The sequence below is a fragment of the Podarcis vaucheri genome (assembly GCF_965113315.1).
Source record: "Podarcis vaucheri genome assembly, chromosome: 5".
NCBI classification, from domain to species: domain Eukaryota; kingdom Metazoa; phylum Chordata; class Lepidosauria; order Squamata; family Lacertidae; genus Podarcis; species Podarcis vaucheri.
Window position 1 is genome coordinate 50520865 of NC_138763.1, and position 72089 is coordinate 50592953.

At 41.5% G+C, this 72089-nt stretch overlaps 1 protein-coding gene across 1 annotated transcript; it reads left to right on the plus strand.

Moving 5' to 3' along the window:
* Positions 1 to 536: 536 nt before the first annotated feature.
* LOC309532943 (uncharacterized protein) lies at positions 537 to 55400 on the plus strand (the record flags this gene model as incomplete). Its single annotated transcript, XM_082223731.1, has 5 exons — positions 537 to 634; positions 3159 to 3207; positions 26677 to 26702; positions 54401 to 54568; positions 55334 to 55400. Exons 1-5 carry the CDS (start codon positions 585 to 587, stop codon positions 55398 to 55400), a joined length of 360 nt encoding a protein of 119 aa, XP_082079857.1. The 5' UTR covers positions 537 to 584.
* Positions 55401 to 72089: the final 16689 nt, after the last annotated feature.

Sequence of the window (72089 nt, forward strand, 5' to 3'; positions counted from 1 at the left end):
GATAAGAATTAACTTGTCTTAGTGCATTTCTGTCTAAATGTTATTTTCAATGTCTTTGTTGAATCATCTCTCTTTCTAATATTAGTTCCTGGAAGAAGTTTCTCTGTACCTGAAATTTATGCAACACCCCTATACAAATGGATGGAGCTGTTGAATCCCTTTTATTTTTCCTCCTTAGTAATATCCAGGCTATCATGGATGGTTGTTGTTAGACATAACAATTAGAAAGCCTACCTTGGTAATAGATTACATGGAAGTCTAGAGTAGAACATTTTGAAAGACATGCAAGCTAACTAAAATGAAGAAGACTGAAATTGCAGACACACTGAGTCACACTGATATATATTGATACTGGCAAAGTAAAAAAAAAACCCAGACTGATTTCTAGAGGTGTGATTGTGTTAGTCTCTTGCACCAAAATCAGTGAAGTCTCATGTGAAACCTTGAAAACTGAGTCACCAGTTATGACTATGAATCTATGATTCTATGACACAACAATATGGGTAGTAGTAATACTAGCACTAACAGCTGGAACACCTGGGAGGCTGGGAGAACAGATGTACCATTATGTATAATGACATGTCATGGGGATGCTCAAATGGACTCCCTTGTCCAGCACCCATTCACAGAACAGGTGAGGCAGGTTATATGGACACTCCTCATGACATGGGACAAGTGAGGCTACAACTTAGTGGTGAAGAAGTTGACACAGTGCTTCCATTAGGGTGGGTCCCAGGTATGGTCAGAAAGCAGCAGATACCACCACCTTGGTGAAGCTAAGTAGGTTTGGAACTGGTTAATACCTGCATGGGATACTTTGTGGGAACCAGATGATGTCACCTTGAGTTCCATGCTAGAAGAAAAGTGGTACATCATTATAGGAAAATAATAAGTTATAAATAATAATACATTTTTGGTGAGAACTCTGTGTTTCCCATAACATCTAACACCAACCAAATTTGTTTAAAGATAAATATCTTTTGTTTAAAGATGGAAGCTCTGGGCTTGTGTGCAAAGTCCTAGCTATGCTATCATTTTAAACACTGCAGCTCTTTCTTTCGCTGCTTTAAACATAATTAAATGTTCTTAGGACCATAGCCACATTTGGAGACATCATTGAAAACAAGATGCTGCATCTCAGGAGCTTATCTCAGCACCCACATCCTAGCGAATTAATCTTTTCAATTGCTTTTTCTCGCCTGTCAACTTTTTATGCCGGTGTTCTCTCTAAATGAGGTGTTTATATGCATCACCCTTCAGTTAGCTTTAAGCAGATGTAAAAGCTGTGTGACATTCTTTCTTCTTTTTTAAGAGACTTTGCCGGTTTGGCATCTCCATAGGAGGAGAAAGGTTTAAAATAGTGTTCCCGACAGGAGAAATGATTAATGGCAGGATCTGGAAATTGTGTTGATGTGGTTCACATCAACTGTACCATTGTGTTTACAGTGGCTATGTTAATGAGGCATCAGAAAGGTGCAGCTTGTAAAAATGTTCTACACAGTTAAAAAACTTAAGAAAGGAGGAGGGGGCTTTTCAAACTTCTAGACTCTGGAAGCTACAAGTTTAAATGCAAATGAGATAGCAAAATCCCATGTTTCATTTTCTTTCTATCAGTCCTGTAGCAAACCATTATGCAATGTGGCTCATCACCATCCAGCTCTATTAGTACACTGTGGGCATTCCAGGGGCAGGAGCCAACTAAAGAGGCCTTGCACAGATTTTCCCTGAAATTGACTCTGGGGAGGGGGGTTGTGAGAACCTCCAGAGCAGCACGAGGGGGGAGAAGACAGGGAATTGTTCCACCTGGGAAGCTTAAAAGCTTGTACTGAACGAATCATCAAGATGGTGCAACACTGAATTTCACCCCTTATGTTTACAATGATTCCTGAAGATTTTTTTTGAAGAGTCTATCCAAAGCAACGGTGGGATCAAAGAAGCTCATTAAGTTGTAAAATGGATATGAATAAGTTTAAGATGGTCACTGTTGACATTTGCACCTGAAGGACCATCTTCCCTTATATAGGCCCCACTATGCCCTTCTGTCCTATTATCTGTGATTTCGTTTATCTGTTTTAAATGGATTTATTTTTGTAAACTGCTTTAAAAGTGGTACAGAAATATTATTAACACGACCATTAAAAAGGTAAAGGTACCCCTGCCCATCAGGGCCAGTCGTGACCAACTCTAGGGTTGCGCGCTCATCTCGCTCAAGAGGCCGGGAGCCGGCGCTGTCTGAAGACACTTCCGGGTCACGTGACCAGCATGACGAAGCTGCATCTGGCGAGCCAGCACCAGCGCCGCACACGGAAACGCCGTTTACCTTCCCGCTAGAAAGCGATCCCTATTTATCTACTTGCACTTTGACGTGCTTTCGAACTGCTAGGTGGGCAGGAGCTGGGACCGAACGACGAGAGCTCACCCCACCACGGGGATTCGAACCACCAATCTTTCGATCAGCAAGTCCTAGGCTCTGTGGTTTAACCCACAGCGCCACCTGCGTCCCTAACACCACCATTATTATATGCTGTATTTGGGTTCTGGGCATAATTTTCCCTCTGGTGAGACCGTGTGGGAAATCAGTATTTTTTGAATTTATTTTATTATAGGGCTGCCATATTTCAAGAAAATTGAAATATGGCAACCCTATTGGCATCAAAGTTCTTGAGATTTTTGAGGGAAATAAACCTTTTCAGAATTCACCAAAAAAAGGCAAAGAGTGATACTCAAACACATACTTCTTGGTTCTGTTGGCAAAAACACAGACATTTTGCCAATTTTTCAAAATTCCTCCCAGACACCAATTTAGCCATTGGGATCCCGGACATGGATACCCTATTTTATCAAATCTCAGCTATTTGCTTGTGGAGGATTATGTGCATTAGGTTGTAAAGTTGGGTAGGAGTAGGTGAGCAAAATAAATCAGGGATTTTTAGTGGTTTCAACCATTTGTTAGACTTAATAGAACATTATTATGAAATTACAACATTATGGCATTTGAAACCCAAATTGCACAATCTAACAATCCTAGATGTCGTCAGGCAGGTGGATGTTGGTAGGGTCTTAAGTTACTAAGCCTGTTGCATTTGACCTCACACCTTTCTTGTTGGGGAGGAAACAGACTTTTAAATAATCTTATAAATGACACTGTGTTGTTTCAGATATGATGTTGGCAAAAGTCTGGGGGACAAAACTCCAATAGCTGTGAAGGTCAGTGTCGCTTGTAATTACATAGCTTCTTACCTATTTCAGGTCAACCTGACCTTATTGTTTATGCCACTATCTGAAAGGCTTGGTGAAGCTGCCAGACAGCTGTTTGGGAAGTGAAACTAACATGCAGGTATGTTCCAAAGTGCCACTAGAAAAGAATTTAAGCTTCTACTCTAAATATATGTGCAGATGGCATGGAAACTGCCAGTTAGAAGGGACTTTATGATTTTTGAAGGTAGAGGGTGAGTACCTGCACATTCAACATAGTCTTTACACTGGTTTACACACACACAATCACACATGAAACAATCACACATTATTTTTCCTATTTATCCCTGCCTTCCCTTCCTATGCTTTCCATGTCAAATTTTAGTCTGCAGCCTTCTTGCAGCAGGGATGTGTTCTCTTACACTCTGTAATGTCATACATCCTGATGGTGATATAGCAGTTCCAGTCATAGTAAGAGAGGATATTTGTCACATGAAAGTCAATATATCAATGGTCCCCCTCAACAGAGGTGATAAATAGCCCACCATTGCTGACAGTCATGTAGATAAAATCTGGACCACTTTAGGATTAAATTGGTTCCCAGTTTGACTTGGCACGTTGTTTCCATTCTGTCCATAACTGTGTGTTTTATCTTTGCTGCATAAATACTGTAACTCAAACCAGCAATTTGTTCCAACGCCAGTTTGCTTTGTATTGGTTATTTTATGTACCTCAGATTTCCTCAGCAATTAGTTGAGGCCGGGAAAAATTTCCGTAACCTCTCATTAAAAGAGTGCAAACAAGTTAAATATTTAATTATGATGAGCACTGCTCCAAATGGCTGTGCAGTTCTTCAAATGGTTGAGTGGACACATTTTGGGATGCTGCCTAGTTGGCAAATAGTTTCTGCCTCCATGAACAAAGGGGACAGGATGCAATGAACATCTGATGTGTTAAAATTGATTTACAGGAAAGTGTCCTATCTGAGACTGTAGGTAAGCTTTGATTTGGCAATATGCAACTCATTAAGCTACATGCTCCAGGTTTCATTACTGAGTATGTGTGAATCTAGCACAATGAATGATGCGATATCACCATTAAAATAAATCACCTCATTCAAATACTTTTTGATATACTCATTTGACTTCCTCTCTGCTGGTCTTCTCCATCTCCTGCCTCCTCCAGATTTACCAAAAAATGTGCCAATTTCCCCTGAATATTATCTTCGTAGTCACTATGTCTATTTGTGTAATGAACCACACATCTGAGTTTTCTGAACTCTAGCGTTTTGTCTCATAATCCCGTCTACTGAAAATATAGTTTCCGCCATGGTACACCATGACTCTAGGGTAGAGGCTAAAGATTCCAACATTCAGGTGTATTACTATAAATATGTGCACAAGCACATGTGATGCTAACAAAAGGCATTGAAATGGGTCCCCACTCTAGTTCAGACTTCCAAATGCATGGGCCTTCTTTCTCCACAGAGAACCAATCCGTTATTGATATCCATTGTTTCTGAAGGTTGTATGCATTGTTTCTGAAGGTTGTATGGTTGAGAAGTAATAATACTAATGATAATAAACCATTAATAGAATCCAGCTGAACCCTAATAAATTCAAAGAGGAAGAGACCAGTGATATTGAAATGGCAGAAGGCCAGTTTCGCTTCACGCTGTTATATTGAGCAAACAGAAGACTATGTATGCTAAGCTATAAACCTCTAGTACATGGGCATCTTTCTAATACGTAATTTATATTGTAGGGCAAAAGAAAGTCTTGTGCCTTTTAACAAGCTATGTAACATCAAGCACAGCTAGTAAGTAGTTTGACATCTGCCATAACATTTTGTCCTATGAACTGCCCAAGGTTGTTTGCTCCATGCTTTATCAAGGCAACACGTTTGGGGATTTCTGTGCTGACTTTTAATGTTAAGTGCCTGAAGGAGTTATCCATACAAAGATTTTTAAATCACGTAAGTTGAAGAGATCCAATCTGGCAAACTTTTAAGAAGGCCCTGACACAATAGAATTATGATTTTTCTACCTTGTGGTATGACCTTTATTTGAGTTTTTTCTGGAAAATGGGAGACCATGAACTTGAAACTCATAAGAATATTGACAAGACTGGTCATCATTCAGAAGTCCTCTAAAAAAAGAGTGTCTTGTGATTTTCCAGTCTTTAAGGACTTTGCCCAGTCTCTAAAGATTGTTCAGTCTGCTTCCCCTGCAAAGCTGTTTAGCACTGCTTACAAAAGGTTGTTGTTGCTGTTGATTAAATTTGTATTTTGCCCTTCATACGAAGATGAAGGTTCTCAATATAAAAATACAAAATGAGAACATGTTGTAGTGCAACATTACTTTAAAAACAGCCTGAGGGCGGAAGTGTGGACTATGAGGCTGGAGAGGCAGCTGGGCAATAGAAATGGAGAAATCCTCTTTTTACTTTTTGGCATTACTTTCTAAGTAACTGCCCACTTCTCATGACACACACACACACACACACACACACACACACACACACACAATTTTCTGCAGGAGAAAGTCATGTTAAGATCTTAAAAGGACATTTGGGCTACACAGTTAAGGAGAAAGGATATCTGAAATGCAAATTACACCCAGAAGGCTATGGAGTTTGCAAGATGCCAACAAGTTACTATGTGGTTAAGTGTAATCTGCTGCTTCCTCCTGTTTCTGGACCTGGTCCTTTCACCTGTACCTTGGAGCTTGAATTGCAGCCTAGGTATGATCTTGCCAAGGCTTATCTTCTAGTACTGATCTTGTAAAAGTTTCAAACACCCTGACAACCTCTCAAAGATGCCCCTACCAAAATTCCCTTTAGCGAGACAAAAACAAAAGCCCTTCCTCCTTTCCACAGACTGTGGGCGTCCTCCCCCATTTGACATTCTACAAGACCATTCCTCCCAATTACATGACATTTTTTATGGCAACATCTCTAGTTATTGAGAAAGATTTCGTCTTATTTCTTTGCATGTGAAGGTTGGATTTTGATTGCCTGATTTATTCTTGCTTATGATTCCTAAATGGATTTTCAGAACACCATTTATGTTCATTTTTGAGCACATATATATAAAAAATATCTATGGTAAGAAACGTTAATGGGATGTTTATGTGGAATAGAGAAGAGAAATGGCTTTGTAATATAAGTCTGCTGTCAAAGTGCCACCTGATGACAAATAACTGGTCGATAGTGGGCTGTAACTTCTTTGATCTTGTCATAATTCTGGTGACATCCTGCCTATTCCATATCTTTGCTTTGAATTTTTAGATATTCGTAAGTCAGCTGTGTGTTGAAAATAGAAACTTCTGGTGGTGATAAAGAACACATATATTCAAAAGCACTTGCTGTACTTTTCCATTCTCTAGACCTAAAAAAACTTAAGAGGAAGCTCAGAGCAGTGCTGAAATTAATATTCAGAAATATTCAAAATATGGTAAAGTTTCCAGATTCACTCTACAAACTTTGTGCAGCACATTCTGAATTTGCATTTTTCAAAAGTTATTTCATTTTGTTACACATAGCAATACAGGTGTTTGAGAGTCACAGAAAGAAGGCTTGCATGTTTGACATCATATGGTCCACAAGTTAATAAAGAAAATGATACAGAGCAGAAAAATGGTTATTGCAGGAATCTAGAAATAATACTACAATGATTCAATGGAAGCACAATGGAGCGGTTAATAAAAAGTCATGGGATACAAACAAATCCAGATAAAAACATACTTTTCAGGAACTTGCCAAACCTAACCTGTGTATCTGAAGAAGTGTGCATGCACACGAAAGCTCATACCAAGAACTAACTTAGTTGGTCTTTAAGGTGCTACTGGAAGGAATTTTTTATTTTGCCAAACCTAAATTTGTCTTGTGACATAAATAATTAAAGACCACCATGTAGTTACATATTCTGTAGGTTTGTCTTTACCCCTGGGAACTCATAAAGAACGAATATGTTTTTCAGATATTTTGATAAATGGAGCCGCCTTAAACCAAGTAAAAAGGGAAAATGCCATGTTAGTCCTCCATCCCTGAACAATGGTTAGTCAAATGGTGACAAGCACTGCATTTTGCTTGACTTTATCCTCCCAAAAATTGAATAAGACTTACTTACTGCCATCCCTTGATCATTTTGATTTTGACCGGCTTGAAATACAGGGTCTCATAAGCTGTCAGTTCCTGAAATACTGTCAAAGACTCAATGGGTTGGATCAAACTACCCATGGGACTTTACTCATGGGATGCTCTGCTGGAGGAAGGGAGGAGCAACCATTTTTATTGACTCTCCACCCCCCTGAAATCCCCTGTCCCCACCAGAAAGGGATGTGTGGAAACATGTGGGGCAAACCCCGCCCTCTCAGCGATGCTGCATATGCAAGGCACAGTCTCTGACCAATACATGATTAGCCTTATTCTAAAAAAAAAGAGTCTGACTTGCTCATGTAAGGGCTTCAAAGAAAGGGGCAAGAACTCTGACCAGGCTTCCTTTCCCCATTTTGGAAATGCTGTGTGTGGGTAAGGCCTGTCATGTATGCCTTGTGTGCCTGGTTCATGTAGCATTATTGAAAGGTGGAGCTTATGCCACACATTCAAACTTGCCCTTTTGTGTGTTCAGACTGAAAACCAGAAGATGACTAGAGTTACAAACTTGCAATACTAAAGGAACACAACTCACATGTCACAGAAGTGGTTAACTGACTGTCAGCTCATACTCCTTCACACTGTTGTTATGAGGATAAAACAGGATAAAAATGTACTTTTACTTGCCCCAAGCCCTTGAAATAGAGTGAAAAGCTTTGAAAAGAAATGTGTGCATTCACTCCTTTAGTAGTTACGACTTATTAATATTTTGTGCAATCTACTGTAAATTCACTTAAATTAAAATTGAGCCAACTTGACCAATCCATTTCCAATTCAGGATTGCTCGCTACAATTGAATGTATATTTTAAGAGTACAGTGTTAAGGGAAATGCTACCAAACCATGGTACAAAATTGGTATCATTTGTAAGATTATCACAGCAAATTCAGGAGGGGGGAAATCAGCGAAGTACCTTGAAGACATGATATTGGCACAAAAGATGTAAGATCTGAGGGAGATGATTGGTAGCCTAATGTACAAGGGATTCGTTCTTCAAAAGAAACATTTGTAAGTGGTACTCCCTCTTGCCTGGATGGCCGATCAATGAACATTTGCATTCCAATAGTCAGCTCTTGTGAAAATAAATTGAATAGCATTTTAAGAGGCTGGAAAAATGTATTATGTAAAGGATCTTTTGTTCTCTAAGTTCAGCAAGATCAAATATTCGGTGATAATAAATCTTTTAAAAATGGAGGTGGAGGGAGAACAGGGAAACGTCAGTTTTGATTAACCACTATTTTATTCAAAGTGATTTTAAGTGAAGTCTCAAGTAGATGCATTTATTTTATTATGTACCCCAGAAAATCGGCATCTTGAGATAGGCATTTTATGGTTTGTAAAGACTTCTGCCCAAATGTACAGTGGTACCTTGCGTTACATACGCTTCAGGTTACACACTCCGCTAACCTAGAAATAGTGCTTCAGGTTAAGAACTTTGCTTCAGGATAAGAACAGAAATCAGGCCTCAGTGGTGCGGTGGTGACAGGAGGCCCCATTAGCTAAAGTGGTGCTTCAGGTTAAGAACAGTTTCAGGTTAAGTACGGACCTCTGGAACAAATTAAGTACTTAACCCGAGGTACCACTGTACAAGGATGCAATTCCTTGTAAGTCAGCTTCTAGAGGAGGTGTGGGGAAAACAAAGGCCACCCAGATGTTGCAGAGCTACAATACCCAGCATATCGGATCATTGGCCATGCGTGTTAAAGCTGAATAGAGTTGTACAGTAGTTCAGCACCATTTGGAGGGCCAAAGGTTCCCCACCCTTGTTCCCTAGGAAGGTGCCTCCTCCCTTCCTCCCCTCCCTTGCATCCCTATCTTTCTGGTAGAAGAAATCCTGGCATTCATCTCTTGATCACACTGCATTGCCAGTGTGGTATGCCTGCCTTTCTTTCCAATCATTTGCCCCTCTAGGTAACGGTCCATTCAATTTCCCCCACCCAGCTTTGGAGCACTCATTCTCCAAGGCTGCAGTAGGAAAGACTGTGAAGTTTGGGTCAAAATGCACCTGAGACGTTTGTGATCCCACTGTTTAAGGGTATGGGCATGATCTTGGCTTCCATCTAAACAAGCTTCTCATCTGAAGCTCTTTTATTTTCCCTTTTAGTTCTTGTAATAAACTTTACTGCATATAGCCAAAGAGCTTTGAAAACCTCTCATCCATTCACGGGACCGATGAATAGTTTGCAAAATGACATGTACATTGGCAAAGTTTACAAAAATGAAAACCTATGCACTGTATTTACTGCACATAAAACTCAGGTCAGTTAGTAAGTTAGAATCATTAGCAAAACTTAGCTGGTCATATAAAGCTGGTTATCTAATAATAACTGGCACATCATCTTGAGCTGTTTTATCCAAATACTATAAAAGAATGCTAGATAATGAATTTCCCTTGGGTCAGCATATAGTGGGCAGAATAATAAAAAAGTGAGTTATATCTTCAATATGATTTCATCCAAAAGCACATTTTCTGTCCTGCCATGGGATGCCTTTATACTTCTCTTCAAGATAAGCAGATGGCATTACTTGGCATCTGAATTTTATAAAGGCCCATGTAACTGGGAGAAAAGTCAATGTTTGAAATGAATGTGCCCCACTAAGATCTTTTTTGATCACAGCATTCCATTGGGAGAAGTGCAGATGATTAATGATAGCACAATCTTTCTGTGCATCATAACCAAAGAAACAATCCCTCAGGGCACAATGGCAGTCTAAGGCCAAGGAGCATTTTGGCAGCATTTAACTTGCCATTATTTTTTTTTAACACCCCTTTACCTCACCTCTGAGCCTTAATTATTCCATCCAGCACAGTTTAGTAGGACTAGTAACTTACATGCCATTTAATCTGAACCAGTATCTCAAATAAATCAGGTCAGCTCTAGCTATTATAGATGGTAACCTGAGTCTAGCTGTAAGAAGATCCATTGCTGTACCTGTGGGAAATTCTGGGATGATGCTTAGGTTTTTATTTCCTGAAGAATTTCCCCTATAGAAGTCAATGAAACCTGTTTACTAGAACAGGAGAAAGTAATTGCAGCTTGTACTACTAGCATAGGAAACATGGTAGAGTAGTATCAGTGGCAAGCTTTTCCTTTCAGTGATATGAAAAGAACAATGCTGGAATTAATGGAGTCAAAGCTCCCAGTGTTAAGAAAATAAACCGAGTAGTTCATTTTTCATAAAGTGAAGAAGAAATACTGCTAATAGAAATGGCAGTGCTGGTTGGGAAGCCCAATGCTGAGGATTAACATAAACACACATCACTTCTTGAGGGTCACCAAACCTCCCAGAAGGGCCTCAGAAACCTCTCTGTTCTCTTAGGAGTAAATAGGCTGGCATTCTCTTTCAAATCTTACCCGAAGTGGGAAATCAAGAGACTTTGACCAAATGTAGGGGAAACATTCTGAGAACAAGGAGAACTGGATATGTAGATTACATCTATTTCTGTTAGGCAAGAAACTAATATATTACTTATACTCAAAGTGAGCTCTGCAAAATGAGGACAGCCATGGCATTCTGTCGCTCTTTGGCCCTTCTACAGCACTACAAAACCTCTCTACATCACTTCCAAATTGCCCCTTTCTGTGTGTCTAGCAGAAAATAAATTGTGCCTTAGAGTTATCTTCAGTTGCCAAATGTCTCCTTGGTGCCAGAGGCACCTCTATCTAATTTGGAATGCTCAAATCAAGCTGCTCCATTTTTCTCCAAGGGGATGGTCATGCTCTGGGTTAACGTCACATGACACACTGTTTCAAAGGAGCAACTGTTTTATCATGCAGCTCTGGGCAAGCAAACTGCTTCAAGGGGGCAGAAGAAGGGGGCCAAACAGCATGCCTCAGCTATCTCTCAAGAAGTGCACATATATTAACTTCTAATTAGGCAGCTTACTGCAACTCAGCCGTCACATTGTTATTCCCAAGTATCTTAAGGATTTCAGAGGGGAAAATTGTGGCACTCAGTTGTATAGGATCGGGGGGGGGGAGATGGTTACAATACAATAAAACAGTAAACCAATAGTCCAATAAAACCAGTTTAGCACAACTTCCAAAGCAGATAAAAATACGACATATCCTTGAAACTCCAATAAAGCCACAACCTGGGCTTTCCACTTGCATCAGTGCAAGTCATACAAGCTGGAAACTTGTAGAATCTTTTGGCAGACAAACTTCCACAATCAGAGGAGCTTCGTAATGTGCACACTATAAGCAGTTTGTTGTTCATTATGTGCAATTTATTTTTCTGTATGTGTTTATTTTCTTTGTTATGGACTTGTGTTTGAAGTACTGAAAATGTCTACAGTTTTTTGTAGAGTATACCATTTTTGTGTGTATAATACAACACCCCCATGCCCCACACTGTACTATGAACCTTTCAGAACTGGATGGAAAGTGTTCATGTAATTTTGAAGAAAATATTTTCTAAATGCTTTAGATGAGATTGAAGTAAGTAAATACTCAGAGAAGATGCACTGAAATCAATGGAGCTACTCTGCGTAGACTCCACTTGGAGTAGTGTGTCCAGTTCTGAGCACCACAGTTTTAAAAGAATATTGACAAGTTCGAACATGTTCAGAAGAGGGTGACCGAGAAGATAAAAAGTCTGGAAACCAAGCCTTCTGATGTACATGTGAGGGAGTTGGGAATGTTTAGCCTGGAGAAGAGGTGATATGAAAGCATCCTTCAAGTATCTGAAGGGCTGTCACATGGAAGATGGAGCTACCTTGTTTTCTGCTGCTGCAGAGAGTAGGAGCTGAACCAATTGATTCAAATTGCAAGAAAGAAGATTCTGACTAAACATTAGGAAGAACTTTCTGATGGTAAGAACTGTTTGACAGTGGACTGGACCACCTCAGAACGTGGTAGACTCTCCTTCACTGGAAGCTGAATGACCATCTATCAGAATTCTTTACCTGCAATTTCTGAATTGTAGGGGGTTGGACAATATGTCCCTTCCAACTCTATGCTTCTATGAGTATGACTTACTTGGATCTCAATGTTTTTCTATACAGAAGCTTTTCACAAAGGCTTCCATGGTGAATATCATAGATTTTTTTGCTATCATGCCCTCAGTATTAAACAAATGCAAACTGTATTGAGGTTGAACTGATGTCAGAAGGTCAGAGTTCTTTCATGGGAATGTACCTTATCGCTTCTCTTTCCCAATGTCTGCACAACAAGGTTGATTGTTTGCAGCTTTATCTGAGAAAAAAGAAAAGTTCGATAATATCAACTGAGGAAGAAATAAAATTCTTTTTCCCCCAATAGAAAATCCTTGCGGTATTTGATTTCTGTGTTCTGGAACCAATTTAGCTGTGGAAAGCCAAGGTAATGGAAACTATCTTAAAAATGGCAAATGCATCCAAGTTTAACTTCCTGCATGAATATCATTCTTATGGCTGTTTGTCCCCCCCCCCAAAAAAACCCCCTCTCTTGTTATCTCTGAACATAACTGTGATCTATACAATTCTCCCAGCACAAAAAGTGATGTGTTTGAGATATGCATTGTGCATGGTAGGCATTGCTCAGTAGAGTAACAAGAAATAACTGGTTTATTTGATAGCGGACACAAACAGTATCAAACTAATGGAAAGCATTCTGCTTTTGTGAATGTTTCCTGTTAGAAATCTAACAGGACAAAAATTTTCAAGCCTTTAAATCCCAGCAGCTTCTATGCTACAACAGCAGCAAGAATACTCATTGCAAAGTATTGGAAGACACAAGATCTACCCACCCTGGAAGGTTGGCAGATGAAGGTGATAGACTATATGGGACTGGCAGAAATGACGGGCAGAATCCGTGACCAGGGAAAAGAGACGGCGGAAGAAGATTGGAAGAAATTTAAGAACTATCTTAAGAAACATTGTAAAATTAATGAGTATTAAATGATGCGGTTTTAGAAAGTAAGAGGATTATGGCTGTAAAGTTTAAGTTAAAAGAAAAGAAAGGTTGACAATTAGATAAAAATAAGGGTGAGGATTTGCTGAATTAAATATTTAAAATTGGTATGTAGAAAGGGGAGGTATGAGGAAGTCGGTGAAATAGGTTTTAAGAAAATAAGGATGTGAAATTATACTTGTTCTTTTTTTTGTATGTCTTTGTTTGGTTTGTTGTGTTTGATTGTATAATTTGTGAAAATTTAATAAATATTTTTAAAAAATAAAATCCCAGCAGCTTCTTCGGAAGTGGCCCAGCTTAATGGAGTGTGTGCCATTGCCCTACCTGCAGCCCTGCTGCTCATGGCAACCTGGGTGGAAGGCGAGGGAGCAGGCAAATCGTAGCACCAATCTGAAACAGGCGTTATTGGACCCAGATTAGGCCTGGTGTCATTAAATGACAGTGGGAGACTGACTCAAGATCCGGGGAATCCCAGGCTGGCTTAGACCTTCCTCCTCTTTCCCCCTGTAATGGTTGCCTGTGTGCATCTACCCCTTCTCCCCAATGTTTGATTGAAATAATAATGAAAGCCTAGGCAAGGCTTCCAATTTGCTTTGGGGCCCAGATTCCGGCTGGTTTGGTTGCTGGTCCAATCAGGGCTGCTCCAAAGTGCAGAATCAGGAGCCACATCAGATCCGTAGGATAGAGTGTGAGGAGTACAATCCTTGTTTAAGACCCTTACTTTTGTTTTACATATTGTGTATGGCTAAGAACATGGAGTTGCAGATCTAAGGGAACAAAGCACTGTTTCAGGCAATCCAAACTTCCTTTTTGCCAAGCTGAAAAATGGTGGGGGGTGGAGGTGTTTCCCCATTCAGCCCTGCCAGCCTCTAGTGGCTGCAGAGTGATGCAGGGCCATTTCATCAGCACATATATCCCTATCCTCAGTGTAAGTTTTTTTTTCTGGGGACAGCAGATGATAACAGAATAATATGGAGGAAAGCACTTCTTCATATAAGCCAGAGACCCGTGTCATGTAAGGGTTTATCTGTTAAAACTAGCACTTTCAATTGCTCCTGGAAACAAACAGGAAACTAGTGAAGATGTTTCAACACAAGCAAGATGTGATCCATTATGATGTCAGTGGCAATTTCTGAACTGCTTTCGTAGATATTGCTAAGGCATGGCTAGCAGTAGGCAAGTTATGTATATTGGCTTGAGTAGTGAAATAGTCTAGATTAGGTTTTGCTGAATTAGTTTTTCTCTGTTGTTTTCATTTGCTCCTATGGTTAATTGCTCAATCTGCTTTAAAATTAGCTTTCTTCTAATAATATATTTACAATAACAGTTTCAATTGCTGCCTTTCAAAAAACTGCTAGTAAAAGCTAAAATTATTTTCTTTTGTCTTTGCTATTCACCCCATGCTCAAATTATTCACAACACTATTCACACTTATGGAGGTTGAAGAACTGTTTATGGGAGTCAGCCTGGAAATAAAGATGCCTTCTGAGAACCAAAGGAGGAGAGGCTAGGCTTGCAGGTCTGCTCCTCATGGACCACATTGACCTACACTATTTCATCATCATCATCTTCTTTTTTTTGCTTCTTGTACAAGCGGATACTAACAGTAAGTCACAATTTGTCTATTGACAATTGAGACAAATGGTTCTACCCAACCCAACAGATACTACAAATGGAAAGAGCGCATGCTGACACTGGAAGATGTATGCTTAAAATCATTGCCAAATAGTGAGCATCAGTCTTAGTCTATGGGAGCTCTTGCATAATGTATAAATAGGCTAAGTCTTGCAATCTAGAGCACAGCATGCTACAAAATCAGACAGAGGCAGAAGTGTGCTTGAGCAGCAAGTAGCTCTAGATCGCTCAGCTGAGCCAGGCAGTACACCACAGGTAAACTGAAAACAGCTGGGATAGAAATATGCCAGCAATCACTGGGATACACTGGAAATAGTTGAAGGGAACCAGTGCGGTGCCCTGGTTACATTGTTAAACTAGGATCTGGTAGACCAGGGTTCAAATCTCCACTTAGCCCTGCAGCTCACTGGATAACTGTGGGCCAGTCGCTGTCTCAAAGCCTAACCCACCTCACAGGCTTATGAGGATAAACTATAGACCACAATTAACTCCTTGGAGAAAAGGCAGCATATACTTGTAAACAATGTCATAAAGCGCCACAAATATGCTTTGAAAGGAAAGAATTTGCAATTCAGCCTTGATGCTGAAAGCTCTGAGGACTGGGTTTTCAGGATTCTTAGCACTACAAACAAAAGAAATGAAAAGCAGATGAGTTTTGAAATACAAAATATCTCTGGGGTTTGGAGTTTAATTTTTTTCATCATGATCTTGTTTATAACTTGTAGAAACCATGAAACCAATTCTAGGAGTTCTCAGTGTTCAGCTGACTCAAGAATGTCTGAAAGAACTCAGGAAGAGCAATCTCACCTTACACTGGGTTGGGGGAGTTGGGTTAGGCAGAGGTGTCCCTCTGCCCAAATCTCCCAGCTGAGCTGAACTTACCGCTGTCTTGCGACTGTGTCAGATTCACTCACCCTGTAAGCAGAAGGATTACCATTGCAGTGGTGAAACTACCACTCTGCAAATTCCCACCAGTGGTAGCAGGGAGCTTATATATACAGTGGTACCTCGGGTTACATATGCTTCAGGTTACATACGCTTCAGGTTACAGACTCCACTAACCCAGAAATAATACGTCGGGTTAAGAACTTTGCTTCAGGATGAGAACAGAAATCGTGCAGCAGTGGTGCAGCAGCAGCAGCAACGGGAGGCCCCATTAACTAAAGTGGTGCTTCACGTTAAGAGCAGTTTCTGGTTAAGAACAGACCTCCAGAACAAATTAAGTACTTAACCCGAGATACCACTGTATTGTGAAATCTTGCCACCATCCCTCCAACATAAGGATGTTGAAACATAGCAGTACCCATGAGGTGGGAGGCAGTAAAGATGGAGTCTTTACTGAGGGGTCTGGCTGTTGTTTGGAGCTGTCCATTGCTCTGGGTGGAATGCACAGGTTCATTTTGTGGCCAAGGACAGAACCAGTGAATTTCACTTGGAGATGGAGGCATAGTCAAGTGACAGTTGGACTTTGTACATTCAGGAAATGGATGATCGTGAGTCTGCTTCCAGTCCCAGCAGACTGGATGTGTCCTGGGGATTGTTGGCACCCAGTAGAGCAGGCTTTCAACCTCAGCCCTCCAGATGTTTTTGACCTATAACTCCCATGATCCCTAAGTAGCAGGACCAGTGGTCAGGGATGATGGGAATTGTAGTCTCAAAACATCTGGAGGGCCGAGGTTGAGGAAGCCTGTGGTAGAGGCTAATTGCATGATATCTGCCACAGGCTAATTCCATTTTGCCTGTCTCTTCAAGGAGCACATATGGCGATGTATGCTCTCACTCTCATCTCCTGTTATGCTTAACATTAATCTTGATGGAGGATTCTGAAGAACTCAGAAGTTGTCTCACTGATTTGCAACATCTTGGTTGGTCCTAATAAAGAGATCACCCTACTGGGTGATTCTTCTTGGTAGCTCAAGGAGATCACAGCTCACCTAACACATCCTTCACGACTTTCCCTCCCCCTTTTATTTTTGTCAGAGCAATAATTTAAATCCTGCTGTTCTTTATGTGCATGCGCACAAACCCTCACACACAGAGCACAAATATTTTGCTTTCCGTTAAGGTTTATCTTCCAGCTTGGAAATGTTTGTTATCTCAAAGATGTTCTAGACATTCTGTGCCATCTTGCATGGAATGCAGACAACTCAAGCACTAAAACGTCCCCCAGGACATTTCTACAATGATATTTTGTGTAGAAAAACCATGTGTGAAGCTTTCACAGGGCTGCTGCTTCCATGAATCATTCTGATTACTCAAACTAATGGTGAATAACATGCAATTAATTCTAAATGACTGCCTTTTGTGAATATTTTCTTCTCCTTTTTTCTTTTCTTTTTTTGGTGCTGCCATGCCAGAATTCCATCAATCCTGACAAAACCTGTCCACTGTTTGGATCAAATGGATGACTAATAAAAATCTAAAATTACGAATAAAAATAGCAGGGCTACTGGTAATGCGCTGTATTTTTTTCCTCAGGTGGCATTATCATTTAAGTAAAGCCATCCAGCCAAGCTGACAAAAACCTGGACAGAGGTTGAAATAGACTCCTGATATGATATTGGAACAACATGTAAAAGAAATTCCCAGGGAGTAACAGCTGTAGCATTCACATAAATGTTGCCACTGTGTGATGTTTCATAAATGATAATGGTCTAGTTATGGGCTATGTTCTGGCAATTTTGTTAGGCTTGCTCTCTGCCAAGACATGCCATTGAATAAGAATGCCTCCTTAGCAGTTCTGGCAAGCAGTAAATCTGTGCCATCATGTTTGGAATAGACACAGTCATAACAAAGGGCTTCAGAATAATTTATTTCCTAGCATGCTATCTTTCTGGGCTTCTCATACATCCTTCCCTACAGGTTTTATTTGGAATAATAGCAACAATGAGGTTCAGCTGCCTGGGGCAAACTATCAATTGAATCACCTGAAAGTTGTTTTTTTATTATTATTATTATTATTATTATTATTATTATTATTATTATTATTATTATTATTTAAAACAAGCAGCTACCAAACTTTCCCTTGTCCCCTCAAAAGGACTGACCAACTCAGAACAAAGCCATTTGGATACAAAGCAAAAATAATGAAATCAAAATGCTAGGCAGGTATCTCAGCAGGATATTACTAACCATTAATCTAGTCCAACTAATTGGCACTTGCAGAGGGCAGGATTTTTCAGCTACCTACCTTTTGAGTTTAAAAAGAAAAGAAAGCAATGTTTTAACAGCTTGCCACTGTGGTCTGGCCACAGTGCAACGTCAAGTGAGTTTGTCATGCTTCCAGCTTTAAAAACAAAAAGAAAAAAGAATATATGGGAATGTGAGAGCATATTTCATATGAATTGCCTTGTAAAACCTTCCCATGCAAATTGTAATAATGTCACAAATCACAGCGGGGCTTGTTAGCAGCCGTTGGGACTTCTGTCTGAGAATTGGGTGGTAAAGGGAGAAAAGACTATATACATATGGGGCTTTAAAGAAATGGGTATATAGAGGTTTATTTAATATGAGTCAGGCATCAGTGTAGGACCCATTTTCCATGTTGAGGTATATGGATTATTAATAATATGAAGAAAGTACAACTGATTTGTGTGCAAAATGCTGCTTCTTTTTTTAAAGCTCTCTAACATCAAGTTGTGGTGCCAGGTCCAAATCCAGAAGTAGCATTTGTAGATATAATATCTTTGCTAGGACTTGAATTACCCACGTTACCAGACTTTTATCCTACCTGCTTGAACACAGAACACAGAGCAATGAAAATCGCAGTGAAGAGTTACATTCATGTATATGGGAATAAAATGGTGGCAGAGGTGGAGAAATGGAGTTCTGGGCAAACATCAGTTGAGGTATGGTGGGATGCTACAGCTTCACCCCTGCCTGAGGAAATTTTGATGCAACAATGTGTCTGAATACAATAAGCTGAAGAAAGATGGAGGTTATATTTATTTTGTAGTGACTAAAGCATGGGTAGGCAAACTAAGGCCCAATCGCCTTCCAAATCCGGCTCGCGGACGGTCTGGCCAGCAGCATGTTTTTACATGAGTAGAATGGGTGCTTTTATTTAAAATGTATCTCTGGGTTATTTGTGGGGCATAAGAATTTGTTCATTCACCCCCCCAAAAAAAATATAGTCCGGCCCCCCACAGGGTCTGAGGAACAGTGGACCAGCCCCCTGCTGAAAAAGCTTGCTGACCCCTGCCTTAGAATAAATCTCGGTATCAAGATCCCCTTGCAGGCACTTGGTCTTCAACATACTTGATGAGAGAATGCAAAACAAACAAATGAGCTTTTCTGATTATACCTATCCTGAATTAGCAAATAAATTTACGTGCTGCATTATTTTGTACTCTTGCATGTCACATCGTGGTATCAGAGGCTGGATAAATCCATGAAAGTTAATCACCAAGCCCTGGTTGATGCATTAGCTGACTGGTGTGCCTGCTCTCCAGACGTCTTCCAATGTAGGTGACATACCATACTAAAAGAAGCAGATTCAAGATACCTTGATTTTCCATGATGTCCCCTGCCCCCTTGGAGACCCAAGTGTGTGTTTTATGAAACAAAGACTCCTCTTCCATCTCTGCTTCTCAATAAAGAAGTGGCCACAGCCCTTTTAAATGTGGGTATTGGTCCTGCAAATATTTGTTTGTTAGACAAGACTTTAACACATGTTTTTAACTTTCACTCCAGTCTCAGCCTCACCTAGCTGCATGATAAACTAACAAAATACTTTTTTTTTTGCCATCTTCTCATATACAGTCAGTTTGGGGGCTGTTTCAGTTTAATATCTGCCGAGCCTTTATGCCACAGATGTTTCACAGCAGTAGTAGGAATGATTAAAACAAATCAATAAAAGCACAGGAAGGAAGCTGGCGAGTAGCACTCCAATTAAATACCACCCAACTGTCAAAGGTCCCATCCCAGCAACAGAGAGTAAACTCATCCATCTGCAAGTGAGTCAACTGTTTGCAGCCAACAAAAATGGCTGTTGCTTGTTACTGCATCTGCGGACAGGACTACAAAATGGCAAAAGTCAAAAGCTTGACTATGTTATTCTTGAATTAAGTTACTCACTTGCAGTTCCTCCCCCCCCCCCCGAAATCAAGGTCAGCTGCTTTTGTACATCTCCTACATAGAATGAATAAGAGCGAAGTGCTATAATCATGCTTTTTACTCCTGTCTCAGCAGATAAGGCCAATTCTATATTTGCTCTTCCTTTTATTAGCTTGTTGGAGTGACGTAGGATAAAAAGCATGTGGTCTCTAGATGCCTTATTCCAGTACCCTCAAGATTATCAGTTTCAAAAGAAGCAAGCAAGCAAGCAAGCAAACAAACAAACAAACAAACTGGTGAAATTGCTGGGGGGAAATGATGTGGTTCATACATTTGACTTTGTTTCAGAAAACTAGACATGGTTTTTCAGGGTATAATGTGGACTCCTATGGTTGTTTTGCTGTGAAGTCCCCAACATCCAACTAACTCTTGGAAGATACACTTCTTCAGCAAAAACTATAGTCTCAAGCTGGAATATGTCACAGCAAGAAAATACAGTCATACCTCAGAAGTAGAATGGAATCTGTTCCGGAAGTCCCTTTGACTTCCGAAACATTTGGAAACCAAAGTGTGGCTTTTGATAGACTGCAGGAAGCTCCTGAAGCCAATTGGAAGCCCCGTCAGACATTCAGCTTCCAAAAGAACAAATGAAAGCTGGAACACTCACTTCCAGTTTTTGATTGCTCGGGAGCCGAAACGTTTGACTCCCAAGGCGTTCGGGAGCTGAGGTACGACTGTAACAGATTTTGCAACATGTTTATTATACATACAAGGTAGCCATTATTATATATAATAATAGATGCTTTGTAAGGTAAGCAAGTATTATTTATCTCCATCTTAGACTGTGAAACATTGGTTTGCTGTGGCCAGCTAGTGAGTTCAGACAGGTCCTTAGGTTCTATGCCACTGGGAATTATTTTTTAATGTTTCCTCTTTTCATATACTCAGATATTAATATTTGCATGGTTTTTTAAAAAAAAATATTGTAATGTTTTATCCTATAATTGTTGCACTTTATACAGTATGTGTACTTGGTGGACTTTTCAACTTTTGGCTGAAATGTGGTTATAAATCTGCAAACAAATGAATAAAACAATGTTACCCGAATCTCCCTACCACATTTTGCACTTAACTGTCAGCCTCCAGCATGTGGCTAAATAAACTATGTGCAGCAGACTTTAAATCAAATTTGAACACACCAGTGCCCAACCGTTCTTCTTTAAGTATTTAATTATAAAAGACATGCTTGTGCTTGGATCGGCTTTACCATTAAACAAGATTTGAGATGTAATCGTTTGATTTGCAAAGCCTAAAATAAATGACCACTTTTTCTTAATGTGAAAACAGTGTTGCAGTGCAAACAAATGTCAGCAGTAAATTTTGTATGAGTAGGAATTTATGGAGATGGTAATAATGATGAATATATAAATACACATTTAGTTCCAACAGGCTACTAGGTGCTTTATTAGATATATGACAATCGGGCCCAGAGCCAGCAAGCTAACTGTTTCTACACACATTTCATATTGACTCATGTGCATGGAGGCATCTTTATGAAGACAGACCACTACAACCAGTGAACTGTATCAAGCTCCTTATAAGGTGATCCCATGGTCCTGCTTCCTTAGGCTAATGTCTGCATGTAACCACAGCTGGTTTGACATCCCTGTCACAGGAGAGATAAGCAGAGTTTCTCTCAGTTCACCATTCATTGTGTACACTAGTCAAAGGCCACGGTGAAAGAGAAAGAACAATGGATTCATAATGAATTAATCAAACCATCGAAAGAGCAACGGTTTTAGTTTGAAATTATTTACATTTTCATTGTAAAAATATTTTTGCAACATTAAGATGTTACAATGCAACACAGGGCATTTCCCCATAATATACAGCCCTGTACTCACCTTCAAACAAATGTACACAGAAGTCATCCACAGGCCTTCCCTATATAATATGGGGTGGTCAGGGATCCACCAGCAGAAAGATGCACACAAAGATGTCAGGGCCCATGCCTCTTTGCCCCTGTTCACACCTTGACTGTTTGAATGTTTAGGAAAATGCCTGTGCAAGCTGGTAGCTGCAGTCGTGTTCTTAACTGGCAGCTGAAGCAATGAGCTGCAGAAATGAAGTAGAAACAGCCACCTCATAATAACCTTGCTGCCACCATAGAGTTGAAGGCATCTAGTCCATTCCCTTGCTCAGTGCAGGACCTACAGTGTAGGATGGGACAATAGCACTGCAGACAGATGGTTGTTCAGTCTTTGTTTAAGTCGTTATAGGAAAGGACTGGCCACCACTATCTCCTGATAAGATCTGTTTAACTATTTTTCAGTTCTTATGGTTAAGAAGCTTCATTCAATATTTAGCCCAAATCTGCTTCTCTGAGATTGCCATCCATTGGTTCTTGTCCTGCCATCCAGGCCAACACAAAGCTGCTCCCATCTTCTGCATGACAGTCCTTCAGATATTTGGAGTTTGCTATCATGTCTCTCCTTAATTTTTGCTTCTCCAGGCAGGAACTAAATGTGTGCAGAAACTAAAATGATTTAGAAACAGTTATATGTTGGGGAATCAGCTCTGGGTGTGACCAGTAGGGACAAGAAGCTAAGGAACCTACTAGTTACATTTTTTGTGCATGGTTTGGTAGCAGGCAGCAGTAGAGGAAGCCACACAGAGCCAGTGTGGTGTAGTGGTTAACAGCGGTAGTCACGTAATCTGGGAAACCGGGTTTGTGTCTCCGCTTCTCCACATGCAGCTGCTGGGTGACCTTGGGCCAGTCACACTTCTCTGAAGTCTCTCAGCCCCACTCACCTCACAGAGTGTTTGTTGTGGGGGGGAAGGGAAAGGAGAATGTTAGCCGCTTTGAGACTCCTTAGGGTAGTGATAAAGCGGGATATCAAATTCAAACTCCTCTTCTCAGGCACCTGGGGCGGTGCGCCCAGGGGCAGGGTGAACTGCCCATAGGGGCGAGGCACGCAGTGCCCTTAGGGAAGGATAAGATGGGGTGCACAGCACCCTTAGAGAAGGACGGGGTGTGCGGTGCCCGTAGGGGTGGGGCAGGGTGTGTGGCACCCATAGGGACAGGGTGTGCCATGGGGGCTGGGGCCTCAGCCGCCCTACAGCTGGGAGGAGGCAGCGGGCGGACATTGTGGAGCCTGTGGGCGCCCAAGATGTGTGGCTCGGGCACACTGCAGGCCCTGTGGTGAGTGCCACCCGCCATTTTGTCACCCCATTCAGTGGGGCACCTGGGGCAGATCACACCTACCGCACAGTCCACACCCCCTGGTAGCAGGATTCCTTCTAATTCAGTATCCTGGTAGCAGGATTCCTTCTAATTCAGTATCCTGGTAGCAGGATTCCTTCTAATTCAGTATCTGTGAATCATTTGTAATCTTGCAAATACTACAGAACCTATTTCTCTTCTTCAACTGTTGCTTGTCAACCCCCACAATTAGCCATGAAAAGACAGCAGAAATGCAGGTCCAATATGCAGGGCTTTCAGAAAGTTATAATGTTCTAAATAAAAATGGAATGGCAAATAGATTTATCTTCCCACAAGCAAAACATCTAGTAGTAATTATGCACATTTCCTATGCATCTCCATATGTTGCTGTGCATCTGTGAAGAAAACATTTTTGTAATGAAAATATAAATAATTTCAAACTGAAACTTACTCTTTTTATGGTTTGAGTAATGCACTCAGCAAGGAATCAGCTGTTCTTTCCCTTTTCCCATGGCCTTTGACTGGTGTACACAATAAGCTTGTGAAGTACAAGAAGCTCTGCTCACAGCTCCTGTGTCAGGGAGGTCAAGCCAACTGTTGTGCCCTAAACACACACTTATGGAGATCTTCTGTTTAACAATGATCTGGAATTCAGAGGACAGAAGAAAATGCATTTCCTGGGATCCACAAGTATTGTCTGAGCACTGTAGCATCTGGAATGAGTGAATGCTGGAAACTTGAGGCTAAGGATAACTCTAGATTATTTCTATAAGGTTATGTCACTTAAATATTCCAGGAGTGACACAGCAATATGATAGTTAGTGAAATCCAATAACTACATTTGAACTCAACATTTTGTTAAATCACAAATGAAATCACAATAGTATTTCTGCTGTACCACCACAGCCTGCTCTGTAAAACTGAGACTAAGTTCCATTACTTCCAGAGTGCTTGTTTCCTTTAAAACTGTTAGTGCCCAGAACTACTTAGCAGACCAGTCAATCTCCTAAGAATGGCATTCCAACTCCAATGATCACTCCTAATTGAGTGATAATGATGGTGTGTGGGGGTCATACACTTCAGCTTGTTATACTTCCATGTATTAATAAATCAAGGAGGAGATTAGGTGCCATTTTCTTCCATTTTTCTACCTATAAAATGCTATTAGCAAATTACAGCCTTAGCATATCAATTACCTCTTGACTGTAAAAAGTAGATTTATGGATGACCAGGGACTTTGGCCAATTTCATCATTAGCATATTCAAGATATAGAAAAAGATTTTGAGAAGTTAAGAGTACAGACATTTCAAATCAATCATTGAATGCCAGTGCTTTGAATTTGCTAAAGATGAAAAAGACCAAAGTCATTTCTGAGCCATAAATCTGCTTTAAATTATTTATTTATTCTATCCTCTTCTCAAAATTTTTGCAACAACTGAGATTAATTTTTTAAAAAAATTAAATGAAGTGGGTTCCCAGGAAGGGCTGAATCAACTATATGAATAGGGCTATAGCCCCTTTCAAGTATTCAGCTGAACATAGGAGGGTTAAACCTTTGTAGAATAGTGACTGGCATGCACAAAAGCCCCAGCTCAATAGTCCCACTGGCATGGGCTCTTCTCTGCATTCAGATCTCAAGGGGGCTTCTGAGCATTGTTAAGTGTTATTGTTTAATTGTACATTGAAATGGAAAACAACTCTATGTGTATTGCTAAAGATTTAACATTGTAAAATTCCATTGAGCTAAACTAAATCTCTCAGAGAGCCTAGCAGTTAAAAAATAACCAAGAATGGATCTCTGCTTGCTGCCTTTTCAGGAGGTATTTAACTTAGATGATATGGGGCATTCCATTGCAGATCAACCATTTTGAATGTGTGAGTTAGTCTTTGTTTTCAAGCCACCAAAGAGGATGGTGTGTTAATGACTCTCTTTCCAGAAGCAAACAGCCTCCAGACTAATGGAGTCTGTGGAGAGAAACAGCTTTGTTTTCAGTCCTGGATACAATAATTCCATATGTCTAAGATATTGTACCTATGCTAGGCTCAGCACATTATATTATGCAATTATCTTGATATAACATTTTATGTCTGTTTTTGGAACAAGTTCTGTTAGTAAAGATTCTATGCACAGCCTCAAAACTCACAAATAGAAAAGTATCCATAGAAATGGGACAAGAAGATGGTGAAGGTACCTTTAATGGAGCTATGCTCAGTGCAGAGTCATGATCCAAATATATAAGAATTATTTAATCATCAACGTGTCTCATGAACTAATCAGAGAAGCCAGTCAAGGAATCCTCTACCGCTCTGCAGGATATAGCTGACCATGCACAAATCAACCCTGATGCTGCAGAGGTTGGAGATCACCAAAAGCCTAAACCCTTTTAGATAGTCCTACATCACCATCATTCTGACCAGCAAAACACATCAATCCTGTTTCGGACCTGCCAGGCGAGTGAGGTCAGCTATCTAATGAAGCAGACCCACATAACCTGAATTTACATGCAGACTGCCTGAAGCGCTCCAGAGAGACAAGAAAAGCTGTTGAATCAGCATTTAATTCACTGTCCAAGATGTCTGTCAAAGGGGGTTGGAAGAAGGGCTCAAGCCACAGCAAAAACAAAAACCTGATTTATACGGATGTCTGCATGTAGCCTAATACACCAGTGCTCGCCTAGTTAAGGTTACCTGTGAAACTTTCTGCAGTCAGAGAATTAGAGAAGTGGAGCAACAGTAAGGAGGGAATTGTGTGGATATTTTTTAAAATGGATGTTTTAACATCCGAAGTGTATTTGTCTGAATGTTTGTGAATAAGAAAGGAAGATCCGAAAGCTATTTAGATTATAGCCCCCCGCCCCAGCACACACCTTAGATAGTGATATGTGGCATGTAAACTTTCTTTCAGAAGCCGCATTGCTACCTCACAGTCTTGGAGAGTGATGGGACCAAAAGCAGTAAGAAAGTGGCTCTTTTCGCAGTCGTGTTTCTGTCAGGCATCTCCAGACTGTCAGTATTTAGCGGGAGAGATTCAGGCACATATTGGAAAATTTAGGTTTATGCAATCAAAGTGGACTAAAGCACTCTTGCCCCTCTGGTGCCACAAATTCACATTGAGCAACAGCAACAACAAAACTCCTGACTTTCCGTGGAAAGGAAAGTGAGGGTGAAACGCTTTGAAAAGTGTAGAAAGATTCACTGGAAGATAAACCCTCTCCAAGCAAGTCAGGATACATTCCGGACAAATGCTCTTTGTTGAATAACCTCCCTACAAACAAATCATAACAACCACCCCTAGATGAAAAACAGATTCTCTCCCTGCCCCCACCCCCAGTTCATGGACTGAGCCAAAGTGCAGTTACCTATGTGAAGCAGGCAAGGGCAGAAGCATCTTCCTAGCTCTTATCATAACACATTGCCTGTCAAGTTAATGAAATTACCCAGGCTGCTAATTGTTTGCAGATCCTTGTTCTTAATAAAGAAGTGGTTATTAGTCTAATATCTGTTTATGTCCTTGTTCCAGGTTGTATGGACACCACATGGGAAAAGGTAAGGAGGGAGAGGAGGAAAGGACCGTACTTGATCGCACAGTGCATAGTTAAACTATGGAATCATTGATGGGAGTCAATGATTGCTAGCAATGTGGATGGCTTTAAAGGAGGATTAGATAAATTCATGGGCGCTAAGACTATCAGTGGTTACTAACCATAATGACTAGGCTCTACCTCCACTGTTGGAGGCAGCATGCTTCTGAATATCAGTTGCCAGAAACACCAAGAGGAGTAAGCGCTATTGCTCTTGAATCCTGCTTGCGGGTTCCTCTTGGGCATATCGTTGGCCACAGGATGTTGGACTAGATTGACTCTTCTTAGGCAATCTGCATTTCTGAAGATACTGCACTTCAACAAATATTATTTGCATATTTGTTCCTTGGTCCGTTTCTAAAACAGCATGTGTCAATATGCCATTTAGCCTCTCCTGGAATATATTTTGTAAGCAGAAGAGCGGGGGATGAAACATTAAACAGCGTTTTATAGGTTTTTACCCCTTAGGTAGATAAGTAGTGAAAATAATTGCTCATAGCTTGTGAGATGTTGATTGTTTCCAAGAACATTGCAAACAAAGGTGATTGTCTCCCTTATGCAAATATTTACTTGGTTTCTGTTACTTGGCATGCCCTCCTTCTTCCAGGGAAAATGCTTTCCCAGCCCAGAAGTCAAATACTCTCTATGTTTACACTTTTATAGTTGGCACCATGTCAGCTATTGCTGCTTAAGTTAGCAACCATTGGCTACATAGAGTAGTGGTGTTAAAGCTGACCATGAGCACTTGTAAGAACACAATGTAAGAATATATATTGACGGTACTAGGGGGAAATGAGCATGGGAGAGCAGGTTTGCAACCTGGCATCTAAGCACAGTTAGTTTAAAATTAGTGCTGCTGTTTGGATATACTGTTTGAAAAGCCTATTTACAAAGGCATTATATGATCAGACCTCAGCTCAGGATTTCATACAAGTGAACTCACTGAATATTGATCCAGGTTATGTTTCTGTTGGTTTATTATTCATTCAGTTTTGTCATGAATGTTTAAACTTCAATGCTTCAAACCTACATAAGAGGACCCTTTTGGGTAAGACCAAATGCCAGCATCCAGCTTCCCCCCAGTGGCCAACCAGATGCCTATGGGAAGTCCAGAAGGATTACATGTGCTCCTCAGCTGTCCTATGACTTTCAGTCACCTGAAATGAAATTTTGAGAGGCAATATTCTTCTGAATGGCAAATGCAGAAGGGAGTGGGCTGGTGACAAGGCACCCTGGTTGGGAGTTTCCTTAAGGAAACTGGCTATTTCAACACTGCTGAAAGCAGGATGCTTGACTAGACGAACCTTTACATCAATCAGGCATTGATATTGGGCACATTGTGCTACTTCAACGTTATGCCTCATCTAAGGCTTGTGAGCCCATAATAGGATATGGGTGGGGAGGGAGGGAAGCAGCCACTAGCATTGTGAAGCAAGGAAAGCCTGCTCAACTACTTGTACAGCCAGCTGCTTGACTCAAAGATGTGCAGGCTTTTGAACAAGGGCATTCTCATTTTTGAGTATGCCTTTTCAAAGGCTCGCAACTTTTCTAGACGGCCTCTTCCCAGTTCACCACCCAGTGCTGCCACTGTGCTTCAGGTAGAGATAACTTAGACCAGGGTTCAGGAACCTTGGGCCTGGGGGACAAATATAGCACTCCCGGCCGAACACTGCATGAAATTGGGTTGATAGCCATCTGCGGCCGCAGATTGACCACCCCTGCTGTAGAATATGAGATGTTTTGAAAACAGCTTGAAAGCAGCCTTTAAGGCATAAACATGTGGTTTGTGAAAGAAAATAAAGATGGTCTAGTTCGCAAGCAGCTTGAAATGCTATATTTAACTTTCACTTCAGAAGACAGATAATAATTAAATGAGCTGAACTGTATAGAGCAGGTTATGTGCTTCATAAAGCACTGAGTGGCAGGTTCAGAAACAAAATGCTTCATTGTAGCCTTGATAGAATCTAAATAAAACTTGCCCCTTTTATTTTGTTTTTATTTGCAACGTCTGCCTTTAGAAATATTCCTATTTACAGGAACAAAGAGAGAAATCCTTAGGAACTAGATCATCACATTTCTAGGAACTGTTATGAGGCCCTACAAAAGATGGGTCCCTGTTCTACATGATTCTGCCTTACCAATGGCCTAAATAAGTTCAGAGGCTGCAGTATGAGATACTGATTTCTGTGTATGAAAATTGGAAATTAAAATCCAAGAACTACCTACCACCGCCACCATTCAAGGGCCAGTTAGGTCACATTAGGATTTATTTTATGACATTTTCCTAAAAGAGCAAGGAAAAAATAATTTGTATATGCATGAAATGCAACACCACCTCTATCTCTTTCTGTGTGATGTTGTAACTGGATACATCAAAGATCTAATCCTATTTACATATTAAGGATCACTGGAAAGGAAATTTAATATTGCATATATTTAAACCATATTCAGAGCCAGGTGAAAAGCTCAGATAATAGATAAAATTTGCCTGAAGTCACTGGAAACATTCTCTGCTTCTGACCTTCTGATATCTGCATTTCTAAAAGACTGTACTTTTGTAAATTGTATGAATCTTTGTAATGAATTTTAGAGGACTTTTTTTAATGATAAAGGAGAGAATGCTTTTTCTCCCCAGTTCCAAACCATGCACCAGAAACTATGCTTTCCATGATGAATAAATAGAATAGAGACCCAGATGTGTCCATGAGGACTAGTACATTACCAGTATTTATTCTTGGGCTTCCATTCTAATTACAGCCATATGTTGCACCACTGGCACCACTGGCACAATGTACGATAAATAGTTTGCTGTATTTAATTAGCTTCTTTTTGTGATATATATTTTTTGACCATTAGGTTATGTGGTCTGTGTATTTTTTTTATAAACAATATGTACCACCTCTATTCAGAACAAGCCTTTTTCAGGAAGGTACGGTTGTACAGATTCAATAGCAATGGCAGTAATAAACATCTTTTGTGTGTGTGTAATATATGAGTCCTCTTTAAACATAAAATAGACAATAGGTCCCTTAAGTCCGCTGTGTATTAGGACACCCAGCAAAGCAGAGCCTCAGTGGATGAGTGAGTCAGTGAGAGAATGAGGAAGTAATTCAAACACTGACAGACATCATACTGGATAAAGAGGAAGTCAGTAAGCACACTCCAGAGAGGAATAAGCTGGCAACACTGAACATAAATTCCTTTGATCTCCAAATCACGTAGGCCCAGAAGATGCGGGAGAAAAACCAAGCAAAAATAAAAATAAAAATGAGCGCTTTGCTTTTCTCTCGCAGTTTCCTGGCTGTTGAAGTAATAAGAGTAGGAAGTGCAAGATGTCAAATCTGAAGCTGCTTTACAGATGCTCTTTGAATAAACTGCTGGTTTACCCTTTTCAGCAAGTGTGCCACAAGTTAAACAGAAAGCGTTTGATAGTGCCACTCTACTGTGCATTAAAGTAAATGTGGAGCATCCTTCTGCCTTAGTGCGGTTTCCCCCTCTTGCCTACTGACCTCCAGCAGCGCCCTGTGGAAGAACCAAAAAGAAGTACAGGCTTGACAATGTTCCCATAGACAGGCCCAAGGATGAGGTTGGCCACTTAGAATCATAGAATCATAGAATCATAGAGTTGGAAGAGACCACAAGGGCCATCGAGTCCAACCCCCTGCCAAGCAGGAAACACCACCAGAGCACTCCTGACATATGGTTGTCAAGCCTCTGCTTAAAGACCTCCAAAGTAGGAGACTCCACCACACTCCTTGGCAGCAAATTCCACTGTCGAACAGCTCTTACTGTCAGGAAGTTCTTCCTAATGTTTAGGTGGAATCTTCTGTCTTGTAGTTTGGATCCATTGCTGCATGTCCGCTTCTCTGGAGCAGCAGAAAACAACCTTTCTCCCTCCTCTATATGACATCCTTTTATATATTTGAACATGGCTATCATATCACCCCTTAACCTCCTCTTCTCCAGGCTAAACATGCCCAGCTCCCTTAGCCGTTCCTCATAAGGCATCGTTTCCAGGCCTTTGACCATTTTGGTTGCCCTCCTCTGGACACGTTCCAGTTTGTCAGTGTCCTTCTTGAACTGTGGTGCCCAGAACTGGACACAGTACTCCAGGTGAGGTCTGACCAGAGCAGAATACAGTGGCACTATTACTTCCCTTGATCTAGATGCTATACTCCTATTGATGCAGCCCAGAATTGCATTGGCTTTTTTAGCTGCCACGTCACACTGTTGGCTCATGTCAAGTTTGTGGTCAACCAAGACTCCTAGATCCTTTTCACATGTACTGCTCTCAAGCCAGGTGTCCCCCATCTTGTATTTGTGCCTCTCATTTTTTTTGCCCAAGTGCAATACTTTACATTTCTCCCTGTTAAAATTCATCTTGTTTGTTTTTGCCCAGTTCTCTAATCTGTCAAGGTCGTTTTGAAGTGTGATCCTGTCCTCTGGGGTGTTAGCCACCCCTCCCAGTTTGGTGTCATCTGCAAATTTGATCAGGATGCCCTTGAGTCCATCATCCAAGTCGTTGATAAAGATGTTGAATAAGACCGGGCCCAAGACAGAACCCTGTGGCACCCCACTAGTCACTCTTCTCCAGGATGAAGAGGAACCATTGATGAGCACCCTTTGGGTTCGGTCAGTCAGCCAGTTACAAATCCACTGAGTGGTAGCGTAGTCAAGACCGCATTTTACCAGCTTCTTTACAAGAATATCATGGGGCACCTTGTCAAATGCCTTGCTGAAATCAAGGTAGGCTACATCCATTGTGTTCCCTTCATCTACCAGGCTTGTAATTCTGTCAAAAAATGAGATCACTTACACATCACTAAATGACAGAACAAAAGAGGGTGCAAGTTTGTGTCAAATGGGCACATAGAATTGTAGTGTTGGAAGGGACCTCAAGGATCATCTAGTCCAGGGGTCGGCAAACTAAGGGCTGTGGGCCAGATCAGGCCCAATTGCTTACAGGATTTCGGCCCACGGATTGTCTGTGGATCGGCATGGGGATTCTGTTTGTTCAGGCTGCGCCATTTCCCCCCTGCACCATTCCAACCCCCCCCACACCGTGGCGGTGCTTCCTCCCTCCCTCCTCCCGGCTTCTCCCTGCCCTGCCTAGAGGAGGAAGGGGGCTGGGCTGAGCTGGCTGAGCACCATTTTAAGCAGCCCCTCTCTGGAGCCAGCCCTTTCGCACCGCTCATCTTCCCTTTGCTGCGTCTGCCACTGCCTTGGTGCTCCTGTGGGTCAGAGAGTGGAGCAGATGAGCTTGCTCTGCCTACTCACGAGAAGCAGCAGCGGTGGCGGCGGCAGCCCCAGGGAAGGTAAGCGCAGCGGCTGGGGGTGGGGAGGAGGACCACTTGCCCCCCTCACCACTTTTTCCAGCCCCCCCTGGTGTCACTTCTCTGGCCCGCCACAAGGTCAGTGGACCGGCCCGCAGCTAATTGTTTTTGCCAATTCCTGATTTAGTCCAACCCCATGACAGATGGCCACCAAACCTCGGCTTAAAAACCTCCAATGAAGGAGAGTTTGCCACCTTCTGAGGGAGTCCATTCCACTGTCAAGCAGCTCTTACTGTCAGAAAGTTCTTCCTGATGTTTAGTCAGAATTTTCATTCTCGCAACTTGAAGCCAGTGGTTTCGGTAATACTCCAAAACTCAGATAATATGTGGAGAGAGAGAACAAGACATTCTTAGCATTACTTGAGAAACAGAAATAGAAATATTAGTATAGCACTTTTAATTCTGCCCTTGCAATATTGTTTGTGGTCATCTTCATGGTAACCCTGGCGAGGATTTATTATTATTATTTTAAATTAAGATGGGAACCAAAGCCCAAGTGCATGGTTTCCTCCAGACTATGCAATGCATAGATGGCAGTGGAAAGTCTAGAGCTGCAGTCTCACAGATCATTAACCAACTTTGTTTTAAAATTCAGGTGGAGTGATAGAAGCACTTGTCTTGGGAGCAGGCATCAGGGGTCTTTTACAGTAATGTACAGTGGTGCCTCGCAAGACGAAATTAATTCGTTCCGCGAGTTTTTTCATCTAGCGAATTTTTCGTCTTGCGAAGCATGGTGTTGGGAAAATTTTGGAAAAGCTTCAAAAATCACCAAAGTCTTCAAAAACCTCAAAAAAGGCTACCACACCGCGTTCTATGAGTTGCTCCTCGAAGTCAAGTTGCAACTGTATTAACGGTGTTAAGAAAAAGGAAACAAACTTGCAAGACGTTTTCGTCTTGCGAAGCAAGCCCATAGGGAAATTCGTCTTGCGAAGCAGCTCAAAAAACACAAAACCCTTTCGTCTAGCGGGTTTTTCGTCTTGTGAGGCATTCGTCTTGCGGGGCACCACTGTATTAACAAAGGAACAGGAGGTTTTATTGTAGCTCAGAGTGTTTCAGAACACAGGCTCCTTCTTCTGGAGCAATTAAACCCGGCTGAACTCTACTCTGATTGAAATTAATGAACCTAATTGAACAGTCTCATTGAAATTAATGGCCTTAAGTTAGCCATGCCCATTAATTTCAATGGGTCTATTCTAAGTATAACTAATGTTGGATACAGCCCTCAAAAACTGCGGAATAGCTGAAGCAGCTTTGCACAGGTTCTGCTGCCTGCCTGGTACCCTGATCATTAGTTGACTCTTTTGAGAAGTTTCTCCTTTTTGCATTTATGTATAGCATACAGCATATAGCATTACTAAAATCACAATCAAGCTATATTATCCCTCTTAACCAGGGTGGAATTTTGAGTGGGAAACTGGTGGGCAGGAAAAAGGTAACCTCTTCAGCATCCTGGTTCTGTTTCAAGTAGCATTCTCCCATGCCTGGTCTTCAAAGAAATTAAATCATGAGAAATCCAATCATGGATGCCCAATGTCTCACCTTATTTGGCTTCCTGCACAGTACCCCTAATGGACCATGACCCAGATTTGATCAATTACTCCATAAAGGTTATCTGTCCATTGGTAATTGTTATATGTTTTTAATGAATTTACGAATTACATATAAACAATGCCTTTAGCAATTATTTATAGATATTGGAAAGCGCTATATCTGGCATTGCTCCAGAATTCTAAGAACCCCTCCAAATCAGGGCACTTTTGAAAGCTTCTGGCCACCATATTGATCCATAATGGCTTCCTATTCCACCCAAACTTTGAGGAAAACCTGTTCCTTGATCTCTGCAACCATTGTGCTAAATTTAGTTATGATATCTTAACAGGCGTCCAATTGCATAGTGAATATAAATACATTCCAGAGGAAAGGTGTGAAATTTGCTATTAATATCAGTGCCTGCTTATTACACTGAATGGGTAGGAAGTGATGAACACACTGGATCACATTCTGAAGGGGATGAGAGAAGCAAATACAATCCTTCTGGTATGCCCTGGCATTCTGTTTCCCTATTGTACTGAAAATCTCTTTTTAGTAAAAAATGGCAGCAGTAAGCACAATGTGTAGTTGGGGTAATATAATCATACAATTGCGTAGCTGGAAGGGGACTTGGAGGTCCCCATTCAATGCCCTGAATGTCATCTTGTCCAATGTCCTGCTCAATGCAGGGTGTAAGCGGTGTTCCCATCCAGTTCTGCTGAAACACTTCCAAGTAAAGAAGAGCCTACAGCATCCTAAGGCGATCTGTTCCACTGTCAAACACCTCTTACCATTAGGATATTTCTCCAAAAACTTATCCCTTGAACTTCCCACCATGAGTTCTAGGCATGTCTGCCCTCTGGAGCAGCAGGGATCAAGGATGTTGCATTGTGTTGGCAGCATTCTCTAGGATAAATAGACTAAGAATAATCTTTACTTGGGTCAGTTGTTTATAACAGTAGTTTCCAATTAGCTAATTACTGAGGACCCCCTATTTTTCAAAAGCCAAGCCACGGAGCCCTTACTTTTGACAATTTTTATAACTCTATGGTAGTTACCTCTGCAAAACAAATTTTTGAACAAAATGTGGGGTAGCCCCTAATAAGCAAAGGATTTTAGGAATATTGGAAAACAGACCATAAAATTTGGGTACATTCCATAGTCTCCCAGGGGTCCCCGGACCCCTAATTGGGAACCACTGGTTTATAGCCTTCATGATAAAGGCTGATTTGAAAAATGGTATACTTAAAAGGGTGCTACTGTCCATAATTACTTAACCTATGTATAACACAGGAGTTATAGTCTAGGTTCAGAAACGAGACCACCTTTCACTATTCTGCTTAAAAAGCTATTTCGTTTCAATAGGAAAATGCAATTCACAGAAAATGTAAATGTGAGTATACAAATAAAATGTTCAAATGTCCTTGAGAGGACAGGACAGGTTAAACAAGAAACAAATAAATTTGAAGAATCCTATTTGCGTCCACTTTAAAATGACAGCTGTAATCATGTTTGTTTTATTCTGAATTCTTGTTTACAGACAAGGAATGTTTGGGTTTCATTTTGGAACTGGGACAGCAAGCACTCAAACGTACTGTCTGTACAAAGAATTATGATCCTTTCCATGATATTTTTTTAACAGTACATGGTTTATTTTTAAATAAAAGAGAGGCTCAGTATCTGCCCAGGACAAGCCCCTGTTTGTGGAACGGTTTGATGGACTCTTTTTCTAATAAAAGAATAAGAACAAGAATAAGACTATCCCTGACTGCAGTCACACTACACAAAATGTGTCTAATGGGGGGAAAATATACTTCCTGCTTGATCATCAGAATTGTGACTTTCAGTGTGGGTGTGAGTGCACGCACAAAACAGCAAGTTATTTATTCCCATGGGTAGGGTAGTGGTGGAAAGGTGTGAAACAAACATATATTTTTTTAAGAAAATCTTTTTCCTGTCCCCAAATCTGGCCCTCAGTTCACCTCTTCCCAGACCAGAGCTATGTGGGGCTTTCCAGTGTCCAGGGCAAATGTTTTCCCAAATCTCACTTTTTATACATGTATTGCTCCCTACTGTTTATTCATCCCAGTGTCCCACCTCCTCAAATTCTGGAGTTTGTTTTCATGATTTACAGACATTTACTAAAAGCTAAACTACTTGAAAAGTTAAATGAGCCAAATGTGCATGTGAGTAGAAGTGTCACCCATGGGATCTCCAACATAAAGTCCTGAAATGAAGCATTTCACGGGCAGGTAGGAGCTGAGCTGGCCTGGAATCTACTGGATCCTGAGCCAACCCTACTGCCTCCAGGTGATGCTGTTGGGCCTGATCCGACCTGCCTGTTCACCCCGCATTTCACCTGGGTGTTCACGTGTGGCAGGGCTGCAGCCAGTTTTGATTTCTGAGCCACATCTGTTCCCCCAAAACATTGCTTCCAACGGAATTTTCTTCAGAACTGCAGCAGGGGAGGGGGCAGTTCAGATATCCCCCATGCCTACTGAAGTCCTGTTAATGACTAGCCCCCACTCTATCTGATGCTCTTTACATTTGAAAAAAACTGCATTTCAATATGTCAATGTGCATTTCACAACACATTGATTTTGACTCTCTAAGGCTGAGAAACTTTTGCCTATGCTTCTTGTTCCTTCCCCTTCCTTCAGGCTTTATTTGGTAAAAAAAACCACAGACCTAGGTTGGTCAACTCTGTCTAGGCCTCTAAATACATCTTGGCTATGTCTCACGGTATGATACAGTGGGCTATTACTGCAGCTGGAAGCAAGCCCAGTAGTCCAAGTACGAGCGTCACTGTTGAGAGAAGCGAATCATTTCCTCCTTGGGTGCCATATTTTGTATTTGCTGTTTTTGCAAGAGTACTCAATATTATTATTTTTCCTTGTGCACTAAACCTCAACATTTTGTGCGAATGCTTTTTTGTTTATTTTTTTGGCAGACATTCTTTCTGTTGCTTCACGTTTGCTATCATCTGCAAGTGATTTGTTTTTTAAAAGTAAGATTAAAGTTCACATACTTTCTCTTGGGTCCTGTATTAGCTCCCACCCCCGACGCCCCCTCAACAGTTCCTTTATTAATTTGGGGGAGGAAAACACTGTCTCTTTGCCTCTAGCTAATGCTTCAGTATCTGTTGAGCCAACTCTTCTCCCGTGTCCAATACAAGTGACCTTGGACTATGGTACTAGTCTCTGATAGGAAGTCGCATTTGTGGAAAGAATGTTTCGAAAACAGCATGTGGAAAGAAACAGAGCCTGATATGCACCGTTGAGGGTGGCTGCGTGCGTTAAGAAAATGCATACGTGTGAGAGATGGGAACTAAAGATGGGAACTTCCAGTCCTCAGCACATCAAGTCTGCACTGAATCTTCACCAATTCAAATAGCTCCTGAAGCTTTCCCATCACCAAAAATTCACATCCATATTACGTGCTACCACTGTGCTGTGATCTCATCAGCTCTTTCAAAACAGAACAAATTCTGATTTCCCTATAATGGGAATGGAGTGTTTCCCAAGGGAACCTGGATGTTGCAAGGTAAGAAGGATGATGATGTGTAGGAGGACTTTCAGTTGTGCATTTGAACTTGAGGACAGATAATCAGTGGCTGCTTGCATCGTGCCATGTGAAATGCTAAAACTGTGACTACTAGCCTTTGTCTCTGTGGTCAGAAGCACTATCCTTCTGACTACCGGTTCCTGGAAACCACAAGTGGGGAGAGAGCTCCTGTGCTCAAGTCCTGCTTTCAGGCTTCCTACACGCATCTGACTGGCCACTGCGAGAACAGGATGTGCCATTGGCCTGATTCAGCAGGCTCTTCCCTTCTTAAAACTGCCTATTCAAATGGTATGTGAAGTGCGTGCATACACACACATACATGTGGGATGGAGGGTGTGTAATAACAGTGCTGTTTTATTTATTTATAAGCCTACAAAGACCATGTCAACAATGACATTCATAGAGCACTAACTTACAAAATCCTAAAACAACAAAATGAAGAGAGCAGCAATATGAAAAAAACAAAAACCAGCCAATATCCTTAAATTGTCACAGCAGCTCATAATAAACCATTAGAACCATTAAAAGCTTTGATGAAAAGAGTATTTGTAGCCTGGAGACTCAATAGCGCTAATATAGCTGTCTCCTTCTTGCTATTTGGGGAGGGAACACTGCTGGGTTGTTATGTGGGATCCAGAAATCTTTCTTCCCTTTAGGGCTTCAGCTTCAAAAACTGTATTTTCCCAGCACTCAGAATGCAAAATTTTATTGCTCGACCAACATGATTCTTTTTTCATGTCTGGTTCGTCAGATTTGGTAATTGCTGTAGTGCTGATTCAGTATTATCATTTATTTAAAGTTTAAACAGTACCATCAAGAATGCACAGTGCTTTGCAGGGATTCAGTAAAAAGAAGAAGACAACAAGTCCTTGTGGCCAAGGAATTTTTACACTAAATGAAACAGAGGAGAAGATAACAGAAGGAGCCCAAAGCCTAGCAGCAATGGGGATATTGAGTCAGAGGCTACAGTGCTGTACCTAAGGAGCTAGACCAGGTTCCTGACTTAGTACCTGATGATGTTAACCAGGAAACCCCTGAACCCAGGACTGACAAGTAGGAGTCCCCTTAACCAGATGCCATACATCAGGGCCTATAGAAATAGCACTAGGATCCTTATGGGTAGCTTACCCGGATGAACAATATGCCCACTGTACCTTGCCAGTCCAATGGTGGAAAGAGTGTATCATGCAGGAGGCCATGGGGCACAGGAGGAGTGCCTTCAGACCAGTAGGTTGGGCACTCTTTAAGAGACTCTTAGTTTGCCATAAGGAGCACAGCCTAGGAAAGATGGACTGGAGGCTGAGGCTCAAAAGGCCTCTGCTCACTTTCAGTGGGGCCTGTAGCATGTTGTTCAGTAGGAGCTCTCCATGGTGCTGCAACTACTGATATGCCTTCAGGGCCAGACTCCTGCAGGACCACCAGCACCAGCCCAGAGCTCCCTCATCCTGGCTGCCACCTCATCAATCCTATACTGCAAACGGCAGTACTGCTACCATGAGGAATCCACTACCACCCTAACCCAGTCACATGATGCTGCTGGTTATTTCGTTAATTTGTAAAATCCCATCTAAACATGTCTATCTTTATATATCCAACAACCATGTTTAAAATCTCCCCCATATTCCTAGAGCATACCTCCAGTAGACCTCCATTCATTTTCTGATCAATTTTGTAGCACCCTCTTGTATGTATTTAGATTCTTCGGCACTTATAAGATTCCACTGATTTACTTTGGTTACAATTTGAAACACTTCCTGCATGCCCCACCCAGCTTCAGATTTTATCATCATACTGCTGGATTTTATCAAGTATTTTATACAGTTCAGAAAGAAGTTCTGTCAAAAATAAATAAATAAAATTTAAAAAAATTGTCCAGTAGCACCTTAGAGACCTACTAAGGTGCTACTGGGCAATTTTTAAATTTTTATTTATTTATTTTGACTGCGTCAGACCAGCATGGCTACCTACCTAAGTTCTATCTAAGTTCTATCTGTGTTTGTTTAAGAGAAGTAATTCTTTCAATTTAGAAGAAGCTCAAAACGTGAACATTTCTGCATTTTATACAAATATTTCTTTTTTGGGGGGGAGGTTAAATCCTCTTTGCAGCAGTTCTGTAACTTACAATATTTATTTCCATTCTTGAGAAAACATTAGACACATGGTCCAGACACATGGCCCAGTGAAATCTCAAAATCGCCTAATCTACCTCCCACCTAAATTGTTACAATTAATATATGATGTTAAAGGAGAAATAGGTGGTGCTAACATCCCTTTAAGCCTATCTCATACAGAAATAATGGCAGATCATGTCTCACTTTCTTGAATGGTCCTCCAATTTACTTTTGAGAGCCACATCCATTTAGTTAATAGAAACTCTGCTCGGTGCTTGGTATTTTTTTAAAAAGGTAATGTCAACTATATTTTTATATTCATTGCTTCAAAGAATTCAGAAGTGCCACTAGATGATATCATATAATGTTGGGTGAAGATAATCACCCACTTTTAACATGCCTCTGAATATGAGTAACTCCAGCTTTCTTAAAGTTTAGTTAAAACCTATCCATACTAGCTTGCATTGTGCTTAACTTAAGTGTAGGAGTTTTCAATAGACTGGCTGAGAAAAGAAAGATGATAACTGACCCAGACCCTACAATAATCATCTGAGTCCCTCTTCCACAAGAGGTCTAGAGGGCAGCAAAGTGAGAATAGGCCTTTTCTGCAGTGGCTCCCCATTTGTGAAACGCTTTCCTCAGGAAGGCTTACCTGGTGCCTTCATTACATATCTTTAAGCACCAAATGAAAACATTTCTCTTTAACCCAGCTTTTGGCTGATTAACATGCAACATCCTTTTAAATGTGTTTGTGGGAGGGGGATTATTGGTTTGTTCTTGTTTTTATTATGTATTTTGTGCTTTCATTTTGTATTTTTATGTTGTGAACTACCTTGTGATCTTCAGATGAAGGACAATATACAGATTTATTAATGAATAAACAAACACACAATATGAAGCACCCATCCCTAACCATGACTGAAAGCTTTGAGGCCATATTCTCACCTGATGCATGCCAACAATCAGAGAGTTAAAAGAGTTCATTAAGTAGGCCATATTCTTCATTGCAATCATAACCACGTATACTCAGAAATAAATCCTATTGAATTCAGTGCAGTTTATTCCCAGGTTAGGGGGGCTAAGACTGCAGCCTAACCAATGCTGGTTCCAGTCTTCTAGCACCTCTTCTTCCATTTTCTGTGTGTTCGACAACTTTTAGTTCTATACTTGGTGCCAACGATTTACTTTGTTGCCAGAAATCTTACTAAACATCTGCAAAACCACCATAGTTTTTTTATAATGAAAGCTAAAGATCATCCGAACCATGTCACCCACATACAAACAGAACGTTTTGTCTCATTCCAGTTTGAAAACCCTGAATGTATTTTTAGCCGTGTACAATGAAGTGTGAGGCTACAACTCTCATCCCTCTTTGAATCATTGCTCCTAACAAAGCTCTTTTCTGTTAACCTTTTTGCTTTGAAACCTGCATACTCCTCTTCATGAGAATTAAAATGTAAATCTCCTTTATTTTTAAGTAAAAGGATATGAGCAAGCTTATCCTCACACAATTTCCTCTATAATTTGTGTAATTATTATTTTCAGATCAGATCTTTTCAGAACTTTTATAGTAATTTTGCACTATAATTAAACACATTCAGTTTGGTGATACACTTATTTATATATCCAGCTAAGGCTGTTTTGTTTCATATATTTACATAAACAGGTATTTTTATGTTTGGTTCCCTTTCATGAGCACTCCACCACCCCCATTTTTCTATCCATACACACAGCCATGTCTACCTCTCACAGTCAATGTTCTTGTACTGCTGATAATTCAGGGGAACTATAGGAAAGAACAAACTGTTATTCAATGGGCACATTCTTATTTAGAGTTTTCTACTTCTTGCATATGATTTATCTTCTTCAAGGTTCCCAGAATTGAGCCTTGAGCGCTGGCAACTGTCCCTTTCTTCATACCAGGGACTCATTAGTCAACAAGCACCAATAGCGCAAGCAGGCTAATGAGTCACACTGTTGATCCCTAAACTTGCCGCAAATAGGAAACTCTTGATAACCTAGGTATACTGTACTGTATTTGCTTGAGTCATAGTCCCTGGACACTACAGTTTGTGAAGACTTCCTTTCCCAACAATCCAATGTCTGCACTGGGTTCCTTTTGACCTCTGGGGTGAAGTCAAGGTCTAAGTAATGTCTAATACAATCTTTAAAAGTTTAGGCCAACATAGCTGAAATAAGAGATCATTTGCATATTCCTTTATGGCTTCTCAGGTTGACCAGAAATGCTATCTTATCTATATGATCTTTAGCATATCATCTATGCACCACATAGGACTGAACTAAACCATCAGTCCTGACTTCACACTAGAAAGGCCACCTCTAGCAATGGAATAGGGCAGCAAAACTGAACTGACCTCTTCCTAACTGCTTTTCTGGTCATCCCCCCTTTGTTCTACTGTGAATCTAAATCCACCACTAAAATGATTTTTTTTCTTTCTCCATTGGCAAAAACAGGAAAGTTCTTGTCTTAATGGGTCATATTACTGGACCCTCTTCAAGCAGGAAAATTCCATTCATGATTATTCAGAAGCCCATCTTTAATTGGGATTTTCTAGGAAGTGTGAGCACATGATTGCAGCCTATATTCTAGTACTTCTTGGTATTGTACTAAGATGGAATGCTTTGAGTGCACTATAAATAGAGCTGTCAGAAAATTTCTAATGTTGACAGAGTTATTTTACTCCCTGCTCTTGCTGAAATCCGGCCTTCTTTCAAAGCATATAAGCATTCACTTAAGAATTCTGGAAAAAACTCGAGATCAGATATAGCAGCAATTAATGAGTCCAGGGTAAGATGTAGAGGGCTATTTCCCTTTTAGAGACCCAGGAGACCCCCGCAGGATGGGTGGCCCAAGCCTTAACCATTAGGCCCTGGGATCACACCAGGCTGTTTTGGCCAATCGGGGAGAGCGGCGTGATTCCTGGAGCCTATAAAAGTGGCAGCGCAACACGATTGGGGCACTTGCTTTTTGCTGCCAAACACCCGCCCTCCCACCCTAACTTTAGGTCGTGCTGCTTTGGCCTTGCTTTGGATTGGGTCGCCTACTTTGGAGCAGGGGCTGGGTAGGAATTTTTCCATTTGGCAGATTGGTTGTAGGAACCTGGTTTTTGCCTACCCCCTTAGCAATCATCACTACTTTGTAAGGTTTGGCAGTTAGGCATTGGCTTATTGAAGTGTGTGGGTGGGGAGATGCGGCCATCACCTGCCCCTCCAGAAATAGGGTATTCCGGTAAAGGAATATGGGAGTCCTGGATCTTGTCTGAAGTCTGCTTGAGGGGCTAGGGCCATGCCAGGACCACAGGAACCCCGGGGTGAGCTTCGGTTGATCTTCATCGATGTTGCTCCCTTGTTTGGTGTTTACGCTTTCAGACTGCCAGCCAAAGAGGCAGGAGTCAGTTATAGTCTCTGACCAATGCCTAGGCCAATACCGCTCAATTTGTTTTGTAATCAATAAATTTGTGGCCTAAATTTTGCCTAATAACTTAAACAAAAATTTATGTGTCAGTGTGAAGTTATTTACAGGGGAAGGGCTTGGGGGCCTCGAAGTGCAAATGTGTGTGCATGCAATAGGGTTATATTTTGATTGCTTCAGATGTGACATTGTGGGCAAGATGACTTTTTAGCTATTTCCTGATTTGTCTGCTCACTGAGAAACTTGCTATTATTTCAAATTGGAAACTGCTTGTTCCAAGTCAGGTCCATCTGCCCTCCATATTGTCCACACTGACTTATCAGGATTTCATCTCCATCTCCTGCTGTAGCTGTAGCTGTAGCTGTAGCTGTAGTCCTTCCCTAGAGTTTCTGTCTTGATTTCAAGTAGTGTTTGGCAGTGCATTTGAAATAGTAGAGAAGAATGAGTCTCCCTCCCTCCCTCCCTCCCTCCCTCTCTTTCTCTCCATCCCCCCAACTTTCATCTTGAGTCTTTGCAATAATTATCTGTAAAAACAGTTACCTTCCATTGTTTCTAAGATGGCATTACCTATAGCATCAAGTACAAGTGAATGTCCCATGGACATCAGGGCTGATTTACTGAGCTGCATTTTATACATAATACGCAGGGGGTTGGACTCGATGGCACTTGTGGTCTCTTCCAACTCTATGATTCTATGATTCTATGATTCTATGATTCTATGATTCTATGAACTGGGAGTAAGAAGTCCTTACTTATTTGATTGATTGACACCGGGTGTGTGTGTCAGGGCAGTTCATAGAATAAAATCAAGATATAAAGCCACAAAATACCTAATAAAAACAAAAACAACAAAACAATAGATATGCATAGGATTGTGTTTTCTGAATTGCTCATATTGTCGTGAATTAGTTCAAGGGACTTGTCGGCTAATACTAACAACACAATAGACATGCATAGGATTGTGTTGTTAGTATTAGCCGACAAGTCCCTTGAACTAATTCACGACAATATGAGCAATTCAGAAAATTGCACTTCTGCCAAAGCTGACATGAGGGAGGGCCTGTGTGGGTGAGTGCACAAGATCTGCCCCCTGTCATTGTCACATCTCTTTCCTTGAGTTGGAGGGCAGCTGTAGTGGTTGGGAGTTACTTGTGCGTAATCCTGCTCCGTTTGAGCATCGGATTGCCTGGTTAAACCCTCCGGACTACGCAGCCCATATTAGCGTGGCTGCCCTTAGTCACTTGTAGAATCTGTCTGTGGGCGTTTCTTAAAGCGTTGCCAACATAAGAGTTGTTTGACGCCCAATCGTTTCCGCCTCTCACTGCGCGGGAGTCTCCTGCGCAGGGTGGGTGTGGGCAGCGGGGTGCTTGGGCTCTCCTTGCTAACTTCCAACGAAGAGTCCTGGAGCCCCTGCACCTCCCTGTCCCGTTGCTCTCCTGGATCCCTGGTGTTACACTCATTCTCTTCCCCTTCTTCCCGGCTGAGTCTTCCTCTAGCGCTTGGACCTTCCCCTGCAGAATCAGAGACCCTCTCCTTCTCCCGTGCCTCTGATGGCAGTTCCCTGACAGCAGCAGTCTAAAGTGGGGAACAATTTAGTACCCAGGGTACAAGAGGCTATATTACACTGCAACTCATAAAGAGTGTCAAGTATGAGGATGGAGCTAGCATACTCATCCAACAGCCCCTTAGCACACCATCAGAATGCCTGAAGAAGGCTTTCACTTTGGTGGATGTTAAACACAGACATAAGAATCGTGCTCAGTCAGGTCAAAGTCCCATCTAGTCCAGCATCCTAGCCAACCAGATACCTATTAGAAACCCTGAGTGTAACAGCACTGTCCTCACTTGTGATACCCACTGATATTCAGAAATATACTGTGGAGATAGACCTGAGAACTCATATTTCCAAGTGGAGGCACATTTCTCAAAATATTGTCTGGAACTTTCATTGCTGGGAAGGTTTCTTTATAGTTGGGAACAGTAAATATAGCAGAAAACATTAAGTTCTCCTGCTGGTACAGTAATGGGAAGTTGGTCTAATAAAGTTTTGAAGAAAGAATGTCTAGCTTCTGGGATCCATTTTATTAGTAGTAGGGAATCAGTCATGTGGAAAACTTTTGGTAGATTGTTCCAGAAAGCTAGAAAATTCACAGAAAAAGGCATGTCTTCTGATAGCTAAAAAGAATGCAGTTACCATAAAAATAGATTTGGAAGCTAAATACGAATATCAGGAATAGATATAAGAAAGAGAGTAGGAAAACAAAGTTATAAAATCACCTGTAGAAAATAAATAGTTGGCATTTTTAAACCAATGATACCAATTATGTTTTCGGGGGGAAAACTATTTGTGAATACATCAGTACAGAATGAATGCAAAACTGACTTGAGGTTATGTGGCCGAGAAGGTTTGAATGACTCATGAAGGTAATGCTGCAACAACATATTGCAGACAATCTAAAGAAAACTATGAGGTCCAGAAAGTAGCAGCACTAATTAAGCAACTGCTGGACTCACCATATGTTGTAATACTCCACATTCAGATTGCCATGGTGACATAAACTGTGGTCTTAACTCTACTTACCTGGGAATAAGCCCTATTGAATTCAATGGGATTGACTTCAGAGTAGACATGTTTAGGATTATTCAGTTATAATTACTGATTCCATATGCCAGAAAATTGGGCATTCAATGCTGAATATGAATTTAATGATTGGAAGAAACGCTTGGAAATAATAAACTGGTAGTGTTTCAGGCAGTCTATAAAAGTATATAGATTTGAAAGTTTATCCTGAAAATCATGGCTGGATTTATTTATTTATTATTTATTCATTCATTTATTGAATTTATATACAGCCCTATACCCAGAGGTCTCAGGGCGGTTCACAGAACAAGATCAACATCACGCATCAAAGATGCACATCAAAGAAGTGTTTCAGTTCAACGCATTGCAAACTGTGTATGAGAAATTGCGTTGGCAAAAATGGAACTCCATAGTACCGTTTGGTGTCCCAGTGTTATAATGGATATAAACAAGCCCTCATAAATCACTGTCCCCTTCCACTGGATCAGTTTATGGCCCCACTACCTCTTTCTCCCATTCTCTGAGCCCTGCAAGTCCCTGACATCAGTTCTCTTCAGGTCTTAAAGAAATGGGGGTGGGCATAAATTGTGAAGATGGCATAGAGGCTCATGTAGCAGCCAACATCCTTTCTGGCTCCTGCATTCTGCGAGGAGGCTGATCTGTGGGGGGTGGGGGGAAAGGGGATGTTCTTCATCCATTCTGCCAAACACACTAAGAAGCTACCTTGTGATCAGAAATGTAGTGTAATCAGGGGTCCCAATTATGGGGATGATTCTAAGTGCTTTCAGAGAAACACATGACGAATCACCTTTCAGACTTCTCCCAATCAATATGTGAAGGTCAGGGTAGAACTGGGGTGGGTGGGGATGTGTGAGGCAGTTGTGTACAGCCCCATTACCCTTCCTTGGTTTACTCATGTATGGGTAAATATAGAAACTAATTAGGACTGGAGTGAACATGATAATCTTTGAAAATATCTAGATCTGTCACAAAAAGATGGAGCACAGCAGATCTCTCAGTGTCACTGAAGGCAGTACAGTGGTACCTCGGTTTAAGTACTTAATTCGTTTTGCAGGTCCGTTCTTAACCTGAAACTGTTGTTAACTTGAAGCACCACTTTAGCTAATGGGGCCTCCCGCTGCCGCCACGCCGCCAGAGCACAATTTCTGTTCTCATCCTGAAGCAAAGTTCTTAACCCGAGGTACTATTTCTGGGTTAGCGGAGTCTGTAACCTGAAGCGTATGTAACCTGAAGCGTATGTAACCCAAGGTACCACTGTACAAAAGAAAATTCAGAATTGTACTTTCAATTTGGTGGTTAGTTATGCACTGCCAAAAGAAGAGGTTTTGTATCATCCAAAAAGAGGACAATGCCACCCCCTCTGGCTGCATTATGCTGTGGCCTAGGAGCAGCATTTTTAGCTGGCCTGTTAGCATTTTTAGCTGGCCTCCAAAGTGCCCCTCAGAGAATGGGTGAAAACTGGTCATCTGATGTCATTTTCCCACCTGCCAAACAGCCTAGCAGGCAAATATTCATCCAGCTACAGCTGGATCCAATTCCCCACCCATGGCTTAGATGAAGCGATGAAGCATGGCATAGGCCCTCCGTCTGTAATGTCCTCATTATCCCTTGGAAGCAGTTTGGTAAAATCAGTTAAGGTATCATTATCAGAAAAGGACAAAAGGGCAATTAAAGGTCAGAGCAGCATAGTGGTTGTAGCATTGGTTTCGCTCGCTGATTTGATGCTTAGAATTCTTGGGAACATTTTGTCGGTCAGCCCAATTTCTTTGCCGGGATATTGCATGGAAAAAAGAAGGCCAGAATATTCTAAATAGTAAAGGATTGCACAATTATCTATGGGGCTCATAGATACTTCTTCCATAGACATTCGCAACCAGGAAATGGACAAACATCTGTTAGGGAATATTTAGGTGTAATAAATCTTGCCTTTGGAGAAGGAATTAAATTAGACAATCCTTAGCATTCCTTCCAGCCCTATGATTCTATATGGCTCCATAATTTAATACTCACAAGACCCACATAATTTGGTTTGCAAGAACAGTCTCCGTTGAATTCAGTCAGAACTGACAGCAGCTTTAAATAATAGATCAGTGGGGTACTAATGCATACAAATGATCATCTGTATGCATTTTTTGCAGGTTTCTTCTGTCAAAAATCCCATTAATTTCAGTAGCTTTCCCCTTTGTCCCCTCAGTGGCACAATTTAACAAGGTTGATTTTGAGAACAAAATGCTCTCGACTGCACTTTATTAAATTATACATATGCAACCACTTAGATAAACTAACACACTGCCCTGTTTATGCTATGAGCTCCAAAAGCCACGAGTAACAAATAAGAATGCATATTTTAGCAGATAAATACATCTTGTACTTTTCATGTTCTACTGTGTCTGTGATGGTCATGGGAAACATGCCATTGTGCATGAGGTTTGTTCTACTGAATCTGCAGATATATGTTATGTTTTGAGGACTCTGGACTCACATGGGATTTCTGGAATGTGATCTATCCAGTCACATACCTGGTCTGCACGGCTTCTTGAATGGAGACACACAGGAAGGCATCCCTATTTTCTCAGCTGAATGTTTAGGATGTTCTTCTGCAATATGCAGTCATAAAGGAATAAGTTCTAGGACACACTCAGTTTATAGTGGCTGGATGGATCAGTGAGGCTCAACATTGCCCTATAATATACTAAATGTGCATCTTAGAGCATGCCTTAGAATCCTTTATACCGTGTGCAGGGATTCTGTGGCAGACAGGTAGAATTCCCTTTGTTGTTGTTTAGTCGTTTAGTCGTGTCTGACTCTTTGTGACCCCCTGGACCAGAGCACGCCAGGCACTCCTGTCTTCCACTGCCTCCTGCAGTTTAGTCAAACTCACGCTGGTAGCTTCGAGAACACTATCCAACCATCTCGTCCTCTCTCGTCCCCTTCTCCTTGTGCCCTCCATCTTTCCCAACATCAGGGTCTTTTCCAGGGAGTCTTCTCTTGTCATGAGGTGGCCAAAGCATTGGAGTCTCAGCTTCAGGATCTGTCCTTCCAGTGAGCACTCAGGGCTGATTTCCTTAAAAATGGATAGGTTTGATCTCTCAAGAGTCTCCTCCAGCACCATAATTCAAAAGCATCAATTCTTTGGCGATCAGCCTTCTTTATGGTCCAGCTCTCACTTCCATACATCACTACTGGGAAAACTATAGCTTTAACTATGCGGATCTTTGTTGGAAAGGTGATGTCTCTGCTTTTTAAGATGCTTTCTAGGTTTGTCATTGCAGAATTACCTTAGCAAACATTAATATGGCCAAGGTTCTCTGAAGGAAATGGTTAGGCCACGTGTACCACTCTGTTGTCAAATAATAAACTGTGTATCATGCCAACCATCTAATGCTGCTGAATGTCACCTGTCCAGATATCAGACACTGTTTCAGACTATTGGTCCATCTAGCTCAGAACTGAAGACAGAAGTGCCTGGCGTGCTGTGGTCCATGGGGTCACAAAGAGTCAGACACGACTAAACAACTAAACAACAACAAGTTCAGAACTGTCTACTCTGATTGGCAGCAGATCATCAGGGTTTCAAGGAGGGCCTCTCTCCGAGTGCTGCCTGGGGAAGCTGGAGGTTGAACTTTATGCAAAGCTAGTTATCTACCACTGATGTAAGATCCTTCTCCTTTAATCATTTAATAGTGTACAGAGTATTTATTATCGCCTTTTGATCCGAGTCTTATTTGGTGTCATGGACAGGAAGGAAGCAGAACTTCTTTTAACTGTGGTAAAGTTTTGAATTGCAGCAAAATGCAGGGGCAGGACAGAACACTGGCAAGGATGGAGGAGAACTGGGGGGGGGGAGGTGGCAAGTGCAGATGGCCTCACACCTGTGCTCCCCCCCCACCAAAAACCTAATGCTTCCCTTTACACTGCTTCACCCCTTCCTATTCCTATTCCAGGAGGATGGCAGTGCGGCAGAATCCCATAGGAGAAAATGCAGAATGCTCCCACTCTCCACTTTAAGGGAGTGTAGGTGTGCTTCAGTTTTTGACTGAGAAAAAGGAGGAAACTTAGGGGAAAGTGCAGTAGATCACGGGAGGTGAGCAGGTTTGTGAATGGGTGGATTTCACGGTCATAGTGAGGGCAAAAGCTGTTTGTTCTTTTGTTAAGTCCCAGCTGGGAAACCATCCTTCTGCCTCCTCTGCCAGGAACCAGTTAGTTCTTCCATCTTAATTAAACTTAAGTGGCACCCTATTTAATGCATTTCCTGGTAACATCTGCAAATTACTCTTTAAAGGTACAGAACAGCAGGAACACTTAAGTGCAAGCACGTCCCACAGAGGTAAACACTTGCAGGTCAGTTAACAGTCAGAAGCTTGGTTGTTTGGGATATCTGCTTTTTTGCTACACAAAGCTGATTCGTTATATATTTTTGTTTTGCAGACATTCCTGTTTTAACTATGGACCAATAAATTCAGTACTCCAGTTCTTAAAATGCATGCAAAAGCTTATTTGCTTCTCCGGTACCCTGCTGGCTGCAGTGTAAATCAGAAGCAATGGCTTTGAAATACAAAACTGATTACAGGAGTAGGGATGCCAAGTATAATTAACTTTCTCGTGGACTTAAATGATGAATCACTTTGTTCATAGCTGTCAATAGATTGAAGCACTGTTTTTTCTTTCAAGTCCTTTTAGATTCCGACGAATAAAATAATATTATTTGCTCTCAAGTTGTAAAAATTAAAGGTGTCGGATTTGGAATGTAGTCAGTGCTGCCAGTTAAGAAGGCAGGGCATTGTAGAACACTGTAAAGTGCACACTGTGAAATGTTACTTTCTGTATTCCAAGAGGAAGTATTATGTACTGACAAAAGGTGATCCTTCGATAATTTTTCTCATGTTTTTATCTTCTGAAACGCCCTGAGATCTTCTGATGAAGGGTGGAATATAAACCCAATACAGTGGTATCTCAGGTTAAGTACTTAATTCGTTCCGAAGGTCCGTACTTAACCTGAAACTGTTCTTAACCTGAAGCACCACTTTAGCTTAAGGGGCCTCCCACTGCCGCCGCACCGCCGGAACATGATTTCTGTTCTCATCCTAAAGCAGAGTTCTTAACCTGAAGCACTATTTCTGGGCTAGCAGAGTCTGTAACCTGAAGCGTATGCAACCTGAAGCGTATGTAACCCGAGGTACCACTGTATTTAAAAAATGAGAGGTTGCGTATCTGAACATTCAACTCTGTACTCCAGCAGAGGACTATTTGTATATCTATTTTTTATGCAGGAGGGCCAGAAACAATCACCACCATGGGCTAGAATGTGAAAGCACCAATGCAAAGATCCTTGTAGTAAGCATGTCTACACATGCTTAATTCAAAAGTCAGCTTTCAATGTGCCACAAAATGAATGGTATCCGTGTGTCTCCAAGGATGTGCTGTCATGGTTGCCAATAAGCTTGGTTATGATTACGGATTTTGAACCTCCTGTTCTCATCACACTTCATACCTACCACTGATTTGGGCTGGTGGGATACTGCAGTGGCCCTTCCAAGAGTGAGTAGGTGGGAATATTTCGCTGCTTTTGCTGGACAGCTCCTTGTGAGAGAAGGTTTTGAGATGCACAGTTGTGGTGGAATGGGGACAGGCAAAAATTCAAAGATCAGGACTTCCCTCATAACCCAGTTAGGATGTCATGATAAATAGGGCAGCTGGCCTAAGGACATTAGAGTCATGTGGAAAGCCTATTTCTCACAACCTTCAGACTCCAACATGACTCTGACTGGATGTGTATGGACTAGGAATCAGGAAGGTGGTTTGTGCTGTTTTTACAATAACTTTGTTGGAGAGGAACAAGACTTGCATATCATTTGTGTTCCTTTTACATATTTGCTTTATATTATTGCAATTTATTTATTGGCTGGTTTATATATTAATAGTTGATAACTTCAGTGATTTTGTGTAATAACATGTTTCTGAATTGTTTAATTGCTGATATGTCTATTCATTCAATCATTACTTTAATTGAATTATCGATATATATATATGTTTAGAAAATATTTTTTTAATATATCTATTATATCTACAGTTGCTAGAGAAACAGAACACTGAAGCCATAACCATACCAGCTCATAACAGGGACATTTTCTTTTGTTTTAGTCTCTCCCTAGGATTGTAGTTTTCAGCTAACTTGAAAGCATATTTTCAATGAAAACTCCAACAGCTAGAGTGATTACTCCCCCCCCCCCAAGCTATTGGGTGAGCAGCTGTTGACAGAACACTGAATTCTGAAATTTAGGATAAACCCCCATTAATATATTACAGGCAGGGAAAAAAGATGAGACTAATTGCAGGAGTTTCAGCCAATTATCTATTCCAAATTCTTCATTGGAGCTACCCCTGAGGTTGGTCCAGAGGCTGCAGCTGGAGGAAAAGAGGGAAGCTAAGTTGCTTGTAGAGGCAAACTGCTACCTGCCTATCACACATAGCTTGTGAGATGTGCACTGGCTGCTAATCTGCTACTGAGCCAAGTTCAAGATGCTGGTATTAACATATAGCATCTTATGAAGCTCTCGACCAGATTTATTGAGAGACGGCCTTATCTCTTATATACCTGGTAGGTTGCTGCAATCTGTGGGAACGTTTCTCCTTCAGTTTCCAAAGATCACAGAAGCCCTCTCCACAGTGATTCAGAGTAGGGTTTTCAGTGTGGCTGCCCATGGTCTGTGGAATAGTATTCCTGTCAAAATACAACAGGCACTCATTATCTGCACTTCCTGAAAACAAGGACTACATTTTAGTTTTGACAGATTTTCCTACGTGGATAAATGGGGCTTTGCCACGAGAGTCTATTTTTTATTTGTTTGCTTGTTTTGCTTTGTTTTAAATTAATCTGCTGTTTTTGTGTTTTTATTGTACATTGCCTTGAGATCATTTTATAGCAGGTGAATAAAAAATGAAAAATAAATAAAAAGTAATATAAGGAAACTAGTAAAAATACAAGTCTATGGATACTGTGAAGGCAAATGCAGTCTAAAAAAGGTGGGTGAAATCCTTATAATATTGCTAATGAGATTTAAGGAGGGTACGGGAGGAGGAAAATAGGAGAAATGTGCCAAAAGGGGTAAACCTACCAAGAAAAGCTGGATTCTTAAGGTTTTATTCTTTACTGGCATGGAACCACATTGCCATTTTTTTCTGGTGCATTTCCTCCACCAATTGAAGTAGATTTTCTCAATCATTTTGCGTTATCTAGACACAGGTTCTGCCCCCAAGGCAACCTACGATCTGAAGTCATTCTCTTCTTACCATGACTTGGAGACGGCCCAGACCAATCCTCATTTGATTTACCTTGAACTCAAATTTGAACAATTGTATGAATCGTACATAAATAGTTAACTGCAATGTAATCAGCCAGCCGATAAGCATCCAGTGAAATCTGAAAAATAAGAGCAGGGAATAGTGTGATGCACTTGTAGTGTTTAGTACGACTAATTGCATGCATTTTTTGGAACTTCCTAGGGAGTTCGTGGGATGTATTATTGTGTTTTGTGTTAGCAGTATTGGATGAATCATCTCTGGAATAATTTATTTTGCTAACACAAATAGCATTGGAGGGACTGAGAACAGTTGGGCCGCATTATTTTTCTGTATGATCTTTTCCTCCTCTTTCTCTCTTTCTTTTTTGGTGTGTTTGTAATACATCAATAAGTGGCTACATGTAGCTTCCTGTTGAGATATAAACAAAAGCCACAACAAAATTAAGGCAGCTCAGGGAGTCTTTCTTGTATGTTTCTGAGAAGCAGAGTGTTTATCAAACTTTTGCTTCCTCAAAACATAAAACCTTTATTTACTGATAAAATTAAATTCTGTGGGTGGTTTTTTTTAAAATTCATTTTAAAGCAGGGCTGACTCTGGAGTGCAGTAAGCAGTGAGGGATATTTCTTGGGTACTCTTAATGTAATAAATGTTGGGAATGCTTTCTTGGGATTGTAACTGCGGCAACCCTTGAGAGAACCATATCTCCTGTGGCTCCCCCAGGCATTTGTCCACACTGCAAACAAGCATGTTAGGATGGGACAGGGTGGAGGAAAGGGAAAAAGGCTTGCTCTTCTGCTCTCCCCTCCCAGCACATTGCAGCTGTTGATGTTCCAGCTGCCATTGCTAGAAAGGGATGTTTGTACTGCAGTATCGGTGGTGGGATGGGTTTTGGGGGTGATTGTGGAAATGGATGGGTTCAGAGCCCTTGAATTTGTTTAGAAAAGTGATCCAAAGTTTAACAGATTTTTCTTTGTAAGGACTCAGAATCTGAGTTAAATGAAAGTGAGCTCCAGAAAGGTTGCCCTCTCTGGTAAATGAAGCTCTCCAGCAGACAACAGTGACCTACTCGGTATATAAGGGATAAGACGGTCTCTCAAGTCACCTCAATGGGGTCATAGACCACACCCACCCACCTACCCACACCTCTCCCCACAATAATATTGTAGTAGAAATGCATACCTACTGTAAATGAGTCATAAAATTGTAGAAGGAGAGCGGCAATGGGGAAGAATAGGAAATATGTTTTCTGTTCACAAGAATCATTGCCTAGAACTTCTCCAGTTTGGTTTCTAAGCATTAACAAGATGTTGATTGCACATTTCAAAGCTCCCCCCCTAAACCCATAAAAGCAACAACTTTTATACAAATGAAAGTGGAGATTTTCTATATTCAGCACTTGTGCTCCAGCCATTAAACTAGATTCAGCATGGCAAAGCATCATATAAGCCTTCCTATTTGCAGACTGTTCTCAACCAAATCATTTTCCACACGTCATTTTCTATCTATTATGTACATATTTTTCTAAATCACTTTATTGCATTTTTTTTGGTGCAGCAAAAAGTGCACATTATTACTGTAAGCAAATTCTAGGAAAATACAATAGGGTTATAGAGTATAAGAATTTCACAGCAACAAAGGAGATAGATTGCCTTAAAAGGAGAAGCATTATTGTGGTGAGGCTTTCATCTCATTACAACACATTAGTCCAGATTGAATTATGGAAATGTGACTATGGCTGGGGTAAAAAAGTCTTTCTCAAAATGCCCTCCCTTCTCCTTCTCCTTACAGGCCACAAGAAGTCTATTGTACCAACTTTTACAGGGAAATATTATTTGGAAGAGCAGAGGAATCTAGCAATCTTGTGCTTTCTTTGATCTTATTAATTTCACTTCCAACACCATTAAACAAAAGTGTAATGACTTTTCTATCTGCAAGGCCATTATTATTTCATGCGTGGTGGGGGAGACACACAGATACACAATGTGCTGTAATGATGTATAATTGCCCAATGCTGTGGGTGGGTCTGGTTCAGGGCTTGCTGTCATGGGGAGTTTTTGCAGCTGCAACTATATTCTCGAGGAAAACAATATGAAAAAAAGATGAGGTGCTTGAAAATCTAGAGAGATAACACACATTTTGAATTGCAACCACAAAGCAATAGGGAAAAACTTACACATTATGTCCTTCTTTTTCTTTATGTCTTTTTTAAAATTACTTTTTTATTCAAAATTAAAACAAGACATATTATCCAGAAACATAGCACCCTTATTTCCCCCTTTTTTCCTCCCTCCCCCCACAGAACCCACCCACCCCTACCCCCTGACTTCCCTCAGTTTCAGTCTTTGATTTCCTCTAAAAATGCTGTTTTCTGCATGTTACACAGTTGTATAGATCCTCAACCTATTTAAGTAATAATTATCAATAAAAATTTGTGACTGTTTATCCAACTCTTTATGTCTTGATGTACTGTGAACCCCACACACAAGTCCTCTGCGGTTGCTGCAGATATGGGATAAAACTATTGCATTATTAGCTGACATGATCTAACTCTATTGCAGAAGTTCTGGTTTAACCTTCTCATCAGAGATCTGCAGTGATATTTTTTTTTTGCCAGAACCCCAATAATGGAGAACATTCCTTACTATGTTTGTAGGAGCATCGGAAGCTGACTTATTCCAGGTTAGTCAGTTTGTCCATCTAACCACCTATTGTCTACTCTAGCAGCAGCACTCCAGAGTCTCAGGCAGATGAGATCGACATGACCGGCTACCAGATTCTTTTTAAATAGAGAGAGCAGGGATTGAACTCAGAACCTTCTGCTTGCTAAACGAATGCTCCCCCACTAGTCTATGACCCCTCTTCTCGTGTACAGTTTGTTTTTTCCCTAAAGGCTATCTGATTCAGATGTTCTCTTTCTTTAAAGTTTTGGGATAAAATGATTTTACTTTATCTTCAAAAGAGATTAGTATTTTCATTTGAGTTGGACTGAGGAGGAAAAACTCATTCCCTGCAACTCATCATACTAAGCTTCTATAACAGCTGGATGATAACTGCTTTTGAAAATAAGACCTGCAGTTACTTGTCAAAATGGGAGTTGTGATATATATATATATATATATATATATATATATATATATATATGCAGGTTTTGGTGTCTTCGGGTGTCTTCCCGTGTAAGAGTTGGGGTGTCTGGGCGACGTTTCGACGAGGTCTCACTCGTCATCTTCAGGCTGGTGCTTTCGGCTTCTTGTTACTGGAACAGAGCAGGGTCTTAGTGTTTGAGTTCCTATAAATACTGTTGAGGGGGTGTGGTGTATAGCCTCCAACGTTCTGGGCAGAGAGGAAGTTCCTAGATTAGTGTGCCTTTTCTTCTTTTGTTCCTTAATTACTTGAGGGATATCTTGAGTGATTTCATGAGTGATATTCTGAATACCACTTAGGTGGGTCATTAAGTGTGGATTAGTTGCTAAAGCTTTCGTGTCTTGACCTCTTGAGCTTGTGAAGAGTTTTTCTGAGAAGATGGCTGTGCTGCATTTAGTTGTGCTCTGGCTTGGCTTCGTGTATAGGGGCGAGCTGTGGTTTTGTGCCCTGTGCCAGCCAGATCTGTGTAGGGATTGCAGGGGGGTGCAGCATCCGGAGGTGCCACTATAGTTTGGCTACTGGATGGAGTTTGTAATTTATCTGTGGAGAGGGTCTGGGTTTGGGTCTGGTGTGGTTGATTGGTGACGGCGTTCTGTGTGCCTCTGGTTCTGGTGTCGGTTTTTGTGGGGAGGGCTAATTTCCAGATGTCTGGCAGGCGGGACGTGTCGTCACGCTTGTTCATGTTGTGAGGGTGTTTCTCTATCTCGATGGCTTCCATGATTATTCTCTTGTGGTGATGTTCCATGTTAAAGAGCAATTTGGAATCTGCAAAATTAATTTCGTGTCCTGTTTCTTTCATGTGTTGGAAAAGAGAGGAAGTTTTTTCTTCTTTTTTGACGGCATTCTTGTGTTCTGCGATACGTGCATTTATTCGTCTGTTTGTTTGTCCAATGTACGTGGCTGGGCAGACTTTGCAGGGTATTTCATAGACCCCTTGGTTTTCCAACTGGATTTTGTCTTTGGGGTTTCTGAGGATATTGGCTATTTTTTGGTTGGTGCAGAAGGCTGTTTTGATATTGTGTTTATGGAGGATTTTGCTAATTTTATCTGTAGTGCCCTTGATATAAGGAAGGAGGGCCATGCCATTGTTTTCTTCTGTGTCTTGGTTTTTGGGGGGTGTTTCTTTTTGGATTAGCTTGGTAACCCTGTTTTGCTGGTACCCTGTTTTGCTGGTAATTAAGGAACAAAAGAAGAAAAGGCACACTAATCTAGGAACTTCCTCTCTGCCCAGAACGTTGGAGGCTATACACCACACCCCCTCAACAGTATTTATAGGAACTCAAACACTAAGACCCTGCTCTGTTCCAGTAACAAGAAGCCGAAAGCACCAGCCTGAAGATGACGAGTGAGACCTCGTCGAAACGTCGCCCAGACACCCCAACTCTTACACGGGAAGACACCCGAAGACACCAAAACCTGCATTCCTGTACCCGTGAAAATCTACGAAAGCATATATATATATATATATATATATATTTTCATCAAAGAATGTACAATGCACAAAGATGACAGCTCTACCAACCAGTGACAGGAAGGTCTGAAGGATCTGTTTCAGAGTTTCAAATGAATGTGGGAAGGCAGGCCTGTAGAACAAGATCACTAAAGGGGTTAGGCTAAGGCAAATTCCACGAGATGTCAATCATCTTTTGTGTTTATTTGCATTTTGCTCTGGCCGCAACCATTCTTCCAGAATTGTAAAGCTTTGCCACGGTTGTGAACCTCTGACAATAGTAAAATATCTACTATGTCAGGAGTAAAATGCCTACCATGTTAGGAGCTGTAATTCACATTTATTATTATGTATTATTTATTGATATTTGAATAGCAATAAATAGATAGATGGATTAATTAATGGCTTGGCCTCAGCCTGGGAGTAGTGGGGTAGCCTTTTCATTTGCTCCAGCCAGGGCAAAAGGCAAAGGTGGTGGTTCTTTCCCTTTTTACTATGCCAAGTTCAGACTGGTGTAGCTGGGAAATCACTCAGATCCAAAGCCAAAGCAAACTCCCCCCCCCATTCCCCATTTCAGGGCTTTTCTGCAAGCCACCAACTGTGGGAGAACCCAGCAGCAGCAGCTTCTCAGCCTCCCAGTTGCCGCAGCAGAGCTCTTCACACCAGCAGAACCCAGTAGAAGGTCAGCCCCACCTTATCCTAACCTTCAGTGGCATGGCTCAAAAGTTAGGTTTGCAGCTTCAGTGCTCTGCAGATTTTTAATGCTTTCTCAAAGACTCCACAGCATTTACGATTTCAAATAAAAGTGTTCCACACATTTCAAACAGGTTCAGCTTAGGTTGTGGAAAGGAATATCACTCAAACCTCCACCCCTCCCCACTTGCTATCCCCACTCCACCCCAGTCCAGATGATCATGTTTCTGTATATTTATTCTTAACTTTTTAAAGAAAGTCAGAGGTCAGGGATAAGTCACCATGCAGTTTTTGATATCTCAGACTTCAACCAGATGTGCTTCCGAATCGCATGAAGAGGCCTTAATCTCTGCAATAGGGTTTAAATAAAATTTAATCTGCCTCTTTGAAATATCGCGTCCATTCAGAACAGGGCCTATTTTGATATATATTTTTCTTTGAGGAAATGCTATATTGGATGGGGCAAAGAGCCCCCCTGCCCCCCAAAAAAAACCCACAGAAAAAAGGAACAACTTTTTATCAACAATAATACAGTGACTGGCTGTTTCAGGCTGCAATGCTCTACAGACCCAATATTCTCTCATAGTACATAGGTAGCTCTTGAGATACTTCTGGACTCCAGCTCCCATCAACCCCAGTCAGTGTGGCCAATGGTCAGAGATGGTGGGAGTTATTTCCAATAACATCTGCAGAGCTAAATATTTCTCACCATTGCCTTAGAGTTTTGTCCACAAATGCAAGATGCAGGGGACATTAGGTAGCACACGTTAGTGCTTTTCAATTTATTAGAACTAGGTTTTAATTATATAATTTTGCACACTGTAGAAACTTTTTGAGGGACAAGGTGTGATGGATGGTGATTTGTCAAATCTCTAATTAAGATTAAGTCTTGAGGCTTCTGGGCCCAAGTGTGTGCTGATATCATCAAGTACCAAGTAGGTGTTTTGGAACACATATCTGTTCCAAGGTTGAAACTTTATTCTATCAGCAGGAAATTCCAGGAATTGCTTGGAGTGTGTAGCCATGCAGCAGGGAATAGAAAGTCAAATATTAACTGGAATAGTCAGTTCTTGAAAGAGAGCTCTTGAGTGCCTGTGTTTTCTTTGGGGATTTATGCTATGTGCTAGTATCTAATTTGGTATTTAGTGTTCTGTTCTTTTGCCTATTCTTTTAGAATAAGTCTGAGTCATTTGCATATCATGATCCTGATAAGTAACATAAGGACACCACGCAAGTCTGCATCACTGAACCTTCATCAGAAGAAGGTCATTTAGACAAGCACGTCCCATGAGAACAAACACTTATGTGCCGTGATTTTGCACATCAAGATATCCCAACAGGGAACAATCACAGAACTTCTTAGAAAAAGCACACATACTTTTTGCATACTATAGAATTGGTTTGACTAAACTGCTATATTTTATGGCTTCTGAAAGTATTTGTTCCTTGATGGAGCTCAGAGCAGCTACAGGAGATCTACTGTATTTAGATTAGTATGAAGTGACTGCGAAAAGTCAGTACATATGAACTATGTGTCTAGAAATGGGATCCTCCTAAATTGAGGGTCCTGGTTGCACTCGGGCCCCTTAAGCCACCCACACGGGGTGAGTTGTTATTAGGTGTGGCCCAAGCCTTGTCAGTTGGGCCCTGGGATCGTGCCTGGCTGTTTGGGCCTATTGGGGCAAGTGGCGTGATCCCAGAATCCTATAAATGCAGCAGCATGACGTTGGTGGGGCACTTGCTTCGTGCTGCCGAACTGAGCTGAGACGGTTGTCTGGTGCATTGTTCAAGGCCGTAGCTATACCCACCATTGCCCTCATTAATTTCTCTCTTCATTAGAAAATCCTGTGCTTGCTTCCTTCTAACTCTCTCCTTAGGTTCTCGATCTCTTCTTCAGCTCCCTAAAATCAACCCCCCCCCCCGGACCTTCCGCAAACCTTCCTCGCTGTGTGAGCCTTCCCCTCCCCTTCTCCCACCTCCAACTTGTGGCTTCCTAGTCCTAGGTTACCTTATTCCTTCCCATTTTCTCCGCGGGTGTCCCTCGCTTCCATTTAGAACTGTATTTGATATTCTCATTACCCTCCGTTGCCTTTCTACTTAGGATATATAGTCCCGTTCCCTGCCTCTTGATTGTTTCCTTTCATTGTGGGGGCTGTCCTGCCTCTAATTTGCTGTTTATTTCTCAATTTTGACATTGATTGCTGTTAAAGTGTATTACCGTGTTGGTGTTCTTGTTGGGGGGGTAGTGAGCTGGGGGTGGTTCTTACAAGGGGTGGGGGGAACCATGGGTGGCGGGGGGGGTTCAGGCTGGGGGCTTTGTTATTGTCACTGCGGCTTGACTTGCGTTGGCTAGGAGTGCTTTAGGGCTTTGTCATTTTCACAGGCACTCATTAAGGCTTGTGGAGTCAGTAGTTGCAACAAATAATGCCCGGAAGTGGGTAGATTACATGGTAGTGTGGAAGGTGTTATCCCTGGTTGGCAGGGTGATCCCCCACCCAGGCATTGCATTCTCTAATGCAGCCCTGTTTAGGGCAGATGGAGTGCATTTATCTGATGAAGGTAATGATGTGTGGTTGGCCGAAGTCTGTGATGGCTTAAAGGACTGGTTGCAAGGTGAGGGTACTAGCAGTAAGCGCTAGGCTCATGTGGCGGTTAGACATTGGTTTATAGAAATGTGCGGGAGGGGAGGTTTGGCCATCACCTGCCCCTCCAGAATTAGGGTATTCCAGTAAAAGAATCTGGGGGTTCTGGATCTCGTCCAAAGTCTCTGCTTGAGGGGCTAGGGCCATGCCAGGACCACAGGAACCTGTTGCTCCCTCGTTTGGTGTTTACCCTTTCAGACTGCCAGCCAGAGAGGCAGGAGTCAGATTCAGTCCTCTGCCAGAAGCAGAACTTTTGTGCAACGCTTCCTTCTTAAAGGGCAGTGTATTCTCATCTCCAACGTTGGACAGCTTAGATAGATGGCTGAGAATAACCATAAAGGCTGATCTGCCAATCATGCTGCATCACCTAAATCAATCCAACCTTTCTTATTTCCTTTTGCTGCTGCTTCCTATAATAATTCTCCTGGTAGTAATTGTGACATATGAAGTGCAGGAATTTTCTTATTTCTTTCTCTCCAAGTTCTTGAGATATTTAGAATGGTAAGCCTGTCCTCTAAATGTTCAAAGGGGAAGAACAAAACAAAATTAAAAGAACCCAAGTTTTATTCTACTCACCGTTTACTCATCATATTATCCTCAGATGTGAAGAAATTTGAGCCCGTCTGTCAGATATCAAGGGAGGGGTTTGCAGCTGTGAAAATGTGGGCGGAAGCAACTGGGCTTCTGTCCACTTGGTTTCCTCCTGCACCTGTAGCACACACCATTATTTCAATAATCACAAACGCTAGAAAATTACTTTAAGAAATGACAATGGAGATGGAGAGATTGCTAATTATGCAATGAAGTGGGAGGTGAAGCCAGACGTCTATACACTCTGAAGAGTCCCAAAGTCATGCTATCGAGTGCCACTGCTGGCATGTAGCCTGCAAGCCATACCTTGCTCACCTGAATCTACTGTTTCAGTGATCTAGCACGAGATTGACAACAGTTGTAATGAGAATGTAAGCAATCCTAGGGCTTTTTAAAGAGATGGGTTGATGTTTCCAGATAATGTGTCATATTGTTTTGACTGGAAACGAGAGAACTGGCAAATTAGAGAACTAGTACAGGCAATTCTATTCGGAAGTAATTATATTTAGTCAAAGTCTATTTCCATTGCAAGGCTATTCATAAAGCATGTCTCTCAAAATGTGAAGAGGGAGAAATCTAGGCTGTGGCAGTGTGATAAGTTTGGAAGAATATGCACTGGGTAACTATTGCCAGGAGCTGGCAGAAACCTAAGAATTAGGAGGACAATGAGATCAGTATGGCTATACAGTCCCAGTAAGCAAGGGAAGATATTGCCTGAGTACTCTTTGGCCTTCCAAACACATGTAGCTGCATGCATACAATTTTGGATTATTATTAATTTTTTAAAAAAGACTGGCTCTAATTGCCATATAAGAAAGCAACTGCATTGGGGGGGGGGGGACTGATAATGCAACTCTTTTTTTTAGCAACTGTGCTTGCTTTATATAGGTTTTTAATTTGGTGCTTTAGGAAAGCAGAAACTCACTAAAGCAACCATACAGCTGTTTTACTGAATGGGGTGAAGATAAGGTGGTTACTACCAGACCTTGTGAAGGTTCACACATAGGAGGTATTTCAGTGTTGCTGGTCAGCATGCAAAATATTGACAGCTTATGTACAGTAGGGGAGTCCGTGCACCCCACAAACCCATAACAATATTTTCTGTTGCTCATTACGCACTCACATTTGATTAGTTCAACACTGACTTTTTGCTGCTTTCTGAAAGATTTTACAGCTTGTTACCAATGGAAGGAGATAGCTTGCAATACATCTTGTGCCCTTTTATGGGCAAATTAATCTAATTAACACATGTTCTCCAGCACATTGCATATTTGTCCAACTTAGCTCCCTGCTTTTAGCATCTGCTTGCTTACCCCCGCCTTGGCAAAGCCTCTGCACAAATGAGTAGTCACACCAACTACTCTTTTGGCTCGAACATGAACATTATACAATCAAAGCTTGGCTAAATAAAAGGGTGCATAAAGATGCACTGATCTCTTTTAGAGATCAGTGAATTTTTTTCCCACCCTTGCATGACTTCAGCTTTGCAGGCATCACTTCCTTGTCACAGATATGCTTTCCAACAGCTCCCAAACAAACAATAAATGTTTGGACTACTATCATGTGCTTGCCACGGGACTGCATGGATCTGGACTCACTGCTTACTCTAATGCAACAGCTTGAGAAAGTTTGAAAGTGGGCAAAGCAGGAGAGTTTATAAGTCGAGCCCCTGGAGACCTGCATCTTTTGCATTTATATCTGAAGTTAGACACTCAACTCTCCCACCTCAGATTGCACCTGCAGCTCATGTTGTTGTTGTTATTCGTTTATTGCATTTTCACCCTTTCTTTCTTTCCAAAGGAGCCCAGTGTGGTAAATACTAATAAAATGATAAAAACAACACGCATATTTCTTTAATAATAAATCAGTAAGAATAAAACAAACCAAATATCCTCCCAACTAATATTTTTCAATTTGCCAGGAACAGCGTTTTAGCCACCAAAGACCTGGGGAGAACAAGAATGTTTTTAAATTCCACATGAACATGAATAACGTCGGGGAGAGATGCATCTCGTCAGGAAGGGCTTCTTCTTTTTTACAGCTGGAGGGGGAGGCAGCAGGTGGACTGTTTGGGCAGCGTGGAGCCTGCACGCCCCCAAGCCACCGTGTCGCTCCCAGGACAGACGTGTGGCTCGGGTGCACTGCAGGCCCCACGGTGAGTACCGCCTGGCATTTTGTCACCCCCTTAGTGGTGACACCCGGGACGACCTGCACCCACCGCACCCCCCTTCCTCCACCCCTGGCAGGATGGCACCAGCCAGTCCCTGCAGCCTGCTCTTCCACCTCAGTTTGTGCTGAATTGAGGACTTGTGTGACTCTATCAATCTCACTTGCAGTTAAAAAACACAACAACACAAATTAAACAATGCAGAAGGTGTGGGTTGGCCTTGGGAACACAGCACATGGCGAGGGGAGGTTTAAGCCTTCCCTCCATGCCATGAGATTGTGAAAATATGCCCCCCCCCAATAGTACTTTGCATTAGGAATAGAACTCCCATTGGGAAGTTCATTTGGGAACAATTTTCTTGATATAAATTATTGTGGGTGGAGGAAACGATTTTCACCAATAGTACGCACAAATCTCCCTTTACCATGCTGTGCTGGATTCCTGAGGACAATCACAGCGCATGCCACAATATGATTGCAAATTGCATCACACAATGTAGCTTGTAATCTACTGAGCTTGGAGCACTATTGAGTAACAAGTGTAGTCTGTGGTGCAGTTCTTATATCTGAGTGAGTCCTTTTGTAAAACAGAAACCATATTGACTTGCCTCACTGGTTTGTTGGGATAGTGAAGGAAAGGACATTCACAAACCCAACTGTAAAGTTTGCTCATCTCAAGAAACGCTATGAACATGATTAACAAAAACAACAATGGTTTTTATCTATTGGGAGCTAACTAAGGAAGATCTTAAGAATGTTAAGTTGAAGCTGGTTTTCTAGTTCCCAATTTCTGGGGACTTTCATCTATGAAATAGTAAGACTGTAAAAAAAATGCATTTAGATATTTCTGAAGTTTGTAAGATGTTGGGAAATGTAATAGCTTAGGGATAAAAACTCACTTGGGTGTTATTGTATTATGGCTAAAAGCTGTTTTTTCAGTCCTCTGCAGACCAAAGTGACTTCAAAGCTGCCCCTGATCATCTTGCCTGTTAGCTGGAAGTGGGTTGGAGGCAAAATACCAGAGAATTGTCTTTTCTCCACTTCACTAAGGTTTCTCCTGGCAAACTCTCAAGGTGCACAAGACATTGAGCATTCTAGCTGGAAACCTTATTGCAATCTAAACAAGTGTACTTTAATTTGCATAAAAATAATTGGTTTCTGTGGCATCATAATTAATTTCTGTGTTACAAGACGCTGTTTACTGCCCCCTTAGGTTGTTTCACCAGGGCTGCTGCAACACGACAAGCATGGATTTATTTATGTTTAATCTCCATTTGAGAGGCCCAACTTTCTGGTAGACATGATTAGAGAGAATTTGTATCCTGCATACTTACTCAGGGAAACAGTGCTCATGAATCGACAGAGCACTTCCTTTGAGTACCTGCATCTCAAGAGATGAAAAGAAGCAAGTATATATGGCCTGGGGAATGAAGGATGAAAGGATTCGTGATTCCGTATGTATTTGTACTGGGGTTGCCAATGTGGAGCCTATGGGTGCCGATTTGTGCAAGAGGTCTGCCCTGCTTCCCTGAAATTAGGCTTGAAATAAGCATTTCATGATACACTTTCCAACAGGTCGTGGTGTAGGCTGGGATGTAGCACGGGTCACAATCATCTATCCAGCTTGCACATGTGTCCATAGGCTGCAAAAGGTTGATTACTCTGAATCTATACTATAGTTCAAAAGTGAACACCACAAAATTAGTACACAGAGAGAAATAAATTCAGTTCTCAATTTCATGTGAACCAGCCTATTATCATACTTTCCAAACCAATACATGAGATGAAATGCAGCTATTCTTTGAAATTTAGATTTCTCTGCATTTTGCACTGTAAAGGTAAAGGTAAAGGTAAAGGGACCCCTGACCATTAGGTCCAGTTGCGGAGAACTCTGGGGTTGCGGCGCTCATCTCGCTTTATTGGCTGAGGGAGCCGGCGTACAGCTTCCGGGTTATGTGGCCAGCATGACTAAGCCGCTTATGGCAAACCAGAGCAGCGCACGGAAACGCCATTTACCCTCCCGCCGGAGTGGTACCTATTTATATACTTGCACTTTTGTGCTTTCAAACTGCTAGGTTGGCAGGAGCTGGGACCAAGCAATGGGAGCTCACCCTGTTATGGGGATTTGAACCGCCGACCTTCTGATCAGCAGGTCCTAGGCTCTGTGGTTTAACCCACAGTGCCACCCACATCCCTATTTTGCACTGTAGTTCTCGCTGTTAACGGAAAAATCTGAGGGCTCCCTTGGACAAAAAGTAAAGACACCAACCAGGATAACTTGGAGCAAAACAGCAGCCTGTAGGCTTGGCCTTTATTGAACTGTTGCAACAGGGTTCCCTTCCCTTGCAAGAGAGAGGAAAGACCCAGAACAATGGGCTGCAAGACCTTATAAAAACTTTTGAAATTCCCCTCCTCTAGGTCAAGCCCACCCCCAGAAACATCATGCATACATTACAGAAAGGAGGGGTTGACATCATGCATACATTACAGAAGGGGTTGACATCATGCATACATTACAGAAAGGAGGGGTTGAGGGAGGAGTTGTGGTGGTAACCTGAGTGTCCAGTCACCCGGCTGGTTCCTCCTTTCCCCCTCCCCATGAGTACTTTCCAGGTGACAATGGGGAGTTTGCAGTTTCCTGCCCCCAGAGGGAAGATCTGATCATTGTCCTTTGTTTCAGCCTGTGGTGAATCCACTGTTCTTTGTGATTTTGATTGTCTTCTGTCTGGGATTATCAGGGTTGGCATAGCAACTGGGCAGGGCTCCTGTGGATGTGCTGGGATGGTGAAGGGATTATGGCTGACCAGAAACCAAGCACCCCCCTTTGATAGTCCTTGTCACATGGAGTAAAAAATGGAACAGTGCAAATCCGATGTATGGTTGATTTTCTATGAATTTATAACAGAAATGTGGCGTATGTAGTGTGTGAGTGTGAGTGTGTGTGAAGTTTGTGGAAACAGAATGATTGGGGTGGGGGGGTTCCTGCTACATCGCCAAACAAAAAAATCCATACAAAAAATGTATATTCGGGGAAAGTGTGCACTAAAGAACAGAAATGCATTATGATAAGGGGGAATGGCTTGCAAAAATATGCATAATGGGCAACGTTGTCTATAAAAAGTGTCTGACAGGAGGTATGTGCATGAAAATGCACACAAATTTCTCCTCCATCCCTAGTTCCTGCAAGCACTGGGAACCTATCTCTCAGGCTAAAAGCATCAAAACCAGTTCAATGGAAGGTTCATCACATCACATGGTGAACCATAAGGGAAGTCTATTTTTAAAGAATGAAAACATTCCAAATGTCCTTCACAATGCAAAACACACGAGAGACATAGTTGCCCTTACTCTTTCTTGACATAAACTTCACTTTTCTTAAGATAATGTTGGGATGAGCGTCTCTCTCTCTCTCTCCCCCCCCCCTTGAGTGAGAAATGGGGTATGTGTTCACGTTGCCTATATCTTGTTCTCTCTTGGTTCATTAGGCATTCAGCCATTCAAAGGCTTCATAAGATAGATATTACAAGGCTATCAAAATACTCAGTTTTATTACAGTCATTAGTAGGAAGAAATGGACAGCAGTGGATATACAGATATTAGGTCTGGGCAATTAAACCTAATGTCTCACAATTTGAGCTGTATTCTGCTGGCTGTTCTCACAGTACCTCTGGGAATCTTTTCTTAAGTTTCAGGCCAGTCAAGAGAAGAAAAGGGGAATTTGCATTGAAATTCAATTTTTACGAAACTTCCAAACCTACACAAGGTTACTAGGGTGACTCCCAATGAATTCAAGAAAGCTTAATTCTGGGGAAACAATACTACATCACAATCATTTACCTGTCTAGGAACCAAATAACAGTGGGTAGGATTGCTGCTTTAGGATTAATCATGTATGTGCAATATGAATAAATAAATAAAACCAGCAACCAAGTACTATAATGAGACATTTGCATTTCTAAGCATGTCTGTGCATGAATTAAAATAGCAATATGAAGTGCCATGGATTTCATTTATTCAAAATCTTTATAGGCTGTTTATTATATGGTGTTAGTCCTACAGAATGAGTGATTCAATACATTTTTAATGGACTGCAACCATCAGATGGACGACTAGTTAATCCAGAAAGTAAGAGGGATTGAGAGAGAGAAAGAGAAAGAGAAAAAGAAAAGGGGGAAAAGAAAGAAAAAGGGAGATATTTCACCCACTGTTACAGATATGATTACTATTATGTAGGGCCCGCACAGTTTAGAACTGGCAAGTTAAATAAAGTCTATCAGCCTTGATTAGTTGATAGATTTTGTGCATGCAATCATGCAAATGGCTTAACTAACTTTAAAGACTCTCCTCCTGAAGAGAGGGGAGTGGTTGTGGGCGGAAGCCCGAGCCCTGCCTCCCACTCACCTGGCTGGCGCCCACGCCCATCGGCAGGAACCCAACCAGGTGCCTCCGAGGGGCGTGTACAGCAGCCTTAATATTGCGGCGCCAGCCCCTCCTCAGCCTCACTCTTCATTGACCCGTCGCGATTCACCCACCCTCCACTTCCTTTGAGCTCAGGGTCTTAGTTTTCCTCGGCCTTGCTATGGACCTTAGGTTGGTCGCCCTGGTTGTCCGGGGGGCCTGGTAGGAATTTTTCCATTTGGCATTAGGCTTTTTGGTTTTTTTGCCTACCTCGTAGCAATCGTCACAACTTTCGTGGTATTGGTGGGTAGGTTAGGCACTAGAATAATGTGTTGCGGTGTCGAAGGGCTAGGTGTGCCCATCGCCTATGCCTTCAATTTTTGGGTATTCCGTTAAAGGAATCTGGTGGTCGTGTATTCTGTCCGATGCCTGCTTGGCGGGAGGCCATGGCACGACCCTCGGTGACATCAGAGGAGAGCTTATACTTGGATTAGCATCAACAGGCTCCACCTACTGGTGAATAAACCCCCCTTGTTTCAGACTCACCCCTCTCTGAGGGGGTGGAGTCAGCTGACGTAATCCAATGCCTAAGCCAATACCTTTTCACTTGCTGTAATCAATAAAGTTGTGGCCTTTTCTTGCCCATTAACGTTATATCACGTGTCCTTGTGTATTCATTCCACTTTGGGGGGCATCGGGTCCTCGAACCACAAGTCCATGTTGCTTGGTCTTAAATCAGTCATCCATTCTCTTTACCCACAGACTCAGAAATTAATAATAATAATAATAATAATAATAATAATAATAATAATAATAATAATAATAATTTATTTATATCCCGGCAAGAACCGGGCTCAGGGAGGCTAACACCAATAAAATTACAATAAAACATAAAGGGGGGAATTAAAATACGGGTTAAAATACAATTTAAAATGCAGCCTCATTTTAATAGTAGCCCATAAATCAAAACCATAAGGGGAGGGAAACATAAGGGTCAGACTGAGTCCAAACCAAAGGCCAGGCGGAACAGCTCTGTCTTGCAGGCCCTGCGGAAAGATGTCAAGTCCCGAAAGGCCCTAGTCTCTTGTGACAGAGCGTTCCACCAAGTCGGGGCCAGTACTGAAAAGGCCCTGGCCCTAGTTGAGACCAATCTAACCACCTTGCAGCTTGGGACCTTCAAAGTGTTGTTATTTGTGGACCTTAAGGTCCTCCACGGGGCATACCAGGAGAGGTGGTCCCGTAGGTACGAGGGTCCTAGGCAGCATGTATTATATTCAGTTAACTGGTAAATATATGTATGGTATGCAGTTAAAGGTAAATGTATATGCAACAATGATATATTATTGTTGTTATTGTTATTACATTTACATCCTCCTTTCATCCAAGGAGCTCAATACACAGCTTTCCCCACCAGTGCTTTTTTTCAGGGGGTACTCAAGGATATACAATACCAGCAGCTCTTTTTGGTTGTTGTTAAAAAGTATGGCGTTTACTGTAACAACTTCATGGTGAGTACTGGCCCCTATTTTTCTAGAAAAAAAGCACTGCTCCCCACCTTCAGTTGATCCTTTGAGGTAGGTTAGGCTGAGAGAATATGACTGGCTCAAGGTCACCCACTGAGCTCCATGGCTGAGTGGGGGACTCAAACCAGGCTCACCCCAATCCTTGTCTAATCACACTGACTGGGCCCCATTGAATCCAATTTCCTTTCATCCCTAAGCAATCAATCAAAGGGATAAACAAGCATGAAGGGGAGTCCTGTTGGCACAGAGTACCCCAAGTCAGTAATGGTCTCTAGCATTTGGGAAAGATTTGGTGCCACCACAAGATATGGCACCCTCATGGGCAACCCACTGCCACTTTCAACCAGACTGATCCAGAATCACACTGTGCTGGGGTATTCTGAGCCACTGGTGTCTACACTGCTGCCTCAACACATATTGTTTGGTCCTTGAGCCAAAACTTACCTTGGCTATCTTGCCAAGGAAAAGCTAAAAACAACAGGACACCCCGCCGCAAGAGCTCTTAATTTAATTTTGCTTTGGATTGGTGACTGTTGATAGATGAGATCCATACTCTCAGGGTTCAGTTTATAAACATTGTGATAAATAGCCACTTCAGCTGAAGGACAAAAGAATGGTGATTTTTCACTCTTGAGACAGGACTTTGAATGTTTCACTTGATTCTAATGAGAAATGTCAACTTCTTGTACAGTAACACTGTAGCCACAGAAATATTTCCAGGTGCTGGGTAGTCATGATAAAAGAGATTAATTCTGTGTCCTAAAGGTTGGAAAAATGTCTCTGTACTACTAATGCCATGAGGAGGGGGGAAATGGTTAAAGTTTTCTCTGTAGTCTGTGGTTCCAGCTGGGTTGGGAATTATATTGAAAATTACAGATCTCGGGATGTTGCTTTGTGAGTTGCACAGTTGATAGACATGAGAATGTAGACTGTGCTGGCTGATGTACGGCTTGATTCTTGCTGAGATGCAAGATAATTTATGCAGCTGAAATTGGCAACATGGGGCCCTGGTGGAGATCACGCAAAACACATCAAAAACATGCAGAGGCTGCAGTCTTGTGCACACTTACTTGGGAGTAAGTGTGCATTGACTAAAGGGACGTGGGTGGCGCTGTGGTCTAAACCACTGAGCCTCTTGGGCTTGCTGATCAGAAGGTCGGCGGTTCGAATCCCCACACTGGAGTGAGCTCCCGTTGCTCTGTCCCAAACCTAGCAGTTTGAAAGCATGCCAGTGCAAGTAGATAAATAGATACTGCTGTGGCAAGAAGGTAAACAGCATTTCCGTGCGCTCTGGTTTCTGTCATGGTGTTCCGGTGCACCAGAAGTGGTTTAGTCATGCTGGCCACTTGACCCGGAAAACTGTCTGTGGACAAACACTGGCTCCCTTGGCCTGAAAGCGAGATAAGCCCCACAGTCGCCTTTATTCCATGGCGTTCTCCATCTGGTCCAGCCTGCTTTGCTTTCTCATCATCCTCATTTGCTGTAAGAAAACACAACCAGCCTTTGACTGGGCTTAACTGTCCAGGGGTCCTTTACTTTTACCTTTACTGAACTAAAGATCAGATTTAGGAGAGGAGTCTTAAACTTAACTTTACCACGTTCAGAAATCGATGTGTATGTAGGCTGCTTTTTTATTTATGAATGAAATCTAATCACAAGCGTTTCAGTACAAAGTTGATCAGGATTGAATAGCCATGACAAATTTAAAAAAGTCATTCAAATGGTAGGCAGGGCAAAGTTTCAAATGAAAAAAAAGGAATGGATAATTTGCCGTGAGAAATAAAATGGAGACACACACACCTGCTCTATCAAGAGCTCTATCAAACACCACATGTATCACTTACATAAAAATACTAGGTATTCCCCAGGTTTAATTGGAAGAAAGGCACAGCAGATTGTGGGGCAACCCATGGAACAGAAATGGAACAGGATTCACTCCCCCTTCCTTACTGCTGTCCATTTGAAATCATCTTGGCTCTCCTCTTTCTCCTGCTCTACTGAGAAGCTTTTCATTAAACAACTAGTGAAAGCTGGTGTGAATGTCCCCTTGTGTTATTGCTTACAATTCTGATGTGATGCCAAAAAATAAGTTCTAAGGTGGGAGTCCTGTGGGATGAGAAACTGTCTTTCTGTGATCTTGCCAAGAAAATATTGAAGTTTTGTGGAGATAGTGTTGGTGGGTCTCATAAGACTCCTTAGTAATTTGTAGTGTGGCTGAGCTAGTCCCAGAGAATGAGAAAAGTAAAGTAAACAAGGCAATGCTTTCTTTTATTGAATATAATCTGTTGGCTAAAGGGCAGAAACCTTCACGATTCACAGATCTGTCCTTCAGGGAGGAATTTGTGGAGCATAAATGTTTTCACTAGAACACACACCATATATATATTACCTTTGCCTTTCTACAAGCGCATGGCTAGCCTCAGTTTAAATGTCAGTGCTGCAGGTGCTATATCCCAGAGGGTTTTAGCAAGGAAAAAACTATCTCCTGTTTTCTTCCTGTGGCTAGAAGGGTTTGTCAACTTTTGTTCTCTCAGTTTCTTATTTTTCCAATCCTATATTCAGCCTTCACCATTTCTGCAGCAATTTGCAACTTTTAAAAAATTCTTCATCAAAATTCTTCAGCATATTTGTGTAAATTTCTCCTAATAAACACATTTTTATATGCAGATTTGATTAAAGTATACATTTTTAGAAGCAATTTATCCTAACAGAAGTGCATTTTGTATGCTATTTTCACTAATATATTCATTTTATTCAACCTTTCCCCTTATATATGCATTTTTCTAAAGATTGGATGTAGACGTTCATCATAAAATTGGGAGAATTGTGAATTTCGAAGAATGGCTGTGTTTCATTTCGTATATTGTTTCAGA